Source organism: Kogia breviceps, chromosome X (genome assembly GCF_026419965.1).
Source record: "Kogia breviceps isolate mKogBre1 chromosome X, mKogBre1 haplotype 1, whole genome shotgun sequence".
NCBI classification, from domain to species: domain Eukaryota; kingdom Metazoa; phylum Chordata; class Mammalia; order Artiodactyla; family Physeteridae; genus Kogia; species Kogia breviceps.
In genome coordinates, this window is record NC_081330.1 from 22,921,840 (window position 1) to 22,993,928 (window position 72,089).

Here is a 72,089-nt window from a genome sequence, read left to right on the forward strand (position 1 = left end):
TGCTTTTCTAAGAATTTGTCCATTTTTTCCAGGTTGTCCATTTTATTGGCATACAGTTGCTTGTAGTAATCTCTCATGATCCTTTGTACTTCTGCAGTATCAGTTGTTCCTTCTCCTTTTTCATTTCTAATTCTATTGATTTGAGTCTTCACCCTTTCTTTCTTGATGAGTCTGGGTAATGGGTTATCAACTTTGTTTATCTTCTCAAAGAACCAGCTTTTAGTTTTATTGATCTTTGCTATTGTTTCCTTCATTTCTTTTTCATTTATTTCTGATCTGATCTTTATGATTTCTTTCCTTCTGCTAACTTTGGGGTTTTTTTTTGTTCTTCTTTCTCTAATTGTTTTAGGTGTAAGGTTAGGTTGTTAATTTGAGATGTTTCTTGTTTCTTGAGGTAGGATTGTATTGCTATAAACTTGCCTCTTAGAACTGCTTTTGCTGCATCCCATATGTTTTGGGTCATTGTGTTTTCATTGTCATTTGTTTCAAGGTATTTTTTGATATCCTCTTTGATTTCTTCAGTGATCTCTTGGTTATTAAGTAGTGTATTGTTTAGCCTCCATGTGTTTGTATTTTTTATAGATGTTTTCCTGTGATTGATATCTAGTCTCATCACATTGTGGTCAGAAAAGTTACTTGATATGATTTCATTTTCTTAAATTTAACAAGGCTTGATTTGTAACCCTAGATATGATCTATCCTGGAGAATGTTCCATGTGCACTGAGAAGAAAGTGTATTATGTTGTTTTTGGATGGAACGTCATTTAAATATCAATTAAAGTTCATCTTGTTTAATGTATCATTTAAAGCTTGTGTTTCCTTATTTTTTTTCATTTTGTATGATCTGTCCATTGGTGAAAGTGGGGTGTTAAAGTTCCCTACTATGATTGTGTTACTGTCCATTTCCCCTTTTATGGCTGTTTGCATTTGCCTTAAGTATTGAGGTGCTCCTGTGTTGGGTGCATAAATCTTTACAATTGTTATATCTTTTTCTTGGATTGATCCCTTGATCATTACATAGTGGCCTTCTTTGTCTCTTGTAATAGTCTTTATTTTAAAATCTATTTTGTCTGATATGAGAATTGCTACTGCAGCTTTCTTTTGATTTTAATTTGCATGGAATATCTTTTTCCATGCCCTCATTTTCAGTCTCTATGTGTCCCTATGTCTGAAGTGGGTCTCTTGTAGACAGCATATATACAGGTCTTGTTTTTGTACCCATTCGGCCAGTCTATGTCTTTTGGTTGGGGCATTTAATCCATTTATATTTAATGTAATTATCGATATTTATGTTCCTATTACCATTTTCTTAATTGTTCTGGGATTGGTATGGTAGGTCTTTTCCTTATCTTGTGTTTCCTGCCTAGAGAAGTTCCTTTAGCATTTGTTGTAAAGCTGGTTTTTTGGTGCTGAATTGTCTTAGATTTTGCTTGCCTGTAAAGGTTTTAATTTCTCTATCAAATGTGAATGAGAACCTTGCTGCTTACAGTAATCTTGGTTGTAGGTTTTTCTCTTTCCTCACTTTAAATATGTCCTGCCACTCCCTTCTGTTTTGCAGAGATTCTGCAGAAAGATTAGCTGTTAACCTTGTGAGGATTCCCTTTATGTTATTTGTTGCTTTTCCCTTGCTGCTTTTAATATTTTTTCTTTGTATTTGATTTTTTTTTTTTTTTCCGGTACGTGGGCCCCTCACTGCTGTGGCCTCTCCCATTGCAGAGCACAGGCTCCAGATGAGCAGGCCCAGCCATGGCCATGGCTCACAGGCCCAGCCGGTCCGCAGCACGTGGGATCCTCCCAGACCGGGGCATGAACCCGCATACCCCGCATCAGCAGGCAGACTCTCAACCACTGCACCACCAGGGAAGCTCTTTTGTATTTGATTTTTGATAGTTTGATTAATATGTGTCTTGGCATGTTTCTCCTTGGTTTTACCCTGTATGGGACTCTCTGTGCTTCCTGGACTTGATTGACTATTTCCTTTCCCATATTAGGGAAATTTTTCAACTATAATCTCTTCAAATATTTTCTCAGTCCCTTTCTTTTTCTCTTCTTCTTCTGGGACCCCTATAATTCGAATGTTGGTGCATTTATTGTTGGCCCAGAGGTCTCTGAGACTGTTCTCAATTCTTTTCATTGTTTTTTCTTTATTCTACTCTGCAGTAGTTATTTCCACTATTTTATCTTCCAGGTCACTTATCTGTTCTTCTGCCTCAGTTATTCTGCTATTGTTTACTTCTAGAAAATTTTAAATTTCATTTATTGTGTTGTTCATCGTTTGTTTGCTCTTTAGTTCTTCTAGGCCCTTGTTAAACGTTTCTTGTATTTTTCCATTCTATTTCCAAGATTTTGGATCATCTTTACTATCATTACTCTGAATTCTTTTTCAGGTAGACTGCCTATTTCCTCTTCATTTGTTTGGTCTGGTGGGTTTTTACCTTGCTCCCTCATCTGCTGTGTATTTCTGTCTTATTTTCCTTAGCTTACTATGTTTGGGGTCTCCTTTCTGCAGCCTGCAGGTTTGTAGTTCCCATTGTTTTCGGTGTCTGTCCCCAGTGGGTAAGGTTGGTTCAGTGGCTTGTGTAGGCTTCCTGGTGGAGGGGACTGGTGCCTGTGTTCTGGTGGATGTGGCTGGATCTTGTCTGCCTGGTGGGCAGGACCACATCTGGTGGTGTGTTTTGGGGTGTCTGTGAACTTATGATTTTAGGCAGCCTCTCTGCTAATGGGTGAGGTTGTGTTCCTGTCCTGCTAGTTGTTTGGCATAGGGTGCCCAGCACCAAAACTTGCTGGTCATTGAGTGGAGCTGGGTCTTAGCATTGTTATGGAGATCTCTGAGAGAGCGTTCACCATTTGATATTACGTGGGGCTGGGAGGTCTCTGGTGGACCAATGTCCTGAACTCAGCTCTACCACCTCAGAGGCTCAGGCCTGACACCCAGCTGGAGCACCATGACTGCTTTGGGAAATCTGAGGTCTTCTGCCAGCATTCAGTATGTGTTCTGTAGGAGCTGTTCCACATGTAGATGTATTTTTGATGTATTTGTGTGGAGGAAGGTGATCTCCATGTCTTACTCCTCTGCCATCTTGAAACTATCCCTCCCTTCTCTTTTTTAAGACGAGTTTATTGTTTCTTGAATGTTGCTGATGTCTTTTTTGCCACCAAAGACCCTTCAGGATCTGCAAATATTTCACACCTTTTCTCTTGACTTTGTGGTCTTCTCTTTGTCTGTGCAGACCAGTCAAGAGGAGGCTCCTCTGGCAGGTACCATCCTGCTGACTCTCAGCTCAAGTCTTGGCTGGACATTAGATTCATTCCTCTAATTTCTTCAGGGTATTGTACAAAATAGGAGGTAATTTGCCTCAGAGAGATTGCAGATCAGGTTCCCAGACCACTGCAGTAAAGTGAATATTGGGAGGACCAGAGTGCTGGTATCTTAAATTATATATTTTTAATTACACACTTTTCATTTGTATTTTCCTCAAGGAATATATAGTATACTGTTATGATAAATCTTCCTTCTACATGCTTTATATTTTAGGAAGGCTATCCCATTCCTAATCATTTACCTTTTATATTTTATGGATATTACATTTTCATTTTAAAATATATATTGAATATAATTTGATATAGATTGTAATGTCAAAATTCTACATTATCTTCTGAAATGGTTAGCCAATTTTCTTAACACTATTTCTGAAAAATTCATACATGCCTGTTTAAAAGAGTGATGAGTTGAATTTGTTGCCCTGAGATTATGAAACTGACTGCTACTGTCAAGTCTCACTCTAGGCAATATCCCTTTCTGAGTTTATTTTTAAATGGCTGGAGAAGGCAGAGTAATAAATCCTCAACTTGGGAATAAACTTCAATAGCTTTTCTTGGTTCTGTCATTGGAGAAGTGTAGACACCCCCTACAAAATGCTAACGATAAGTAATGGCACATTAGGAAATGCCTGAAAGATGCTGAAAGTAGGAACTAAATGCCCAGTTGGATATCTACTTGGGCAGCAGACTTGTTGCCCTCTGTCTAAAAGAGCAAGAAAAAAGTTACCTGGGCAAAGGAAGAGGGTTGAGTTTCCTCTGGATAAAGAGGACACTAAAGAAAGCCTCCTAGTGACTTCCCTGGTGGTCCAGTGGTTAAGACTCCCTGCTCCCAATGCAGGGGGCATGGGTTCAATCCATGGTCGGGGAACTAAGATCCCACATTCCGCATGGTGTGGCCAAAAAAAAATAAAATAAAATAAAGTTAAGGAAAAAAAAGAAAAGTTAAAAGAAAAAAAAATGCAGCCAAAATCAAAGGAGCTTGCTGGTATGTCCCCAAAAGAGCTGGCTGTACAGGCACAGGGTTTCAAGAATATTACAGAGGGGGAGAAACATGAGAAAGTGACTCCATAAAGATTCTCATCAAATCCTGGTCTCGTCCCTGAGCTGCATAAGTATGAATTAGACCCTATTCAGAATACCAAAGACTTTGAGACCTAAACTAACAAATAAACCACAGTCCATGTCCCAAACAGACCACTGAGCAGCTCACACATGGGACATATACAAATAGATTCAAGAAGCTCAGCAAACTCCAAACAGAACAAATTCAAAGAAGTTCATGCCAAACGTACCATAATTAGACTGCTGAAAATTAAAGATAAAAATAATGTTGAAAGAAGCCACAGAAAATTGATGCATTACCAATAAATAAATGCGATAGGCTGAACTGTATTTCACCAAAATTCTTATGTAGAAGTGCTAACCCCTAATACCTCAGAATGTAACCCCATTTGGAGATAGGGTCTTTAAAGAGATAATTAAGTTCAAATGAGATAATTAGATCAGGTCCTAATCCAATATGACTGGTGTCTTTATAAGAAGAGGAAATTTGACTATACATACATACAGAGGAAGACGATGTGAAGACACTGGGAGGAGACAGCAATTTACAAGCCAAGGAGAAGGGTCTCAGAAGAATCTAATTCTGACAAGACCTTGATCTCAGACTCTTAGCCTCCAGAATTGTGAGAAAATAAATTTCTGTTGCCTAAGCCATCCAGTCTGTGATATTTTGTCATGGCAGCCCTAACTAATACAATGGTGATTCTAACTGTGGATTTCTCATCAGAAACCATGGAAGTCAAAGGAAAGTGGCATAATATTTTTCAATGTGCTGAGATAAGAACTGTCAGCCAAAATTCTATTCTTCAGAAATGAAGGTGAAATAAAGACAATCTCAGATGATGGAAAACTGAGAAAATTAATCATCAGACAACTTTTTCTAGAAGAACTGCTAATAAAATCTATTCAAAGTAAAAGAAAACGATATCAGATAATACCTTGGAACATTGGGAATGAAGGAACAGCAATAGAAATGTAAATATGAGAGTAAACGTAATGGATGATTCTTGGAACTTAATGGTTCCCTAAGGCTAACTATTTTGGTCCCGTGTTGAGAAATCTGGGGCTTTATAAAGACACATACTTCCACAACAGCACCTATTTCCAGAGCCAAGCAGCAGAGGACAATGAAGGGGAAAAATACAGAATATTTTAAGAAAATGTCTTCCCCCTCTTAGTTTTGACTACTATAGGTTCCCATTGGGTGTTTGTTGCCACCACCAGGAGATTGCTGGAGTTGGGCCAAGATAATTGACAGAAAGAACACAGGAGTTTATCACACTCTCTCTATTAGGTGTTCTCTTTCCTCCTCCTTGAGACAGAAATAGTGGGCTTCTCCTGTGGAAGAACTCTAAAGTTGAAATGTCAGTGATCGAGAACAGTGGTGGTTGTATGCATTATCCTTTTACTCTTCAATTCCTAGTATTTTTACTATATAGCACAGTGTTAAATATATTTATGAAAACTGTTTAAATTTAAGATGCATTTACATGGGGTTTACTTACAAAGCAACTATTTACTTAAATTCAAATACAGTTTTCCTGCCCTTTTTCAATGTGCTAAATGCTTTAGCTTTAGTTTTTGTTTTGTTTGCTTTTGCTTGTTTTAACTCTTTGCATGGTGAAAGCTTTTGTTGTATTAGAATGAGTAATGTAAAAAACAATCAAGTGAGTTCTAGCTTCAATTTTATCTCCAGTCTGAGACCTTGAACAAGTAATTTAATCTGTTTTATCAGATAAAAATAATTAGTTTGGAGGAGCTAATTAATAATTAGTAAGGTTCCTTAGAGTTCTAATACTTTGACCTCTTCACCTGGATAGTGGACATTGTACTGTGCTCCAGCATTCCCCCACTGCCCTGTCCACAACTTCCAGAAGTACTGCTGACTGACATTCCTATCCAGGAACTGCTTTCACCTGAGGAGAGCCTAATCACATAAGATCATACCCCTGCATCCAGTAACTTGTAGATAGGGGAATATAAATGTCCATCCCCTTCATCCAAACTCAGAACAATTATGAAGGGTCATCCTAGCTTCACAGAGTGCTGTGAGGTTTTTCAAGGTTTTGGGCAAGGTTCTGAGGGCAATTTTTGCAGCCCAACTTCTCCCTTTTTTTTTTTTTTTATTGAGGTGTAACTGACATTTAGCATTACACTAGTTTCAGGTGTACAACATAATGATTTGATAATTCTATATGGTACAAAATGATCACCACAATAATTCTCATTAACATCCATCATCTCTGCCCAATCTTCTTTTCTTACCTTTACCCAAAAATTGCTAATTCTGGAAGAAATCGCTAATAAAATTCCAGCATGCTAATCTTTGTCTCAGAGTCTGCTTCCCAAGGAGCCCAGACTTCAACAAAGTGGAAGTAATATTTTCTTCCTCTGGGGATTTTATTATTTTTACCTCTATCTTGGTGGTGCTTGCATTCCATAGTGTATTATACTTACTGCATGTGTTTTTTATGCAGCTTTTTCTTTCCCACTAATTTGCAAATTATTGAAATCAAGAGCAATGCATTTTAAAAAATATTTCATAGCAGCCAACCTTGATTCATTATTAGTTGGTTGGTTAAGTAAATGCATAAATGAAGTGATATTGAAATAATCATAATTTTCCCTGCTTGATCTCTTTAGAATCATCAATAATTAGTTTTTATAAGTTTTTCTGTTTATTATAGAGATTGTGTTTTTCCTATTCCCATGAACTTTGAGTTGTATTCATAATTTTTGTGTGGTTCTCTTAGTTCTGTGGCATCTTTACAATCATGTGATACTTAGGCTTTTATTGTTTGCTATGGGGGTATTAATTACTGTGATCCCATGATGGGTCTTCTAATTAGTTTGTCAATACTAAATTAGAAAAATTTAATTCTATTTGAACAAATGAAAAAAAATGTATGATATATCAAGGACTTAAAGGCAAATGTCTTTGCTTTCTTTTATATTTGTAAAGCCAGTTAGTGATTTTTATTATATTTTTAGTATTAAAGTTTCAGTTTTAATTATACATGGTTGGAACCGAAGTTCATTTGAATATTACAATGTGATATTACTATTCTTAAAAGTGAAATCCACAGGTATAATCAGTTGCTATTCATTTGGAAGTCATAGATAAGAATGCCATATCATTTGTAATCACGCAGTCAATTTCATTCCTTGTCTCAGCCTTCATTTCTAAAGAGTGTTCCACTTAGTGGGAGTTTTTAGAATAATGTAAGAGACTAATCATGTGCTATACAGCATTCACATTGTATTAGCCCTTTCCCAAAGCTTTCCCTTCTGTTTTCCAAATTATATTCCTGTAATTCATGAACTTAGAAGCTCTCAGCAATTTGAATTTCATGTTCAATCTCAGATGCTCTTTCAGTAAATCATGCCATTATTCAGTATTTTCCTCTTTCAAAAAAAAGAGAAAAGCCTCCACATTTAAGATCCATTCAAACCATTCCATTTTCACATCACTGAAACTCTTCATACTCTTAAAATATCATCTTTGGGATTTTAGATTCAAATAATAAATAGCAACTTTTATCTTGCAGACAATTATTTGAGAAAACAGCATAGAATATGAGCATTTCTACATTGCCACACCAGAAGTGCCAGTGACAGGCCAAAAATCACCTTAAGCATCTGTTGCCATCAGATGCATTTTTCAACATTGGTAGCAAAGTCATCGACTATTTTGCCAACGTCAAAGTTATCTCAGCCAAATTCTACATTAACTTCTACCACTCCCACCACAAATAGTCCCAAGAAGACACTTCCAAGGGAATATAATATTTAAAAGGTACAATACATCCATTCTATGGATTTAGCTATGTCTATAAGAATTTACCCAAAGTGATATCCCAGACATCTTGAGTAAAAAGAAAAAAAAAGTATCAGAAAAAATATTAACACTCTGATTGTATTAAAAAAAACAAAGAAAATGTATGGATATAGATGTGCAATTATAGGACAGATTATACAATGTATACAGGTACACAATGCATAACCTGTACAGATTATACAAGAAAATGTTATCATTGGTTACCTTGGAGGGAATACTTGGGGTAAGAGGAAATCATTAAGATTTTCTTTATGCATGGTTGTGTGTGCATTAAATGGAGTATGCATGGCTTATGTAGTTAAAATGAAGGAAAGTATTTAAAGGGCAAGAAATAAATATTATCCTGTTTTAGGGATCCATTTGCTTTTATTCTCTTCTCAAAACAAAACTACTTTCCTTCTCTGGCATATTATAAATGGATTCCCCATCTGATGCATTTTTACTTATCTAGAGTAGTATCTCTTTCTTTCACAGCAGCCTCCTATGTTTCTTCTTTCCTTTAAAATGTTCATTAAAGGTGAATCTCTTCATGAAGTCTTATAGTCATCTCAATGACAACAATAACTTCTCAGCACTTAAGTGCAAGACAGGGTGCGCAAGGATGCAAGTAGGAAAGACCTATAATCAAATCCATCAATTAAGGCCCTGCTTGCATCCTCACTATCAACTTAAATCATTTATTGTTTGAACATCTCCTTTTATTACAGTCAGCAATGACTTTTAGTGAATGATAATCTGTTTGAATTTCACAAGTATGTTAGAATTTCACAATGTGCATTTCTTAGCAAAGACTTAGCCAATATTTTCACAAACCGATACCTATTATCACTATATGATAGGTCTTACATAAGCTAATGTGTCATTTCTTAATAGTGGTATTTTAGCAGAGATTTTGATCAGTTGATTACCTGTCGTATTTTCTGGGAATATTTTAATTTTAACTTAGTTTCATATATAACCCATGTCTGCATCTCTGTAGCCAATACTCCTAGGCATATTTTTGAGTCTGTCATTTGTGATTGTGTGTGTGTGTGTGTGTGTGTGTGTTTCTTTGTGGCTGTATGTTTTGTGCCTTTCTCATTGGATTGCAAACTTCCCAGGAGATTACATCAATTTTCTACTTTAATACCTTATAGTTTCTATTAAGTCTTTCCAAAATCTGGTTGACCTACTCCATAAATGGCATGAAAACAGAACATAAGAATTAGGAATGTGGTATGGGAAGGTGTCAAAGCAGTGTTGCAGAGAAGAAAGAAAATTTGCTTCCCGTTTTTTACTACCAAGGTAGGAAAACAAAATGGAGACCATATTGCTAGAATTTTTTTTAAGTCAAATATATTTTCCTGCTTGAGTATAAATGTTAATCATTCTTTGTGTGTTAGATCTTTCTGGGTATATTAAGATAGATGTTGAATATATGGAATAATAAATCCTAATTCATTCTTCATATCTTTGCTATGACAAGCGACAAGCAAAATTTAAGCTGGGCACTTTCTGCTTAATTCATTGTGATAAAAGATGATATATCCACCTCCTGAAATTGAACCTCTGGCTGTTGTATGCAAACAGTTTGACAGATATGTCAGAATAAAACTATATCAAGGGGAAAGAAAATTATCTTTCTCTATTTTAACCTCAGGCAGGGACCAACCTTAGGTAGTTAGGATGATTTTCATAAGAACGATCTCAGAAAAATATAGAAAAGATCATACTTTATTTTTGAGTGTTTCTCTAAGAAAACTAAAGTGCCTGAGATGTGGAACATCTTAACCAAAAGGACTCTCTCTTCAGGTCTAATGGGTTTAACATGGAAACATGCTTAGCAGAGCCTCTGAATCACTCTTAGGATAGACACCTAAGGCATTTTGTTCAAAATCCCCAGGAAGATCACACAAGAATAGAATCAAGGTTCCCTGCCTCCCAGTGATCTTCTGATACTACTGAGTTGCAGAAAAATTGGAAATATTAGTTGGCTCCTTACCTTTAGGTCCCACGTTGGAAAACTCAGTGTTTATCCTGAATCACACTGTATGTTTAGTGACAAGAGGATAATTTAATTCTTATTAGTTTTCTACATTAATTGCATGCTATCCCATGGAGCCATCAGGTTACCAGGTAGCATATGAACAATTTTGAATGTTATGATTTTATCTCATTTTATCACAAAGAGACAATTTACCTCTAAGAAATAATTTACAGAATTTATTTTAAAACAACTGGTTCTCTGAAAAGTGAGCAAAATTCAGACCCATAGCCACAGAAGTCACTCAGCAAATACTTTTGAATGTAATCTTAAATTCCATAGTTTATACTTCTCACTAACTATAATGATGCTCTTGTTTTGAGATGATTATGTCTTAAACTCTAACCTTAAAGGAGCTACCTGCTTCAGTCTTTTTCCTACAAGTTTGAAGAGTAACGTCAACTTCTTACTCTGAAATAAATATGTTGGTGGGGGTGATGGCAAAGATATTTCTTATAAATTACTGGGAAATAACTATAGCATTTTGCTTTGAAACATCTACCATCAGGAGTTCAGTATTTTGGGGTTTTTATTTCTGACTCAATAGGTTCTATTGTTTTAAAAGATCTCATGATTCTACCTATAGCATTGTGGTATTTTAAAAATAATTTTAAAATTTCTTAATGTATGCATTTTAGTATTCTTTCTCATACTGTTTTTGTACCTATATGGCACATTTATAGCTATTATAAAACAGGCCAATGTGATTGGTCGGCATTTCATAACAAGAAAATATTTAAATGAACAGAAAATGTAGATGTCAGAAATAAAAAGAGAACTGGGCTCCATGTTACTCATGATCTCATATAATAAATTTATATATTATATCTAAATAGATATATGAAGACATAAAAATAGCTGTTAGACAATTATAAATAGGTCAGGAGGACCTTGCCAATTTTTGTCTAATGAAACCTATTTCTTCATTGCTAAAACAAAAAGTATTTTTATATTTTTCAAAAGTTTTATGTAGTGTATTTCATATGGCTTATATATTGGCAGAGACTAATAAGCTGCTGGCGTTGTCTGATGATTTGTCAGCAAAACTGCCACTGATTTCAACAATGTAGCAAGAGCTGCTATATATTCTTCTTTAGAATATGAGCCTCAGAAGGACAAAATTGGGCAGTGCATCATTTCGTATTTATTACCCCCCTAGGTACAGTAGGTTGAAATGCAGACAGAACATTTGGCTAGGATTGGATACATCAGAACACCTGGGGGAAAATTCTACTACTTAGTTCTCCACTTGCCAATGTTCCAGGTAGAAAGTCTAAAATACTGGGGGTTCTTTGTGAGTATGTGTGCATATGTGTGCATGTACATAGGCATATCATTGCATACCTCAAATAAAGTTTATAAATGAAATAAAATTGGTAATTTGGAGGCTTCTGAATCATATGAAGTATAAAAAACTCAATTAGAAAAGCAGTTATTTGAAGTCATCATTAAATGTTATAAATATTTTAAATAATTTAATAAATATTTTATAATTTTTAAAATATTTAATGTTATATCATTTAAAATATTAAAATGCATAAAGAGATCTGCCAAGATGGTGGAGTAGAAAGACCTGGCTCACTGCCTCTCACAGGCACATCAAAATTACAATGATTTACAAAACACTTATCAATGAAAAAGACCACAACCTACCAGAAAATATCTTCCACAACTAAAGATATAAAGAAGAAACCACAATGAGATGGGTAGAGGGGCAGAGTCATGATATAGTCAAGACGCATACACCCAGGTGGGTGACCACAAATGAGAGAATAATTACAATTGCGGAGGTTCTCCTCAAGGAGCAAGGGGTTTCAAACCTAAATCGGGCACCCAAGCATGAGGGTCCTGTGTCAGGAAGATAAGCTCCTAGAATGTCTGGCTTTGAAGACCAGCAGGGCTTGCTTTGGGGAGACCCAAAGGGCTGTGAGAGATAGAGATCCACTCTTAAAAGGTACACACAGAATATCTCAAGCTCCAGGACCCAGGGCAGAAGCAGTAATTTGAAAGGAGCCTGGGTCAGACACACCAGCTGATCTCGGAGAGCCTCCTGGAGAGGCAGGAAGCAACTACAGCTCACCCTGGGGACATAGACACTGGCAGTAGCCTTTTCTGGGAGCTTGCTCTACTATATGGACTCTGATGCTAACAAGCGCCCTTTTGGAATCCTCTGTCTAGCTTATTAGCCTCAGGACCCAGCCCTGCCCATGCCCATCAGAACATAGGCAACAGTACTGGGACTCCTCAGGCCAAGCAACTAGCAGGGCAGGGGCACAGCCCCACCTACCAGCAGACAGGCTGCTGTAAGACCCCCTGAGCCCATAGCCACCTCTGGACATGGCCCTGCCCACCAGAGGGCCCAAGAGCAGGCCCCACACATGAGTATGCAAGCACTAGATTTGGGACTTCTAGGGTCCTGTAGCCAGACCCCAGGATGCACCTCCACCCAGCAGTGGGCAGACACCAGCACCAGAATCCCAGGCCCTGCCAACCAACTAGCCTGCTCTAGACTTGGTACCAGCCTCACCCACGAGTGGGCAGACAACAGCCCCAGGAAAAACACAGCCCCACACTCTGCAAAACCAGCCCACCCCCCACCAGCAGGCCAACACTAGCCTTGGGATAAGCTGGGGTTTGGCTCCACTCATGACCAACAAGCCCCTTCTAGCCTCACATCCAGCCTCACCCACCAGTGGGTGGACACCAACCCCAGGAAAACTGCAGCCCTGCAGTCTACAGACCCAACTGACTCACCAGGAGGCAAATTCCAGCCCTGAGACCTACAGGGCCCTGGCCATTCCCCACCAGCCAGACACCTTTAGCCTAAGGACCAACCTCAACAACCAGCAGGCAAAATACAGACCCAGCAAAACTGAAGCCCCAAGTCTATGGACCCAACCCACTCACCAGCAGGCCAGCTCCAGCCCTGGGACCACTGGGCCTCAGCCCTACCCACCAGCAGGCCAACAAAGCTTTTGGACACCCTGGACCCAACAATCAGCTGTGTCAAGAACCACACATACCCACCAACAGTCCAAAACCAACTCTGGGACCCTTGGACCCTACAGCCAGATACAGGACCTGGATCTGTCTATCAGTGGGCTGGCACTAGCCCCAGAACCTGGCTTTACCCACCAATAAGCAGGCACCAGCCCCAGATCTCCTGGACACTGACTAAGCCAACCAGAGAGCCAGCACTAACTCAGGGGCCCCATGGGGGTTCTTAGCCAGCCACCTCATGAACTGGCCCTGTGAAGTAGCAGCCAGCAGCCTCCACACAAGGCAGAGCCTGGCAACCAACCAAACTTGGGGCCAGACAAGCTTATGAGACCAACCATAGTAGTGAACCCACCAAAACAGAAGGATCAAGGCAGCTCACATATGGGGCACCCCTAGAATATATAGCTCTAGTGAGCAGAGGGGCATGCACTGCTGAGACACATAAGACGTCTCCTACAAGAGGCTAATTTTCCAAGGTCAGGAAATGTAACCAACCTGCCAGATATATAGAAATAAGAACAGCAAGTTAGATGAAATGAGGTGACAGAGGAACATGTTCCAAACAAAAGAACAAGATAAACCTCCAGAATAAGAACTAAGTGAAGTGGAGAGAGCCAATCTACCCAAGAAAGAGTTCAAGGTTGTGATTGTAAAGATACTCAAAGAACTTGGGAGAAGAATGGATGAACAGAGTGAGAAGTTAGAAGTTTTTATCAGAGTTAGAAAATATAAAGAACAACAAAATAGAGATGAAAAATGTAATTACTGAAATGAAATATACACTAGAATGAATCAATAGTAGACTAAATGATACAGAGGAACAGATCAGTGAGTAGGAGGACAGAGTAGTAGAAATCACTGAAGTTGAATGAAAAAAGAAAAAAGAATTTTTTAAAAAATGAAGACAACTTAACAGACTTCTTGGACAAAATCAGGCATACTAACATTCACATTATAGGGGTCCCAGAAGGAGGAGAGAGAGAAAAGGGCAGAGAATATTTGAAGACATATTAGCTAAAAACTTCCTTAACCTGGGAAAAGAAACAGACATCCAATCCAGGAAGGACAGAGAGTCCCAAACAGGATCAACCCAAAGAGGACCACACCACGACACACTGTAATTAAAATGGCAAAAATTAAAGATAAAGAGAGAATATTAAAAGTAGCAAGGAGGGCTTCCCTGGTGGCACAGTGGTTGAGAGTCCGCCTACCGATGCAGGAGACAGGAGTTTGTGCCCCGGTCCGGGAAGATCCCACATGCCGCGGAGCGGCTGGGCCCGTGAGCCATGGCCGCTGAGCCTGCGCATCTGGAGCCTGCGCTCCGCAACGGGAGAGGCCACAACAGTGAGAGGCCCGCGTACTGCCAAAAAAAAAAAAAAAAAGTAGCAAGGAAAATGAAACAAGTTACACACACAAGGGAACTCCCATAAGGCTATCAGCTGACTTTTCAGCAGAAACTCTGCAGGTCAGAAGAGAGTGGCATGATATATTTAAAGTGATCAAAGAGAAAAACCTACAAATAAGAATACTCTACCCAGGAAGGCTATCATTCAGTTTTGGTGAAGAGATCAAAAGTTTTACAGACAAGCAAAAGCTAAGAGTTCAGCACCACCAAACCAGCTTTACCAGAAATGTTAAAGGGACTTCTCTAAGTGAAAAAGAAAAGGCCACAACTAGAATTATGAAAATCACAAATGGAAAAAGTTCATCAGTAGGCAAATATACAGTAAAGGTAGTAAGTCAACCATGTACAAAGCTAGTAATAAGGTTAAAAGACAAAAGTAGTAAAATCATCTATATCCATAATAAGCTGTTAAAGGATACACAAAACAATTAGATGTAAAATATGGTGCCAAAAGGAGGAGCAGAGTGAAAATGCAGGGTTGTTAAAATGCATTCAAAATGAAGAGATTAGCAACTTAAAATAATCATGTATATACACAGATATATAAACCTCATGGTAAACACAAATCAAATATCTATAACAGATACACACACCAAAAAAACAGAAAGGAATCCAAACACTAAAGATAGTCATCAAATCACAACGGAAGTGAACAAAAAAAGAGGAAAGGAAGAAAAAGAGCTACAGAAATAATCCCAAAACAATTAACAAAATGGCAGTAACTACATACATATCAATAACTGCTTTAAATACAAACGAATTAATATTCCCATTAAAAGTCATAGAGTGGTTTAATAGATATGAAAACAAGACCTGTATGCATGCTTCCTACAAGAGATTCACTTCATCTCACTCAGATTGAAAGTGAGAGGATGGAAAAAGGTATTCCATGCAAATGGAAATCAAAATAAAGCCAGGATAGCAATACTTATATCAGACAAAATAGACGTTAAAACAAAGACAGTTATAAGAAACAAAGAATGACATTACATTATGACAAGGAATCAATCCAAGAAGAAAAATAACAATTATAAATATATATGCACCCAACATAGGAGCACCTAAATATATAAGGCAAATATTAATGGACATAAAAGGAGAAATTGACAGTAACACAATAATAGTAGGGGACTTTAACAACCCATTTACATCAATGGACAGATGATGCAGACAGAAAATCAAAAAAGGAAACACTGTTCTTAAATAACACATTAAAGCAGATAAACTTAATAGAAATATAGAGAACATTCCATCCAAAAGCTGTAGAATATACATTCTTTTCAAGTGCACATGGAACATTCTCCAAGATAGATCACGTGCTAGGCCACAAAACAAGTGTCAGTAAATTTAAGAGAACTGAAATCATATCAAGTATCTTTTCCAATCACAGTGCTATGAGACTGGAAATCAACTACAAGAAATAAAGTGCAAAAATCACAAACATGTGAAGGCTAAACCATGTGCCACTAAACAACCAATGGTTCCCTGAAGGTCAAAGAAGAAAGCAAAAAATACCTGGAGACAAATGAAAATGAAAATACAATGATCCAAAATCTATGGGATGCAGCAAAAGCTGTTCTAAGAGGGAAGTTTAGAGCAATAAAAGCTTACCTCAGGAAACAAGAACAATCTCAAATAAACAACTTAACCATACTCCTAAAGACACTAGAAAAAGAAGAACAAACAAAACCCAAAGTTGGTAGAAGGAAAGAAATCATAAAGACCAAAGCAGAAATAAATGAAATAGAGACTCAAAAAACAATAGAAAACAAATCAATGAAACTAAGACCTCATTCTCTGAAAAGATAAACAAAGTTGATAAAACTTTAGCCAGACTCAACAAGAAAGAGGACCCAAATCAAGAAAATCAAAAATGAAAAAGAAGTTATAACCAACACGACAGAAATACAAAGGATTATAAGAGATTACTACAACCAGCTATATGCCAATAAAATGGACAACCTAGAAAAAATGGACAAATTCCTAGAAATGTACAATCTCTCAAGACTGAGCCAGAAAGAAATAGAAAATATCAGACCAATAACCAGTAATAAAAACTGAATCAGTAATTAAAACAACAACAACAACAACAAACAGAAGTCCAGGACCAGATAACTTCACAGGTGAATTCTACCAAATATCTAGAGAAGAGTTAACATCTATCCTTCTCAAGCTATTCCAAAAAATTGAACAGGAAGAAACTCTTCTGAACGCATTCTATGAGGCCAACATCACACTGATACAAAAATCAGACAAATATATCACACATAAAAAAAATTACAGGCCAATATCACTGATGAACATAGATGCAAAAATCCTCAACAAAATATTAGCAAACTGAATCGAACAATACATTAGAAGGATCATACACCTTGATCAAGTAGGATTTATCCCAGGAATGCAAGGACGGTTCAATATTTGAAAATCCATCAATGTGATACACCATATTATCAATTTGAAAACTAAAAACCATATGATCATCTCAATAGATGTATTAAAAAGCTTTTGAGAAAATTCAACATATATTTATGACTAAAATCTCTCCAGAAAGTGAGTATAGAGGGAACATACCTCAACATGATTAAGACCATATATAATAAGCCTACAGCTAACATAATACAGGAAAGCATTTCCTCTTAGATCAGGAACAAGACAAGGATGTCCATGCTCAACACTTTTATTCAACATACTATTGGAAGTCCTGGCTGCAACAATCAGACATGAAAAAGAAAGAAAAGAAATCCAAATTGGAAAGGAAGAAGTAATACTGTCACTGTTTGCAGATGATATAATACTATGCATAGCAAACCCTACAGACACCAGCTAAAAATTACTACAGCTCATCTATGAACTGGGTAAAGCTGCAGAATACAAAAGTAATATAGAGGAATCTGTTGCTTTTTTTTTTTTCCCGGTATACGGGCCTCTCACTGTTGTGGCCTCTCCCGTTGTGGAGCGCAGGCTCTGGACGCGCAGGCTCAGCAGCCATGGCTCACGGGCCCAGCTGCTCCATGGCATGTGGGATCTTCTTGGACTGGGACACGAACCCATGTCCCCTGCATCGGCAGACGGATTGTCAACCACTGTGCCACCAGGGAAGCCCGAATCTGTTGCATTTAAACACTAACAACAAACTATCAGAAAGAGATATTAAGGAAACAATCTCATTTAAAATAGTGTCAAAAAGAATAAAATACCTTAAACTTACCTAAGGAGGTAAAATATCTCCTCAGAAAACTATTAAGACACTGATGAAAGAAATTGAAGATTACACAAACAGATGGAAAGATATACCATGTTCTATGATTGGAAGAATTTATATTATTAAAATGACCACAATACCCAAGGCAACTACAGATTCAATGCAATCCCTACCAAAATACCAAGGGCTTTATTGATCTTTGCTATCACTTCTCAAACTCTTCCAAAATACAGCAGAGGGAGGAACACTCCCAAACTCATTCTACGAGGCTACCATCACCCTGATACCAAAACCACACAAAGATGTCACAGAAAAAGAAAACTACAGAGCAATATCACTGATGAACATACATGCAAAAACCCTCAACAAAATACTAGCAAACAGAATCCAACAGCACATTAAAAGGATCATACACCATGATAAAGTGGGGTTTATCCCAGGAATGAAAGGATTCTTCAATATAGGCAAATCAATCAATGTGATACACCAAATTAACAAATTGAAGGAGAAAAACCATATGATCATCTCAATAGATGCAGAGAAAGCTTTCAACAAAATTGAATACCCATTTATGATAAAAACTCTCCCGAAGTAGACATAGAGGGAACTTACCTCAACATAATAAGGCCATATATGACAAACCCACAGCCAACATCATCCTCAATGATGAAAAACTGAAACCATTTCCACTAAGATCAGGAAGAAGACAAGGTTGCCCACTCTCACCACTGTTATTCAACACAGTTTTGGAAGTTTTAGCCACAGCAATCAGAAGAAAAAGAAATAAAAGGAATCCAAATTGGAAAAGAAGAAGTAAAGCTGTCACTGTTTGCAGATGACATGATACTCTACATAGAGAATCCTAAAGATGCTACCAGAAAACTACTAGAGCTAATCAATGAATTTGGTAAAGTAGCAGGGTACAAAATTAATGCACAGAAATCTCTTGCATTCCTATACACTAATGATGAAAAATCTGAGAGTGAAATTAAAAAAACACTCCTGTTTACCATTGCAACAAAAAGAATAAAATACCTAGCAATAAACCTACCTAAAGAGACAAAAGAACTGTATGCAGAAAACTATAAGACACTGATGAAAGAAATTAATGATGATACAATTAGATGGAGAGCTATACCATGTTCTTGGATTGGAAGAATCAATATTGCGAAAATGACTCTACTACCCAAAGCAATCTACAGATTTAATACAATCCCTACCAAACTACCACGGGCATTTTTCACAGAACTAGAACAAAAAATTTCACAATTTGTATGGAAACACAAAAGCCCCCGAAGAGCCAAAGCAATCTTGAGAAAGAAAAACGGAGCTGGAGGAATCAAGCTCCCAGACTTCAGACTATATTACAAAGCTGCAGTAATGAAGGCAGTATTCTACTGGCACAAAAACAGAAATATAGATTAATGCAACAGAATAGAAAGGCCAGAGATAAACCCACGCACATATGGTTACCTCATCTTTGATAAAGGAGTCAAGAATATACAATAGAGTAAAGACAGTCTCTTCAATATGTGGTGTTGGGAAAACTGGACAGGTACATGTAAAAGAATGAAATTAGAACACTCCCTACACCATACACAAAAATAAACTCAAAATGGGTTAAAGACCTAAATGTAAGGCCAGACACTATCAAACTCTTAGAGGAAAACACAGGTAGGACACTCTATGACAACAATCACAGCAAGATCCTTTTTGACCCACCTCCTAGAGAAATGGAAATAAAAACAAAGATAAACAAATGGGACCTAGTGAAACTTAAAAGCTTTTGCACAGCAAAGGAAACCATAAACAAGATGAAAAGACAACTCTCAGAATGGGAGAAAATATTTGCAAATGAAGCAACTGACAAAGGATTAATCTCCAAAATTTACAAGCAGCTCATGCAGCTCAATAACCAAAAAAAACCAAAAACAATCCAAAAATGGGCAGAAGACCTAAATAGACATTTCTTCAAAGAAGATATACAGATTGCCAACAAACACATGAAAGAATGCTCAACATCATTAATCATTAGAGAAACGCAAATCAAAATTACAATGCAATATCATCTCACACCGGTCAGAATGGCCATCATCAAAAACTCTAGAAACAATAAATGCTGGAGAGGGTGTGGAGAAAAGGGAACCCTCATACAGTGTTGGTGGGAATGTAAATTGATACAGCCGCTATGGAGAACAGTATGGAGGTTCCTTAAAAACTGAAAATAGAACTACCATATGAACGAGCAATCCCACTATTGGGCATATACCCTGAGAAAACCATAATTCTAAAAGAGTCATGTACCACAATGTTCACTGCAGCTCTATTTATAATAGCCAGGACATGGAAGCAACCTAAGTGTCCATCGACAGATGAATGGATAAAGAAGATGTGGCACATATATACAATGGAATATTACTCAGCCATCAAAAGAAATGAAATTGAGTTATTTGTAGTGATTTGGATGGACCTAGAGTCTGTCATACAGAGTGAAGTAAGTCAGAAAGAGAAAAACAAATACCGAATGTTCACACATATATATGGAATCTTAAAAAAAAAAAAAGGTCATGAAGAACCTAGGGGCAAGATGGGAATAAAGATGCAGACCTACTAGATAATGGACTTGAGGACACGGGGAGGGGGAAGGGTAAGCTGGGACAAAATAAGAGCGTGCTAGTCTATATATGGACATATGTACACTACAAAATGTAAAATAGATAGCTAGTGGGAAGCAGTCACATAGCACAGGGAGATCAGCTCAGTACTTGGTGACCAGCTAGAAGGATTCGATAGGAAGGGTGGGAGGGCGGGAGATGCAAGAGGGAAGAGATATGGGGATATATGTATATGTATAACTGATTCACTTTGTTATAAAGCAGAAATTAACACACCATTGTAAAGCAATTATACTCCAATAAAATGTTTTAAAAAAATACCAATGGCATTTTTCACAGAAGTAGAACAAATATTTTTAAAGTTTTTATGGCAACACAAGAGACTCCGAATAACCAAACAAATTGAAACAGAAGAGCTCAAGGTTTCAAATATAGTGATTTCAGACTATACTACAAAGCTACAATAATCAAAACAGTATGGTATTAGCACCAAAACAGACAGACAGATTAATGCAACACAATAAAGAGCTCAAAAATTAACCCATGTTCTTATGGTCAATTAATCTATGACAAAGGAGAGAAAAATATACAATGGAGAAAAGACAGTCTTTTCAATAAGTAGCACTGGGAAAACCGAACAGTTACATGTAAAAGAGTGAAATTAGAACGTTTTCTCACACCATATACAAGAATAAACTCAAAATGGATTAAAACCTAAGTCACCAGTCTTGATAAAAGTCTGTTTGGAATGTATTATAATAGTCATATTGTGTATATGTATGATTTACCTATACTAAAAATCAGTTTTAGTAGAAGCACAAAAGTCAGGTCAAAAGAGGAGTTGTGTAGGAAAAAGCCAAAACCAAATTATACAATTCCATCCATCTCTTGTTTTCTTGGCCTACCTGTTCAAGAATGTAAGACCTGAAACCATAAAACTCCTGGAAGAAAACATAGGCGGAATACTCTATGTCATAAATAGTACAAATATATTATGAGATCTGTCTAACAAGGCAATGGAAACAAAAGCAAAAATAAACAAATTGGACCTAATTAAACTTAAAAAACTTTTACACAGCAAAGGAAACCATCAACAAAACAAAAAGAAAACCTACTGAATGGGAGAAAATATTTGCAAACGATATGAGTGATAAGAGGTTAATGTCCAAAATATATAAACAGTTCATACAGCTCAATATAAAAAAAACCCCAAACAACCCAATTAAAACTTTGGCAGAAGACCAGAATAGACAATTTTGCTAAGAAGACATACAGATGGTCAACAGACAGAGGAAAAGATGCTCAACATCACTAATCATCAGAGAAATGCAAATCAAAGCAACAATGAGATATCACCTCACATCTGTCAGAATGGCTAGCATCAAACAAACCACAAATAACAAATGTTGGTGAGGATATGGATAAAAGGGTACTCTTGTACACTGTTGTTGGGAATGTAAATTGGTGCAGCCATGGTGGAAAACAGTATGAAGGTTCCTCAAAAAACTAAAAATAGAACTACCATGTGATCCAGCAATTCCACTCCTGCCTACATATCCAAAGGAAACAAAAACACTAATTCAAAGATACATGCACCCCAAGGTTCATAGCAGCATTATTTACAACAGCCAGGATATGGAATAAATATAAGTGTCCATCAACAGAGGAATGGTTAAAGAAGATGTTGCCATTTGCAACAAGGCTGGACCTGGAGGGTATTACACTTTGTGAAATAAGTCAGAGAGAGAAAGACAAATACTGTATGATATCTAAAACTAAAAACTAAAGCAAAGTAGTGAATACAATGAAAAAGAAACAGAATCACCTATATAGAAAACAAATTAGTGATTATCAGTGGGGAGAGGGAAGGAGAGAGGGAAAAGATAGGAGTAGTGGATTAAGAATACAAACTACTATATAAACAATAAGCTACAAGGATATATTGTACAGGACAGGGAATATAGCCAATATTTTATAATAACTTTAAATGAAGTATAACCTTTAAAATTTTTGAATCACTATGTTTTACACCTGAAACTCATATAATATTGTAAATCAACTATATCTTAATAAAAACTAAATAATAGCATATACTAAAAAATTTAAAAAATAAAATTCATACAACCTATAAAGTATTGCTAAGGTATACTTGTTTTTAAAAATATTAACAGCAAAACAGAAGAGCGGAAGATGATGTTTTTGCCCCCTAATCATCATAATCAGAACCATTTAGTTCAACTCTTTACACCATAGTGCCAAAGAAACCAATATCCTACATTTGTTCCCTATGTGACCCAGTTTGCTTATACACTGAAAGAAAAAAAAAAATTATCCCTGTTCCAGGACTACAGATCCTACTCTTCATACAAGCCAGCTCATTCAAAACCATTCACAATGGAGGACTGAGTGTAGGCATATCTCCTTACCTGAAAAATAATTCAAAGTGCATGCCTTAGTGAGGGGGGTTCAGTGATACCATATTTATATATGAAAGGCAGTATATACAACTAGATTAGTAAATATTACATGTAACTCTCACTGTCTTTAATTTTATTGGTGTCTGTTTTTTAGTGAAACATGAGCTCTCTCCTGTCTACACTGAGGCACCCAATAGGTTTTAGAAGAAGTAATTGCATTAGCTAGGTATACAATGCAATCCATAATACACTGTCACAATTGAGTCTACCAAGATGGGGAAGTGAGTCTGATTTCTTTTCTATAAAACCTTGAAGAATTATTATCCAAAGACAGAGCTCTGGATCTTATCACATTAGCACTAAATAGGTTACCACTGAGTTGGAGAAGCACTACAAGGCCTTTTACTGTCACAGGAAGGAGACAGGTTTACAGTCCTTAAAATGCCTTTTTTTTTTTTTTTTTCTGAGAAGTGGTGGTGTTTCTGCACCAGAAGCCAGTTATAGAAATTAAAAATCACCCATTTTTTCCTAATTTTTCGCGGGCCTCTCACTGTTGTGGCCTCTCCCGTTGCGGAGCGCAGGCTCCGGACGCGCAGGCTCAGCGGCCATGGCTCACGGGCCCAGCCGCTCCGCGGCATGTGGGATCTTCCCGGACCGGGGCACGAACCCGTGTCCCCTGCATGAGCAGGCGGATTCTCAACCACTGCGCCACCAGGGAAGCCCTTTACTAATTTTTAAGTGGCCACTATAAGCCTAAATCACCTGTCTTGATAAAAATCTGTTTGGAATACACTATAATAGTCATGTTGTATAAATGTATGATTTACCCATACTAAAAATCAGTTTTAGTAGAACCACAAAAGTGAGGTCAGAAAAGGAGTTCCCCAGGAAAAAGCCAAAATTAAATTCTACAATTTCATCAATCTCTCTTTTTCCTGCTTTACCTGTTCAAAAGTAGCATTTGTCTGTAGTGAATACCAGAAATACCTAATATACCTGGAAATGTTCAATACATAAAGAGGCTATTGGTCTTTTCACATAGGGAACTTTTGAGACTTGGTTTGCAAGAATATCACTGCAGTTATTGAGGTCCTTGGAACAATATAAAGTGTTTTATTTAAGAGAATAATAATGTGCTTGACAAGAAATAAAATAGCCTAAAAAATAAGTGGGGATTTTTTGAGTGGTGTTATCCACTTACATGACCCACATTCATATAATTTACTTTCTATTTATATTCAAGAAACCCGATTCCATTCAGCTTCAAATTTCTGTATGTCTTCCTATTGAAATTCAGCTCTTCATGCATTTTGACCTTTTCAAGAAAGCCAGCTTCATAGTGAATTGTGGTGCATTAGGAAGGTAAACACATTCAGTGCTTGTTATTCAATGGGCTTGGATTCAGAAAGTCATTGTCAATAGGTTAATCCTTTTGTACAGACAGTCTCTTTGGCTAAGAGGCATCTTAAACAAATAAAGGTTTTACCAAAATGCTAATTTCTGAGTATTTCTGTCAATTGTCAAAGAATAAATCTCAGCAGGGGCCTTAAAATTGGTTAATTCTAGTTTATATTCATTTCCCATCAGCAGAATTTCGAAAAGCACAGAAGTCTCGTCAGACGTTATTTGTAACCCAGCTCAAAAAATCATTAGAACTTTTGACTTTCATTCAGTCATCCACTTTTAAGCAATTGTCTCCAATCAATAAAGGAGCTACCTACTTTGGAAGTGTATTCAGGGATCACCAAAAAATAAACAAACCAGAATCGTAATCCTGCCATTAATTTGGAATTCACAAGTTTTTATGTGCTACATGATATTGGTAAATAAAAAACATATGTGGACTTAGGTAAAGAGAGATTTTATTCAAAAAGGTCATTGCAATAGAGCAGAGGGACTATTGCAATACAGAGAATGCTCTGATGATAAGATCCTAAACTTCTCAAAGGTCAGGCAGAAAAGGACTTTTCTTTTACAGGGAGGGGAAAACAAGGCTAGAAACAATCAAGATTCACAATTAATCAAGGAATGTCTTTGTCAGGAGAGGTCCTTAAGGAGATGAGCAATGGTTAATTTTATGTGTTAACTCAGCTGGGCCACGGTGCCAAGAAATGTGGTGAAACATTATTCTGGCTGTTTCTATGAGGGTGTTTCTAGATGAGATTAACATTTAAATTGGTGGGTTTTGAGTAAAGCAGATTGCCTTCCATAATGTGCGTGGGCCTTATCAAATAAGTTGAAGGCCTAATTAGAACAAAGACTGACCTCCTCTAAGAAAGAGAGGATTCTTCCAGCAGAACACCTTTGGTTTTGAACTGTAGAACTGGCTCTTTCCTGGGTCTCCAGCATGTTGGCCCACCCTACCAATTTTAGACTTGCCAGTCTCCATAACTGCATGAGCCAATTCCTTAAAATAAATAAATAAACACACACATTCTATTGGTTCTGTTTTTTCTGGAGAACCCTAATACAAGGAGCTATTCCACATTCCAATGCTAGTTCAGGTTAAGAGTGGGTCAAAGTTAAGGGCCTTGTGGGAAGGAGAGAAGCTTAAATTTTGGTCAAGTTCACAAGCATTTTCTTCTCATTGTTCAGTGGATACAAACAAATTGGCTAATTATTTATGAGGCAAAAAACTGGGAATTTGGAAGATCTCTGTCAGGCCTTGTCCTCAGTAAAGAAGGGGGTTATCCAGAAGTCTTATCTAAGTATCTAAGTCACACTGTGAAATGTGGGTCTTTGCAGTAAATCCCTTCCTGAATGACAAAGAATGAGAGGATTTATTTGACTCTCAATGTTTATCAAGAGCACAGAGCTTAGGTATATTCAAAACTATGATTATTTAAAATAAGTGTACATAAATTATTTTATAACTGTGATGCATAATTAGGTACTATAAGCCTATTGAGAAGTATAGTACCTTCAGTAATTTTATGTTATTTATTAGTAATATCACTTTTCTTTTTAAAAACTTCTATTAAAGTGTGTTATAGTGAATATTGCATTTATTCCAAAAAACCTGGGTTTGAAACCATCATTTACTTGCCATGCAAATTTGGGCATAGTTTTATACAGATGGAGATCTACTTAGTACCTGCCTCAGAGAGTTTTTATGGCATTAGATATAATCACATATATGCAAGTCTTGAGAAATAATAGGTCTTCAATAAGTGGTTTTTTCATTTCAATAAGTGTTCAAGAAGTGTTTTTTCCATTTAATTTCTTTCCCTTCCTTCCATGAGCTAACTTTACTCCAAAACCAACACATTATGTAGATTGAGCATGAAGAAACATGGTTTGAGGAGAAAGTCAGTTGGGCTGAGAACTAGACTCTAAGCATCCCAACTCCCAAGAAGCAAATCCATGAAGGACACTACTGGGACTATAAAATAGGCTTGGGCCCCAAATAAGTGTCAATAATAGGTTAACAGTTATTCTATTCATCATCATCTTTCTTCAGCACTATAACATGGATGGATCTTGAAAGCATTATTCTAAGTAAAAGAAGCCAACACAAAAGGCCATATGAAATATTCAGATTAGGCTAATCCATAGAGACAAAGTAGGTTAGTAGTTTCCCAGGGATAGAGGGGAGGGGAAATGGGGAGTGCTGCTAAAAAGGAGTGACTGCTAATGAGTGCAGTGTTTCTATTCAGGATGATGAAAATGTTCTGGAACTAGATAATGGTTATGATTGCACAACTTTGCTAATATACTAAAAACCACCAAACCATACCCTTTAAAAATGGTGAATTTTATGGTATGTGAATTATATCTCAATAAAGATGTTATTAAAAATAAAATAAATAATTTCTAAAAAACAAATGAGAGAATCCATTGACTGCAGACCTGCACTGCAAAGAAGGTTAAAGGGATTTGTTTAGGAAGAAGAAATATGATACTAGGTAGAAAACTGGATTTACATAAAGAAATAAAGAGCACTGAAAAGGAATAAATGAAGATAGAAATAAAATTAATATTTCCTGTATTAATTACCCTAACACATAACTGTTTGTCTAAGACAAAAGTAGTAGTAATAGATTTTGTGTTTAAGGCATGAGTGAAAGTGACATACATGACATAAAATAGCACAAAGGATGGGAGGGAGGAATTGGGAACACAATGTTGAAAGGCTCTTATACTACATGTGAAAATGTCTTACCTAAAGGCAGACACAGATTAACTAAAGGTGTATATTGTAAACCTTAAGGTGCCACTAAATTATTTTTTAAATATATAGAATTAATAAGTCAATAAAGAAGATAAAATAGAGCCCTAGAAATGCTAAATTAGATCAAGTGCAGGCAGAACAGGGGAAAAAATAATGACCCATGGGACAAATAGAAAATAGCTAGCAAGATGGTAGATTTTTATTCAATCATATAAAAATTATATTAAATGTCAATGTTTAAAAACTAGTTTTAAAATGGTTGCCAGATTGGATTTAAAAAGCAAGATCTAACTAAATATTGTCCAGAAGAAACCCCCTTTACGTATGAAGGCATATATACACAAATATACCATGAAAACATCAACCAAAAGAAAATGAGAGTGGCTATATTTCTTTCTTTTTTTTAAATGTGTGACTGTATTTTTATTCTCAAGATTTAAAAATTAAGGTTTAACATTTTCATTCTGACCAATTGATAATTCTTGAACTGTGGCATAGATGAATTCTTAGACGGTCATTTCCTGCAGAAACGATATCCCTCCTAAAGCTCCAGGAGAGTGGCTATATTTCTATTAGACATAGTAGGCTTCAGAACAAGGAATATTATGAAGGAATAAAGAGAGGCATCACATAAGGATAAAGAGATCAATTCTCCAAAAGATATAATGATCCTAACTATGTATGTGACTGCCTAACAATGGGACTTCAAAATACACGAAGCAAAAACTGACAGAACTGAAATAAAGAGTAGAAAAATTCATAATTATAGTTGTATCAATAGATTTCAACATTCTTTTCTCAGTAATTGACAGAAAAATATGCAGAAAACCAGGTAAGGATATAGAAGAACCAAATAATACTATCAACCAACCTGACCTAATTGATATATATCAAAAATTCAACCAAAAAAAACCATAACAAAATCCACATTATTGTCCAGCACATGAAAAATTCATTATGATAAACCTTATTTGGGTCAATAAAATAAACCTTAACAAATTTAAAACAATAGAAGTCATGCACTATTTTGTTTCCAGACTATAAGAGGAAACTAGAAATCAGTAACAAATATATCCTGGAAATCCTCAAATATTGGGAAAGTAAATAACATGTCTATATAACCTAAAGGTCAAAAAGCAAATATCAAAGGAAATTTTTTTTAAATTTTAAATTAACTGAAAATAAAATATAGTATGCTAGAATTTGTTCAATACTGTTCAAGTACTGCTTAGAGGACAATTTATAGCATTAGGTGCTTATATTGTAAAAGAAGAAATATCTCAAATAGGTATTCTAAGCTTCTACCAAAATAAATTATAAAAATAAGAGCAATACCATTTCTACACAATCTTTTCAGAATATAGGAGGGAGCACTTCACAAACAATTTTGTGAGGTCAGTATTACCCTAATACAAAAACAAGAAAATGGAATTGAAGGGGAAAAACCCCCCAAATTTTCAGACCTATACCTCTTATTAACATAGATACACACATTCTCCACAGAGTATTAGTAAATTGTATCCAGCAATATAAAATAAAATAATTCATCATAATGAAATGGAGTCTGTCCCAAAGTGCAAGATTGTTTTAATGTTCAAAAATCAGTGTAATTCATCATATTAACATATCATACCATCATCTTAATACAACAAAAGCATTAAATAAAATACTATAGAAGCCATGCTTTATAATAATTCTCAGACGACTAGAAATAAACATAAACTTTAAAAAATCTGATAAAGGGTAATATGAGAAAACACTCATGTATTTTCCTCAACACTCACTCTCAATATTTCACTTCTCACACTTCTGTTCACCAAATATGCAGGATTTTTTTCCAAATCAAGCAATTCTGTAACTCTCAGGCAGACATCAGCTGTGTTCCCTACACTTTAATTCTGACACTATTTATCTGGAGATAGAATCAGATCTCACAGGTTAAGATTTCAGTCTCACAAGACTGCCTCCACTTCAGATGCCAATAGTAAGTACAGTACCTGTTCTTCTGATCAACTGGCTATAAATCAGAGGGTCCCAAGACCCTCACCTCAGGTTCAATTAATTTGCTAGAATGGCTCAAAGAACTCAGGGAAAGTTTATTTACAATATTACTTACTGGCTTGTTACAAAGGATATTAAAGGATACAAATGAACAGCCAGATGAAGAGATACATAGGGTGAGATCCAGAAGGATCCAGAGAACAGAGCTTCTTTCCCCAGGGAGTGTGGGGTGCATGGGGAAGGATGTGTTCTTGTTCACCAACCTGAAAGCTCTCCAAACCCCATCCTTTCTATGGAGGATTCATTACCTAGGCATGGTTGATTAAATCATTATCCATTGGTGATTAATTCAACATCTACCCCCCCCCCCGCCACTCCCTGGAGGTTGGAAGTTGGGGCTGAAACTTCCAACCCTCTACCACAAGGGTAACTAGCACCCATCTCAGCAAGAGTGTTAGGAGATCTGTGCCAGAATGCAGAGAAAGACCAAATATGTATTTATTATAAATCACAGTTATCACAAAAGGCGACTACAAAAAGCCTACTACACCTAACATACTACTTAATGGTTAAAGACTAATTGTTTTCTTACCAAGATTGGGAAAATGGCAAAATGTCTCTTCACCTCTATTATTCAACATTGTAGTAGAAATCCTAGCCAGTGCAATAAGACTAAATAGATAAATCAATAGCATAGAAATTAGAAAGAAATGTAACTTTATGCTGACAGTATAATATTCTATATGGAAAAAAATTTCAAAGAATCTACCAAAAACCTCTAGAACTTGGAGGTTACAGGACACAAGGTCAATATATAAAAATCAGTTATATTACTTTAAACTAAGTGTGAACATTTGGGATTCAAAATTTTTTTCAAGTACCACTTACAGTAGTACCAAAAATTAAAATCCTAAGTTACATACCTTAAAAAGTCCTATCCTATCCTACCCTGAGAATAGGATATGAATGCCTAAAATTACAAACAATGAATTAAAAAATCAAAGAAGACCTAAATGAATGGAGATATATTCCATGTTCATACGTATGTGACTTAATATTGTTTAGGTGCTAATTCTCCCCAACTTGATCTGCAGATACAATGTAATCCCAATCAAAATCCCAGAAGGAGTTTTGATAATAAGCTGATTCTAAAATTTACACAGAAGTGAAGAGAAACAGGATAGCCAAAACAGTCCGGAGGACTCATACTATCTGATTTCAAGATTTACTAAAATACACACACACACACACACACACACACACACACATACACGCATACACAGTAACAAAGGCAGTGTGATATTGAGAAAACAATAGACACACAGAGCCCACAAATAGACACACAAAAATATAGTCCAAAGGCAATTCAATGACAATCATTCCAACAAATTGGATACCCACATGTGTAAAAAGAACACTGACCTAAACTTTAAACCCACACCGTAAAAAAAAATTAACTCACAGTGGATCACAGATCTAACTAAAAATGTAAAACTATAAACCTTACAGAAGAAATCACAGGAGAAAGTTTTGTGAGCTTACGTTAGGCAAGTATTTTTTTGACATGACACTAAAAGCACAGTTCATAATAGAAAAAATAATAAATTGTGATTTATAAAAATTAAAAACATTTGTTCTATGAAATACATTGAATAAGAAAATGAGAAGACAAGCTCTAGACTGAGAAGAAATATTTGCAAATCACATATCTGACAAATGACTTTTATCCAAAATATTTAAAGAACTCTCAAAACTCAACGATAAGAAAATAGCTCAACTAAAAACATGCACAAAAAAACACATTTATTCCTTTGAAAGTTCTCAAATCCTTTCCCTATTTCCCAAAGGGAAGGCGTGCCCTATGGTTGACAGTGTTGGTTGCCATTTTTGCCCATGTTTGAGTCTTTTGTTCTATAGGGCAGAGGTATTTTTTTTTAATGCTTTTCCCACAGTGACTGTTGTTCTCCTCTCCCAGGCCTTTACAATGAGGAGTGCTTTTTTCAGGACTCTTGCTATTCTAACCCACTTAGGTTCATGGAAGAATAGCCTTCAAGTGAGTGCACATTCCCCTTACCTGTGTGGTCTTAAAAGATTCTATATTCTTTTGCTAACCTAGACTTGGCTTTTACCAGTTTGTTAGCAATTTTAGCTGAAATCTTCTTACAGGTGTCTATGTCTGCCCCAAGTAAGAATAAAGAACTTGTGTCCTGTCTACTCTTGAAAACGTCTTAGTTTTCTTAGATTGCACATTAATTGGTTGCCCTGTGACCTCAGTTTTGTGATGAGAAAATTTGTGAATGTCTAGTTTGTTCAGATTTTTGGTTGGTGTCATAGGGTATAAGTGATGCTCTCCCCAAGTTTTTACATGCCAAATGGAGGCCAGAAGTTCCATATAGATTTTAAATGTACTTTTTTGTATGTAGTATCTTTCATTTGTTGAATGTCAGGTGTTGTGCAAGGTACTTTACACATGTTATGCCAACTTAATCCACATAGCAGTCCATAAATTAGGACCTGGCCCCATTTTACAGATGAGTTTATGAGGTTGAGGAAAATTATATAGTTTGTTCTTGGTGGTAGAGACAGTAAATAGAAGAGTCAAAAATCAAACCTATTTCTGCTTGGTTCATGTCTGCTTTTTATTTATCCTCCTTACTATATTAATATTGCTTCTCTTTGGGAGTTCAGAGAATTTAATATCCAATCTCCTCTACTGCTACTTGGTAAGAAATCTAACATTTCTTTGAAATGACAGGAGGCACAAGGGGGATGCAGAGAGATAAGTAAGGACTCATCTGTGCTGGCAGTGCTGACTTTGGGGGGTTTGGAGTAGGAATTTGACTTCTGACAGCTTTCTCTAGGTGAGCTGGCAGGCATAGGTCTTTGCAGATGAGAACTTTATAACATAAAACTGATATGACCAATCACTTAGTTGACAGATGACTGGTTTCCCCCAAGAACAGAGGCAGTTTGGATTAGTCACAAACTGGAGAATGACACAGCAATCATTAGTGGCTGAGTCCAGCTGCTAAGCCTGGAGAGGTTAAGACCACATCAACACCTGCCAAGGAAAGCTCCCTGTTCGTAAATCTGTGTGATGGTCTAGTCTTTTCCTTTCCCTTTAAATGAGGGATAGATTTGCCATGGCCAAAATTGAAAACATATTGACATATGTAACTGATTTAGAAACTCAGCAAAAATGCTGCTGCCCTTAGAGTAAAAGCAGGTGTGCTTGTATTTTAAGCAATTTGGGTGGCTCATAATTTCCATTTATGGGTCCTTGATTTATTGATGGAATCTTCCATTTGAATAGTCTTTCAATGGGACGTGCATTCACCCCTAAAGAAATAAGATCAGTGAGGTGGTATGGGGAACAAACGTGGTAAGTGGTTAAAAGTAATAAGCAGAAAAGTTTGATAGATGAAACAGGAAAACTTACTGATTAGCTATGAAATCTTAGCAAGTTACTTAACTTCTCTGTTCCTGCAGTTTCTGTAAATTGAGAATAATAATAGTAAGCTACTCTATGGTTATTGAAAATTAATGGAATCAGTGCATGTAAAGCATTTAAGAGGCCCTAGAACATTAATTGTTATGCAAATGTTAGCTGTTGTTGTTATTATTATTATTAAATTTTATGTTCAGAATAATGAAAACAGAGTGAGCTGATATAAATTTTATTTGCCAAAGATGCTTTTCACAATTATGTAACATACATTGGAGTGTAGAGATGACCCTATTGTTGTAATCTAAAAGTTGGATGATAAGGACCAGAATAGCATAAATGTAGAATGGAAGCACAGAAGCCAAAATATATTTCAGGGGAGGAAATGGGCAGATCTTGATGGTGTGAAGATATGAAGAATAGTAGAATTTGCGAAGCTGGGAGATTAGTGGAGCCAATTGTTGTAATGAGATAATTACAACAGGAGGTTGGGGGGTATATTAAATTTGAGGTATCATTTAGATTCCAAAGAGAAATGTGTGGATGATGGAGAATGTGGGACCAACAGAGCAAGAGAGGTTAGCATTGTAGATGTATATCTAATAATTATCTATATTTAGGTACTTCCTGAAATCATGTATGTATCTCAGCTTCCTTCTAAAAGCTTCCAAAAGCTGTACTTGTGCCAAAATATAGACTTGGACTCAAAAATGAGAATTTGAGGACAAATAAAGAATGCTGATTTACATAAAATTATTCAAACAACTGAGGAGAAAATGAGATGCATAACATAGGCATAATAAAATCAACAAGAACAAATGCCTGATAGTGTATTCTGATCCCTGCAACAATTGCCCAAATTATACTCCAATCTAGATATTGACTCTACTTGAAAAAAGTAAACAATAATAAAGTACTCATTTTGAAATATTGTGTCATTCAACTAAAGTAAAACTATATTTGAAAAGTTAGAGTTGCAATATAGTATATAATAATATTTCCTCATTCCTTAGAAAACTGGTCATTAATGCCACCCTCTGTAGGTCTCTAAAGATGTACTTCATTTTGTACATGTAGATAAATTCCTGAAAAGTTGTAGGCAAATACATTATATCCTAAATGTGCCGGGATAGTTAAAAACTTATAAGAAAACTTATATGTGAGTAATGATAACCTAGTTTATCTTTGTAGTTAATTTGGAAATACATCTATTTAATTTTTTAAATAGGGGCCAGATGAAGTTGGATATCATGCAAGGCCTTGAAGGTCATGGTGAAAGTTTGGATTTTATTCTAAGTGCAAATGGAAAACTGTTGAAGGGCTTTTAAGCAAAATGTTTACAGGAACTAATTTATAATGTGAGAAAAATATAAATAAGATGATGAGGCATACCTATGGATACCCATTACTTGTAATCAAATTTTGATGGTCTCTGTTTTCTGAAAGACATGTAACAGAGTTAGTGTTGCCAATTATTAGCAATGTAGCCTTAGGCAAGTTATTTAACCTCTGTGAATATTAGCAGCTTAACTGATTCTGAAGCGCTGGGAATAATCACACTGACTTCACATAGTGGTTGAGGATTAAATCTGATACTTTATTCAATCAACAAGTACTTATTGAGGCCTTACTCTGTTATGTGCCAGGTACTATTCTGGGAGGCGAGGATATAGCAATGACTATAATGAAATCCTGACTTTCATGGAGCTGACATTCAAATGGATGAGAGAGATAATAAACACAAATATAAATTTATTATAATATGAGCCACGAAGAAGAATAAAGCAGGGTGAGAGAATAAAGATGGAGCAAGTAAAGTTTCTCTGAGAAAGTGACAGATCTTTTAGGCAGAGACCTGAATGAAAAGAGAGTTTGAGCCATGCAAATATCTGGGAAAGAGTTTAACAGACCAAGAGAACTACAATTTCAAAACCCTGAGATAGAATCCTGCTTGGTTGGTGTACTTAAAAGACAACAAGGTCTGCATACTTTGAGGTCAAAGAACAAAAGTAAGAGTGGTGTAGGAGATGAGATCAGAGAGATAACCTGGGGGCAAGATCCTGTAGAACCATATAGGCCAATGTAAGAACCTTGGGGAGTGACATTATCTGAATTACTTTTTCACAGGAACCCTGGCTACTGAGAAGAGAATAGATTTCATATATTAGTTAAGAAGAGGTTGGATCTCTAAACTCAGTATTTGGACCCTTTGGTCTCTGAAGCTATAACCAGAAAGAGATGGCACAGAGCTCACCTCCTAAAACTGAAGCCTCCCCAGGCTGACTGGGATATCTAGAAGCTGGGTATCTGGATATTCGGCTACAAAATTCTGGGGTCACTGCCAGCAGGAAAAAACTGGATTACCCTTAGGAATCAGGAAAATAGAAGTTAAAATAAAAATAAGATACTATTTTCCCCCTGAGATTGGCAAAAGTCTGACAGAGCCACATACTGACGAGAATGTGGGAAAACTCTCAGACACTTCTGGTTGGAGTATAAATTGGTGCACCCACTCTGTAGACTGGTAATAAATCCCATATAACCAACTATGTCATGAGTCTGAAAAAAGTGCTAATGAAAATTTAAGATTAAGCTAATAAAGGCATACCATCTAGGTCACAGGACTTAATAGCATCAGTTTCCTCTGTTTGACCTTATACAACTGAACATATGTCTCTTATACTCAGGTGGCTCATTTTAAGAGCAAAACTGATTAATTAGAGTGCCTAGAGAAGGCTGATGAAGTATCTGTTGAAAACTATGTACTATAACATTTGAATGCCATGGGAATACTCAGCCCTCAGAAGAAAAAGCTAGTGGGACCATTAGAATTGACACAAAACTGAAAATTATTAATGCAACATACTTTTCTTCTAGTCTTCCAGAGTGTGTCTCTTTCTTTAAACTTAACAAACCAGATCTTATAGTTGACTTAAACACCCTATTGTAGCTACTATTGTTGTATTTTTTAAACCAAGAATCAGAACACATGATCTGAGAAATAGAGGTATAATTATGAGGACAAATAGAAGGAAATGCTTAAATGAAGACTATGTATAAAGTATGGAATGACATCATACTTCATATAGTGCTCAGTAAATACCCCATGATTGACTATTTCCAGTTACATATTAGCTGTCACTATTTTTTTCATTATGCTCCCCAAATTATTTGCATGCTAATATTTATTGTACAACTTAAAGTATCCCACAGCTGCTTGAAGGCTAAATAATCTTTTCAAAATTTTAAGAGAAAATCATACTGATTGCTTTATGAGCTCTAGTGTACCTCTTATAACATTTAATTTTTAGCTTTGAAACCTGGAATACTATACTATCATAAGAGCTGTCACAAATGTATGAGGTAATCTAGGGTTTCAGATGCTTGGAACATTTCTCTCAAAATGGGATTTAAATATGGTAGCTATAGCTTCATTACCCCAACTCTTACTATCTCATTTTGCATTGTATCAACTATAAATTATCCCCATCTCTGTGAGATGACTTCATAGATACCTCTGAGCCCTCATCTCCTTCATGCCTAGAATAAAAAATAATTGGTCCATAAGATGGTAAAATGGTTTAGCCATGATAAGTGGCTGAAAGACTGGAGAACAGTGAGGGCTAAAGACAGTGCAACTGAAAGAATATAAATGTGGAAGCAGCTAAGCTTAGTTTGAAATTAAAATCTGATATTTACTTGCTGTTACAGGGCTACTATGTTGCACAACTGGGCTCGGAAAGTGAATGGATTATGTAGTGGTCTAGACTGTATGACTTTAAGCAAGTTACTTATAAGCCTCAATTTTCTTATCTAAAAAATTGGGATAACAATACTAGTCTTCAAAGTTTTTGTAGATTTAAAGATGATATAAGAAAACTGCCTACCAAACAGTATACATTCAAAAAAAGCAGTCACAATAATAATCATTATTATTGTTACTTATTTGTTATTATTGGAATTTTAACTGTGGTTAGAAAAATGAATTTCAGATTCAACCAGACAGATTTCAGTTCACATCACAGCTCTGATGCTTCCTGAATGTGTCAAAGCGGATAAATTCACCCCTCTCTGGTACTGAGTTCCCCCATTCGTCAAATGTAAAATAATTGCTCATCTTTCATAAGAGTGACAAACTATTCTAAGAACTGTATATACATTAAACTATTTACTAATTACAAAAACCTTGAGGTCAGTACTATTAATACCACCCCCACCCCCAAACAGAGGCACACGGAGTGTGAATAAATTGCTTCAAGTAATACAACCAAGAAAGAGAGAGAAAAAAAAGAGAGAGAGAGATTTGAATCTAAACAGTCTGAGTCCAGAATCCAAGTTAAATTGCCTTCCTAAGTCACTGGAAGGATTAAATGAGATAATGGATATAAGGAATTTAGCATGGTGTGTACAAGGTAGTAAGCACTTAATGGGGTTTAGCCTTGGACTAGTCAAGATTCTTTGGGTTGCAAGTGACACAGACCCAATTCAAATTAAGCTAATCTGCACACACAAATACTCAGAGAGGACTTTATTGACCTACACGACTGACAAATTCATGGGTCAAATGAGGTCAGCAGGACTCGATCTTTCTCTCCATCCCTTGCTCTGCTTTTCCTCCTGTTGGCTTCATTCTTAGGTAGGCTCCTGCCATGTAGTAGCAAAGATAGCTACCAGAAGTCCTCAGTATGCATTATCTTTATACTTAGCAATTCTAAAGAAAAGAAAACGCTATTTTCTAGTCATGTCTTTCATTGACACTAGCATAGGCACAGGTTCTTTCTTTCTGGTCATGTCTTTCATTGTCCTAGCATAGGCACAGGTTCTTTTTTAAACCGATGACAACAACCAGAAAGAGGAGCAATGACTAGATCTAGGTCACACCCCAGCCTGAGACTAGGGCGTGAGATCAGCCCCATCCAGTTATATGATTGAAATAGAAAGAGAGGTGTTTGATCCAAATTTACCATTCAAAATGTGGTTAAGAAACCTGCCTCTTCAGGTCTAGGAACTCAGAAACAGAAAACAGTTAGAAAGAAAGACAAGCTCTTTCCAAAGAAAACATGAAAAAGGTAGCAGCTAATTGATCATCCTAAATTACATCCAGATATTTTTATTCTCCATGCTTTGCCGACTACCTAGTTATCATCCAAATTTACTCTTCAATATTCTTAGTTCTCCCAAATAGAGGCAGGTTTGCTGTAATATTCTGATCTTGATCTAAAGACCTCCAAAACTCATGGGCATACGGCATAAGAGTGGGAGATTTAAGGGAGAGTTTCAAAGTAAGAAATAACGTCAGTTCACTTTACCTTTGGTTGCAAATTTCCAAATAATTGTATTCTAAATGAGCTCAAGGTGTATAGATGTGAGTGAAATACTAAAATCCATTTTCAGAAAACTTTTACTGTAAAATCTGTTTTCAGAGAATACTATAAAAACACGTTACATAAAGAAATAGTGCCTATATATCAAATAGATCCAACTGATGCCTATCTGTTTACTAAGATTTAAAAATTAATTCCTCTCTTGTAGTGATTTTAGGCAAGAGAGGGAATACAAATAGATCTTAGATTGCTTAATGTATGTTTTTATTTTTTAAATTCGTGTTTAGTTTTCACTTGAGGTACATGAATTTTCTTTACTACTGTACTCAAAATTCCGGTATAGAAAATATTCTTTGAAAGTACAATATATATGAATAGATTAGTCATTTTTCTTTAATGTAGCTTTGCCAAATGCTGTAACATTAAAACAAGCCATTTGTGAGATGTGATTCAGTTAGCCCAGCCTTTGAAAAGAGGACAGAGCCACATGACAAGTACAGGGTATTAGTTGTACCTCACAATATTTTTTTCCATGTGTACTTTTTCATCTATTAGTTAAAAGTCCTTAGTTTTTAATATACCAACATTATTTAATACTATTTAAGAAAAATTTATCTTGGGAACATTAATTGAATTATAGGAAAAGCAGAATATCAGTGCTATTGTAGGTACAAGAAAAATATTGTCTGTCAAAAAATGTTGGGGGCTTCCCTGGTGGCGCAGTGATTGAGAGTCCGCCTGCCGATGCGGGGGATACGGGTTCATGCCCCGGCCCGGGAAGATCCCACGTGCCGCGAAGCGGCTGGGCCCGTGAGCCATGGCCGCTGAGCCTGAGCGTCCGGAGCCTGTGCTCCGCAACGGGAGAGGCCACAACAGTGAGAGGCCTGCATACCGGAAAAAAAAAAAAAATGTTGGAAATAATTCTTATCAAGATGTCCTAAGCAGTATAAAATCCTTAAGCAAATCTTTTTTTATCTACAAAACATTGTCCTGGATGTTGAAGATTCTCACCTGCCTGAAGGCAGGGGACTGGATATGGTGGTCTCTGGAGATTTTTTTCTAGGTTTGGTCCTCTCCTTCTAATCTCATGCTGATTTCAATATTAGGTCAGAAATGTCAAGAGTAAATCCCCCTGCACTTCTTTGCTGGCTCTTCTCTCACATCACTTGTCCTGTGCCTGACTGGGGTCATCCTGAATAACACACCTGGACTATTTTAGTACATCCCCTTCACCTATCTTGTTATTTGTATTTCTAAAGAAAAGTATTTCTGATGACTACAAATTTTTATTTCTTCTTTCTGAATAAAGTCATGTAAAAGTAGCAGTATTTGTGGCTCTTGTTGTATGACTAGTACTATGCTTGGTTATTGAAAGAAGGTGAAATGGCATATTGTTTACAGTCCAATATAACTAATTTATTCAATCATTTCAACTTGGTCGGGTATAAATGTTAAATGGTTTTGTGAGGTTTTTCTCCAAACACTGCCTGCGCCTGAGCTATGTTGTATCTCTCTTTCCTTTTCTTTAAAGACACCTTAAGTAGATTACACAACTCCCAGTCATGTGTGGTTATAAAAAGCTCAGTTTAGACCAGTTATAACTGATTTAGATCTTCCTCTCTCCCATTGCTAGCCAGGACTATATATATACAGGAACCTGAAACAGGGAGGAATGTGTAGTCTGATATTGTCCTCTTCCTATCACTTCTTCAACTTGACATAGTCAGCCTCTAAGAAGACCTACTCCCTCTTTCTCCCCTAGGCTCTTGTTCTTAGATGTGTTGAAGGTTAAGAAGATGAGAGATAGATAGATAGATAGATAGATAGATAGATAGATAGATAGATAGATAGATAAAGGAAGAACATGTAGGTGTCTCTTACTTAAGTGGCCATTTATTACAGTCTTTGTTCTGTTGTTGCTGTTCCTCTGGCTAAAACTAAATGGTCATTAGGGCTGGGATTATAGTGACATGAGTGACATGAGTGAGGCATTCTACAGGGTACAAAATTTAAGGGAACCAAAAATACTCAATAATCAAAATAAATAATTCTTTAATGTAATTTTTGTTAAAAATCAAAATTAATTCAAAAATCTATAATGGAGAATATATCAAACTGGAAGGTTGGTCATCCTGATGAAGATTTCAATGAAAATGTGAAAATAAAGTGGGACTAACCATTCAGGGAAATTCTCAGTGATATTGGAGAGGGAATTTTATTTCTCAAAGAATGTGGGATAAGGATTTAAGTATGCTGATTTGGATATTAAGGGTAAGGTTGACCTGCGAAGCCGGGAGCATATGGAGTCATTTGAATTGCATACATAATGCCCCAAGGAATAATTATAGCTTCAGCTGAATTATTTATTAATAACTTTTTATCAGTGGAATTTATGGATTAAAAGCTAAGAATGTTTTATGACTTATTTTAGAGGCATAATCTGGTGGAAAGAACTTGGCCATTGGATTAGACAGACTTGTTTCAATTCCTGATCCATCTTTGTTAAATTTGTGACCCTTGGCAACTTGTTAAACTTTTTGAGAACAGGTTTCTTCATCAATAAAATAAAGTTAATGATTCCCCCTTGATGGGATACTAGATGCAATTTGAAAAAACCTAAGCCATAATTCCCTCAAAGGGAATCTACTCTTTCCCATAGTCTTGCTAAATAGTCACTGTAACACATGGTTGTGCTCCATGACCATCGCTTTATTGGGCCAAGAGTAAACATGGTTTATTCATAAAATGGCTAATATTGCATGCCTGATAGGGGCTGTCTCAAGAAGATTAAATAAGTTTATCGGGATATCTTTTTTTTGAGAAATTTGAATTAAGAGCAGAAAGAAGCAATTAGCTATAGAAAGTTGATCTGTCTGGTATTTCTCTTAGCAAAAGAAGTAGTCACTTGGGGGCCATTTTATAAACAAGCAAGGGGAGACAGAGATAGAGATATAAAGAAAGAGATGTGTGTTTGTGTGTGTGTGTGTGTGTGTGTGTAGAGTGAGAGAGACAGAGACAGAGAGACTGAGACAGAGAGAGATGCAACCACACAGATAGATACAGAATGGAGTTCAGAGAAATACTCATATAGAGAGACAGCCAGAGAGACATTTGGAGAAAAACAGACTCAGAGATCACTTAGAGATACACAGAGAGATGGACATACAGAGAAACAGAGATAATAGATAAATACAGAGTGACAGAAAGGGATACACAGACTGAAAGAGACAGAGACAGAGAGCCTAAGAGACAGAGATAAATAGGAGAAAGACACAGAGGGAAAAGCAACAGAAGTAGACAAAGGGAGAGGCACACAGAGTGAAATACAGAAGAATAGGGACCTGGAAAGAAATAGAGAGGAAGGGAAAACACATTCTCACACAAAAATATACAGAGACAGTGACCACACAGACAGAAAATGACAGACATACAAAAGGAGATAGAGACAAAAAGAGAGACATAGACACAAAGGAGACAGATGTAGACACAGGACACAGAGACATTGATGCTGACTCAGAAATGAGATACCCTCTAAGAGACAGAGATGGAAATGGGAAGATCACCAGCCCTGGAGCTAACTTGATTCCTTGTCTTCCTATCACCTGGCCAGTTCTCTTTTACTGGGTTACCATGGAACCTTCCTAGGTACTCTTCTCACCCCTCCCCAGCCTTGACTTGCACCAGGTTGAGTTTACTGTTTCTAGAACTCAGAGAGCCCTTAACAGCATTATAGGCACAGTGTCTACTAGCACTGCGTTAATAGTAGTCCCATGCTTCATGTGAGCACATTGCTTCATGAAATGCCCAATGGACAGAGCAGCCAGCAGTGAATGAATATTTCAACAAATTATTTGGACTAGGATTTTTCTCTTCGTTGAAGGATAGTCACTTTCTCAGAAACTACTGAATACTAAAACCAAACAAACAGAAACAAAACCATTTTTATCTCCAAGTGAGTCACTAAACAAACAAGTATTAGGCATTCTCATCCTCCTTTTAATCTATTTAATCTCAATCTCCAATTCCTACATGAGAAGACACTTCTACAGCAGCCCTCCCCTTCCTTTGGCCCCACTTCTCAGAACCTCCTCTGCCCCTGCAGTTTTCCTTATCCTGCCCCCTGACTTGTATCCAAAGTGACAATTTTGCAGTGGTAGTGAGGGTTCAGGATAAGAGATAGTGAGAGGGACATGGGTGCGCACGTGCTCACACACACACACACACACACACACACACACACACACACACACGCACATGCACAATGACCTGATTTCTCTTGCACTGCAGAGACTGAGTGCCCTTATTGAAGTTCACTGCTTCAGAGAAGTCTTCTCTGGCCTTCAGGCTTCCCTCACTTTCAGTCTGAGTTAAGCATGCTCTGGCCTATGAACTTATTAAATGGCACAAATGTGCCTGTTTCCTCTACTACACTTATGAGTTCCCCAAGGGGCTTGACAGCATCTTATTCTTCTCCAATTTATCCCATATTATATGGCACAATGTCTGAAACACTGTAGAAATTTAATAAATGCTTGAAAATAAATAAGATGACTTCTCCAAATAAATGAATTTGTACCCCTTTAAACTCCAGAAAAAAATTATTTTAAGCTATATATTATCCACACAATCTCGAACAAGTTACTTAATTCCCCTAAGGTTAATTTTCCTCATCTGTAAAATGACAATAATAGGAGTACAGATATAATAAGAGGTATTGCAAAGTCAAAATGAGTCAATAAATGAGAAAGACTTAGAAAAGCACTCAGCACATAGTAAGTATTCAATAAATATGAGCCGTTACTATCTTCACTTTTTCCTTAATGACTCAGAAACATCAATATAAGTGTCAGTTTTATGCTGTGCTTTAATAAAGTGATACATTTGGAAGCTATCAAGCTATCTAAGGAAGTTTGTCCTTCTATTAAATGAACTCAGACTGCTGGGGTTTTAAAATCCTCATGGCTATCATTTTCCTATTTTCTTCCTTGCTATCAGCTGACATTTCTTGCTAAAACCAATGTGTCTGTCCATCGCATTGCCACTCCAATTTTTAATATATCACACTTAACATTTTATGGACTAGGAAAACATATTACTAAGCTTCTTAGAATAATGTGTAAAGTAATAGATACGGGACTATGAACAAAATCCTAATCATAAGGAATTTTCATGTGAAGAAAATAAAAAGTATGTTATCACATGGACATATTGATTTCCTAGATGCATTTTGTGCTTTTTTCTTGTCAACAGAAAACTCTCTATATTTCTGAGTAACAAACTTCTGGTAAAATTAAAGTGATATCTCATTAGCATGCCCTCTGTAGAAGGATAATATGGCATAGTGGAAAAAGCAAAGACAACACAGACAAAATTTTGATTCTATTTACCCATGTGAACTTCAGTAATTTGTTTAGCATTTCTGAGCCTTACTTTCTTCACATTAAGATAAAAACACTTCTGGAATAATAAGACCTATAGGATAAGAAATTGTCAATGTAAATAACCACAGTTCCAATAAACAATAGGGCTCAAAATACAACAATTGTTAAAGTTATCATCTGTTCATCCACAATTGTCTTTAGATTGCCATCCAAATATTTAAATATATTAACTTTTCACAGCTTTATATTTTACTCTCTGAAATACCTCTATTTTGGTTTTATAACAAATCTAAATATTTTACTGGATCAGTAATGCCTTGATAAAATGAACTTAGTCTGCTTTTCTTTTTCAATCTCCATTTAAAAAACAATGTTGAATATTAAAATTTTAATTCAATATATCTAAATTATCCACAGGTAGTTTTGGTAAAAGAAGAATTAAAACTTTTATCCCTTTTGTTCCCTGCCTTGATTTGAATAATTTGAGTGGCCCCAGCTTGTCGACTAATACTCATCCACTATGTATTCTGTTGATGGTTTTCTTTGAACAGTTCTGTCTCCATATGTCTCCAAATCTGTCTTGCATTTTTCAAATAAATATTAATAAATTATAGATGTTTTTGTTAAACAGACTGACTCTTAATAATAAAAGGAAACAAGATACGAGTAAAGGAGAACTATATAAAATGAATACACTCCAATGCCAATTAATATGACATCAATGGTTTATCTAATTCTTAGGGGACCAGTAAGCATACAATTTATATAATGTGCTCAGTCTACTGCCTGATCTAGCCATTTTTCAACATTCATATACAAATGGTAATATCTAATATATACAGCAGGTTATAAATTCTAATTTAGATCACAACTTCCCATTCTTAGAACAATAAACTACAATATTTATCATCATGTCACATTCAAGACATATTGGACTATCTTTTTTGATCCGCTTCCAGATCTAGTCTAAACTGAGGTAGAATTGTCTCTCATTCCCCTAGAAGATATCTGAGAATTTAGGGGTGGTTAAAGGAGGGAACTGATATATTATGACTAGATGGCTATCTCTGTCTGATTAATTACTCTTTACTTTAAGATGTCTACATTTTAAACTTCTCATTATGAAATATATCTCTCAAATGAAATATATCTTTCAGATCTCTGGAACATATTTAAAATTAAATTTTAGTCCTTTAACATTTGAAAGCAGAGTTTCTACTAGTTCAGATTCATTACTGATTTTGCTGTGTCGCCTAAAATTTAATTATAAAGATGACACTTTAATCCTAGTGAAACTGGTTGGTTTATTATAAGCAAGGAACAAAAATGCCAACAGACAGATCAGAGCTCCAGAAATATTTTTTGATTTTTTTCCAACAGAATGAGCTATATTAACTTGGAAATGTATGCGCAAATAAACTTCAAATGTTATTCTTGTAGCAGTGGACATTCATAAGGGCAATGATACCTGACATTGTGGTTCCTTTTTAGGCATTTAATGACTCGTTGCATCATTAAACATCATTCACTCCCTGCTTTTCATGGACCCTCGAGCCAGTCATTAACTCCATAGTGAGGAATGTGAACAATGGAATTATTGCCTAATTGTAGTTACAATCTTCTCTCCCCTGTTAACATGTATCTATATAACTAATATCAGAAACTTTATTATTTCTACTACCTCTGTAGTGACTGATGCCTTCACTGAATGATTTTTAAATCTACCTGTTTTATAAGAGAATATCGTTACAGATATAAATTGGATACACAGAATTACACTTTTCAATTTTTTAGAAAACAAAAGTTACCAATAAAATAATCCATATAAAATGATAATTTAAAATTGAAATGAACAGTACTGAAAAATAACTCAAGTAGAAAACTATATTTTTAAAATATAAGCTATATTTATCAAATAAATTTTTCTTTCTGATTATTAGTTAGCTTAATTTATATTTATTGATTTTGAATGCTTCCTTCCCAATGGATAAATCAGTGGTACAGAAGTGCATATTCTATGATTTTAGTGGTGAAATATTTTAAGGTATATTCTAAAAGTAAAAATATGTACTGTTTTAAAAGTACTTGCCTTTCATGTCATTATTTGATTGCCCTAGGATAGAGAGTTATCGGATTTTTTTTTCTATTGATGGTTTCCAGATTAGACTATAGACTAGAGGTGACAAAATGTAGCCCACAAGCCACATTCAGCTCCCAGGTATATATGTTTTTATAAAAATTCAATTAATTCAAATACTTAAAATTGACTTCTAAGAGAAAATTTAGAGAAAACCTTTTTGACTTTGGTTTAGGCAAATATTTCTCAGATACAACACCAAAGCTCAATCCTTAAAAAGAAAAAAATGATAAACTGGACTTCACCAAAATTAGAAATGTGTGTTCTTTGAAAGTCACTGTTAGAAGAATGAAAAGACAGGGAAAAGACTAAGAGAAAATACTTTTCAAATCATAAATCTGATAAAGGACTTGTATCCAGAATTTATAAAGATCTCTCAAAATTCAATAAAAGAAAAACCAACAACCCAATTTAAAAACAGAGAAAGGATTTGAAAAAATACTTTACCAAAGAACATATATGGATGGGAAATAAGCACATGAAATTATGCTCAACATCATTAACCATTAAGGAAACATAAATGAAAACCACAATGAGATTTTACTACAAACATATCATAATGGCTTAAAAAAAATAACTGATGACACCAAGTGCAGGATGTAGAGGAACTAGAACTCACATTCATTGGATGCGTTGCAAATATTTTTCCAAGTGGAAACTTCGTATGTAGTTAAACATAAACTTACCACATAACCCATAAACCTCACTGCTAAGTGTTCACACAAATGAAATAAAAACTTAAATTTACACAAAAATCTGTACATGAGTGTTTATTAGTAATCACCAAGCTATGAAAACAGCACAAATATTGTCCAACTAGGAAATGGATAAACAAATTATGGTTCATCTGGACAATGGAATGGAAGAGGACTCAGCAATAAAAACAACAAATTACCAATAAATGCAATAATCTAGATGTATCTCAAGTACATTAAGCTAAATGAAAGCAGCCAGAGTCTAAAAGCTACATACTATATGATTCTATTTATATGACATTGTTGAAAAGACAAAACCATAGATACAAAACCAAAACAAAAACACTAGTTGCCAGGTCCTGGGGATGTGGAGGAAGAACAGACTGCAAAAGGACACAAGGGAAATTTGGATATGATATAATTGTTTTATGTTGATTGTGATGGTGGTTACACAACTGTATACATTTGTGCATTCTCAGAACTTTACAATTAAAAGGGCAAATTTTACTATATGTAAATTATTCTCTTTTAAGAAGATACAGGGGGAAAATGGTACAATAATTCAGAAATTTTACATGTTATTACTGACTATTTTATCTTGGGGAAAAAAGAGGAAAATCAGGCAATACTAGGACAATATTTAGTTATTCAACAAATATTTATGGAGCACCAACTGTAAGTCAGGTACTGTTCTGAACAAAAGGAATGCAATTAGGAATAAAGCAAACAAAAATCTTCAAGTTTATGGACCTATATTTCAGAAGAGGGAGACACAATTACCACATATACAATGTAAAATATATAGGAAGTCAGATGCTGATGAGTGCTAGAGAGAATAATAAAGCAAAGAGTTGACAGAGTCAAAAGTTGAAGATTAAAATTTAAAATAACATAGATAAGGAAAGCTTCACTGAGAAGGTGCATTTGAACAAACACCTGAAGGAGACAAGATAGCTAGATATGCATTTTTCTGTATGCAGGAAGAGGGAAAGGCAAGGGCAAAGGCCTTGTGACAGGAGTGTACCAGGTATGCTCAAGGAGAAATACATTGGCCGATGAGCCTGAATTAGAGCGAGGGGGGAGGAAGAATAATAGGGGATGATGTCAGAAAGTTAAATGGAACCAGATTGGGCATGGCTTCATTTTCACTGCTATGGAAAGCCATTAAGTGTTTTCAGAATGGAAATGGCATTAATTGGCTACAGTAATGCTAAGACAAGACTATGGTGGAAAAAGTACAAGTAGCAAGACTAAGATGATATTACAACAATCAAGATGCAAAGAAATGATGGCTTGGGTAAGAGATAGTGAGATGTTCAATTATATTATCTTTGGCAGGCAAAACCAACAAGGTGTGGAAATATTTGTAAGACATGGGATGAAAAAGAAAGTGAGAAATCAAAGATGACTATAAGGTTTTTTACTTAAGCAGTTATAGAAGTGAAGTTATCATTTACTGAGAAGCAGTAGGTTTGGGGATGGGGAAATATTTAAAGTTGGGTTTTAAATATATTACATTTGTAATGCCTAATACATATCAATTGGAGAGGTGAGACAGGCAGTCAGGTATATGATTTTGGAGATCAAGGTATGGGGTAGAAATATAGATAGCATTTAAATGCTGAGACTAGATGAGATCACCAAGATAATAAGGATAAACAGAAAAGTGAAGTGTTCCAAGGATTAACCTCAAGATCACTCCAAAGTTTACAGGCCAAAGAGTAGGGAAAAAACCAGTACAGGAAATTAGAAGGAGCAATTGCTATGGTAGGAAGGAAACCAGAAGAATGTTTCCTCAGAAACCAGATGAAGAATGCGCTTCAAGGGGAAGGACATAATCAATTGTGTTGAATACCTTTGATACGTCAAGAGAGATAAGGACTAAGAATCAAGAAATGGATTTAATAAAATGGAGGACATAGGTGACCTTGATATGAGACATAACAGTGGTGTCATAGAGGCAAATGCCTCACTGGATTGGGATCCAGAATGAAATGAGATAAATTGAAGACAGTAAGTAAATGCCATTCTTTTAAATAGAGTTTTGTTGTCAAGAGAAGTAGCAAAATGTGATGGCAGCTGAAGGGGTGTCAAAGAATGTGGTGTCGAAAGAGGTTTTTAGTTTTTGTTTTTTCCCAAGATGAAAGGATATCTGTAGTTTGAAGCAGATGATACTGTACAAAGGGGAAATTAATAATGTGGGAAAACTAGGAAAAACTGCTGAAAGCTTGTCTTTGAACATGATAGAGGGAACAGGATCTAGTGGATAAGTAGAGGGTTTAGTCCTTTCTAGAAACACAGCTCATCTACAGAAGTGAAGGCATCTGGGTAGAGATGCTGGTATAGGTCGATGGATAGATGTGATGATGGAAGGTTGTGGAAATTCATTTCATTGCCTCAATTTTCTCTGCGAGATTATAAGGATGAGAGTGAGAGCAGGAGAGAAGGTGACAAAAGTTTGTGAAGAATAGAAAGGGTGTGAAATAGCCATTTTGAAGAGTGAGAATGTGAATGAATCCAGCTATCCTGACAAATCAAAAAATTGGAGAACTTTGTCCCTCACTGCCACATAACAATCTGATTTTTCATCGTACCCTTTCATGTGTGGGGAGGCAGCTAAATGAACATTCATAAGAAGGAACCAAGTCTCAAGAGATGGTGATAATGCTGATACGAGCTACTATTACTGAGCACCTAGTATATGCAAAACATTTTATATAAATAAACTTTAATTCTCACAAAAACCCTGCAAAGTACATAAGTATTATTATCCTTCATTCACAGAAAAGAAAGCCAAACTGTAGAGAAGTTAATGTAGTTGAGATTCCACAGCTAGGAGCATCACAATAATCACTTAAATCCAGATATGTTTCTTTCAAAAGGGCGTTTGAAAGTGATCAACCTTGTTCAGTGGCATTTAAGCCTTTTTTTTTCCTGTTCCAACATACCTGAGAGATAGACAAATTCCCATAAGTAACAGCAGAACAGTGCTCCCATCAGTAACAAGGGGAGAAGTATGTGTCAGACTCTCCAAGGGAAGCATAGTTTGAAAAAAGAAGATAATTTTGAAATGATTGGGAACCTCTCTTAGAACAGGGAAACATGCTGCCCACCTTCACCTTCAGCCTCCTTTGTTGAGATTCACCCTCTTTAATAGTCAAAATTAATATAAACCTACCTGTCTGGATATATTTCCAACTTGCAAAGCCATCTCATTTAATTGTACCACTATTGTTTGCTAGGGTTTCTAAATACAGTAAGTCCCCTACATATGAACCTTCAAGTTGCAAACTTTCAAAGATGCAAACGTCTGTTCATATATGCAATCACGTAAATAAAGTTCACATGTCTGGCATACATTGTCACATGTGTGCATCCTCTATAAGTGGTTGTACTTTTGTGTACTTTACTATATAGTACTGTATAGAGTACAGTAGTACAGTATCTTTATTTCAGGCTAGATCTTCAAGAGGACGACTGCATTGAACTCCTTGCTGTGCAACACGAGGAGCTTATGAGTGAAGACCTAATGGAATTAGAGGCCCAGAGAAAGGACAAAGAGAGACAAGAAGAAGAAGTAACTGAAGAACCGAAGAGATTCATGACACATGAAATGGCAAGGGGGTTTTCTTTATTTGAGGAGGCACTATTAGTTTTTGAGGCACAGGACTCAAACGCAGATCAGTACACGAAGGTTGCAGCAGCCATTCAGAATGCAATCCAGTGCTACCGTGTCATCTATGATGAGAAAAAAAGAGCTACTACCCAGACATCACTGGATCATTTTTTCAAGAGGGTAGATAGAGTTGAATCCAGCAAGGAACCAGAACCTGTGCCATCAATGTCAGGCGTGAGTGAAATTGCAGCTTGCCCTCTGTCTCCTATTGCTGACGATCCTTCAGCTCTGCCATCTCCCACCTCCTCTCCCTCCTCCAGTCAGTAACTCTTCTTGCCTGTTCACTCCACGCCAGCCCCTGGATGCCAGCTGTTGTACTCTACTACTGTACTTTTCAAGGTACTGTATAATAAGATTTAAAATGTTTTCTTTATTTTTTGTGTTTTTTATGTATTGTACTATATAGCCAATTGTGTTAGTTGGGTACCTAGGCTAACTCTGTTGGACTTACAAACAAACTGGACTTATGAATATGCCCTCGAAGCAGAACTCGTTCATATGCAGGGGACTTACTGTATTTACATAAATATGTCACAAATTACAGAGATTGAATAGCCCTCAATCAGTGACTGTTGAGGACTTGTGAAAAAATGGGAATGATGCTTCAAGACTCGGAATGGCACTTTACCAAAAATTTAAGAATATATGGAGAGACTGACATCAATATTCAGCAATATTCTATATTAATATGAGGATTCAAGATCACTTGGAAAAATAAATGGAGACCCCTAGAAGCCAACATTGGTTCAGTAAAAACCTGTCAGATAATTTTCTTCTGACTGGTTGCTCAAACAGAGTACATTTCTTCAAAAGGAATTTGACTAGGCTTTCCAGGTTATCTTTGTGAGCAAGATTGCTAAGTACAGGGAAGAGATATGGGAACATAGGTATATGTATAACTGATTCACTTTGTTATAAAGCAGGAACTAACACACCATTGTAAAGCAATTATACTCCAATAAAGATGTTAAAAAAAAAAAGATTGCTAAGTATAGACTTCATGGTAGTGCAAATAGGTAAAGAAAAATAAATATTTAAATGACCACTACTCAAACGATACAAATTAATTCAGGCAATTGGCCAGGGATAGGGGCCAATCACTCTCTACCTTATGGAGAAGTGAGTAGCTACATGTTATTTGGAATTATCCTATGAGAAAAATTTGTTACTTCATCCCCATTTATTTATTTATTCAATAATTTATTTGATTGGTGCCAACCTAAATTACAAATGGCAGCTCGGAAGTGTAGTTGTTCCTGGGTATAGAAGAGGAGTTACAAGTAAAAATGTTGCTATGGTCACCTTTTTTCCTGCATCATAATTAATAAATCATGTTGCCATCACCACAATCCCTACCTCATGATGCTGACTATATACTGAAAATTGATTTCTACCTTATCTATTTATTTCTGCCATGTAAACATTATTAGGTATCTGATAAATATTGTAACATTATTTTTTCATTTAAAATAAACATTTACAAAGCCAAAAAATTGCATCCAACAAGAGCAGAAGAAACACTACCATGAAATATATGTGGAATATTAATCACAGCAGAAGGTGTGGTAGGTACATAAAATGGAATCCTACTCAGCCATAAAAAAGAATGAAATTTTGCCATTTTCAGCAACATGGATGGACTTGGAGGGCATTATGCTAAGTGAAATAAATCAGACAGAAAAAGACAAATATTGTATATTATCACTTATATGTGGAATCTAAAAAATACAACAAACTAGTGAATATAACAAACAATAAGCAGACTCACAGATACAGAGAACAAACTAGTGGTCACCCATTGGCAAGGGAAGCGGGGAGGGACAATATAGCGATAGGAGATTAAGAAGTACAAACTATTAGGTATAAAATAAGCTACAAGGATATATTGTACAACATGGGGAATATAGCAAATATTTTATAATAACTGTAAATGGAGTATAAACTTTAAAAATTGTGAATCACTATATTGTACACCTGTAACTTATATAATAATATATCAACTATACTTCAAAAAAAAAATTTTAAAAACAGACCATATGCTAAACCAGCATATCTCAATAAATCTAAATACAAATTATACAGGATATGTTGGCTGAACACAGAAACATTAAATTAGGAATTAATACTAGAAAGATATCTGGAAATTTTTGAAATATTTATAAATTACACAGCATACTTTGAAATAAACCATGGGTCAAAGAGAAATTTACAAGGGAAATTAGAAAACGTTTTGAAATGAATGAAAATAAAATCACAACATATCAAAATTTGTAGAAAGCAGATAGTACAATATTAGCAAGTAACTTACAGTGTTAAATGCTTTTATTTATTTTTTTTAATCTAAAATCAGCCATCTAAACTGCCATCTCAGGAAGCTAAAATTAAATAAGTAAATAAACAAGTTAAACCCAAGTAAAAAGAAAGAGGGAAATAAATTTAAGAATTGTAATCAGTGAATTAGAAAACAGACAAACAATAGAGAAAAATTAATGAAACCAAAAGCTGGTTCTTTAAAAATGTAAACACATTGATAAACCTCTAGTTAATTGGTCGAGGAAAGAAAAGACTCAAACTAGAAATATGAGAAATAAGAGAGGGAATCATTATCAATCACATGGAATTTAAAATAATAATGAGGCTATGATAAAAATTTATTACAATAAATTTGACAACTTAGATGAAATAAGCACACTTCTTGAAAGACTTAAATCTCTAAAACTGATACAAAAATTAGAAAATATGAATAGCCTCATATCTATCAATGAAACTGAATTCATAATTTATAACATTCTTACAAACAAAGCCCCATGACCAAATTGCTTCACAGATGAATTACTTTAAATACTTAAGGAAGAAATACCAAGCCTACAGTTTTTTCCCAGAAAGTAAAGTATGGGAGAAGAGTTTTCAACTCATTCTCAGAGCTCAATATTAACTTTATACCAAAACAAGACAACAACATTATAAGAAAAGAAAACTACAGGGACTTCCTTGGCAGTCTAGTGGTTAGGACTTGGCACTTTCACTGCCATGGCCCTGGGTTCAATCCCTGGTCAGGGAACTAAGATATTACAAGCCTCATGGCATGGCCAAACAAAACAAAACAAAACAAAAAAAACGAAAGAAAAGAAAACTATAGACCAATAGTCCTCATGAGCACAGATTTTAAAATCATTAACAAAATATTAGCAAGTCAAATACAGAAAATAATATTTAAATAGAAAACACATCCTGACCAAGTGGATTCACCCTAGAGATGAAAGTTTGACTAACATTTGAATATTAATCAATGTAGTCCTCCATATTAACATAATAAAGGAAAAGTCCCAGAGGGTCACTTCAATTTAACAAACGATGTGCAGATTCAAGATTGTTGGTATACTGAAAACTATAAGATATTGCTAGGATAAATGAAAGAAAACCTACGCAAATGTAGAGATATACCATGCTCATGGATTAGAAACCTCAATGTTAAGATGTCAGTTCTCCCTAAATTCTTCTGTAGATTCAATGCAATTCTAATCAATATCCCAGCAGTCTTTTTCACAGAGATTGACAAGTTAATTCTAAAATTTATATGGAAATGCAAAGGGCATAGGAGACAAAACAATTTTGAAAACAAAGAGGAAAAATGGAGGAACAATTCTAGTTGCTTCTTACTGTTTTTCTACAAAGATCAAAAGAGTGAGGTGTTGATGCAAAGATAGACATACAGATCAATTGAACAGAAATAAATTGACCAGAAAGAAACCCTCACATTTATGGTCTGTTGATTTTCAACAAAAATGCCAATGTAATTCAATGGGAAAAGCATAGGCTTTTCAAAAACTCTTGTTAGAACAACTGGATGTCCATATGGGGAAAAAAATGAACCTTAATCATGATGACCTTATATACCCAAAAAAGGAATTTGAAATGGATGATAAACCTAGATGTGTAAGTAAATTTATAAAATATCTAGAAGAAATGAGAACATTTTTGTGAACCTAAGTCAGGCAGAGTTTTATTAGATGGGGCACAAATGTCACAAACTATAAAAGGAAAATAGTAAATTGGATTTCAAAAAAATTTAAAACATCTGCTTTTAGAAAGACACAATTTGGAAAACAAAAAAGCAGGTTAAAACTTGGAAAAATATTCACAGTGCATATATTGGATAAAGGATTTGTATCAGTAGTATAAAAATAACTTTTACAATATAATAATAGATAAAAGATAACTCCCATTAAAAAATAAGCAAATGATTTGAACAGACACTGCACAAAAAAGATAAACATCTCACAGATATGTAAATTTTTAAAAGTTCAAAACCATTAGTCATCAGAGAAATGCAAATTAAATTCACAATATAATATCATCATACGCTAACTAAAATTTATAAAATTAAAAAGCTGAAAAATTAAGTTTTCATGACGATGTGGAACACCTTCAGCTCTCATACTCCTGATGGGAGTGTAAAATGAAACTCCCATTTTGGCAGTTTATTGTGCCTACACTTCCACTTTCTATATGACCCAACAATCCTACTATTAGCCCCAAGGAAATAAAAACAAAGTAAATTCAAAGACTTAGACATAAATGTTCATAGCAGCTTTATATATAATAGCCCCAAATCTGGAAATAACCCAAATATTCATCAACAGGTAAATGGATAAACCAATTGTGGTATTTCCATAAATGGAATGTTACTCATAACTAACAAAGGAATGTACTACTGAAACACACAAAAACATGGATGAGTCTATCATGTATTATGCTTGTTATGGACTGAACTTTTGTGTCCCCCTAAAATTTGTATGTTGAGTCCCTAACCTCCAATGTGGCTATATCTGGAGATAGGGCCACTAAGGAAGTAAATAAAATTATATAAGGTAATGAGGGTGGGGCCTTATCCAATAGGATTAATGTCCTCATAAGAAGAGATACCAGAGAGCTCTCTCTCTCTCTTTGTCTGCATACATGCACTGAGGAAAGTCCATGTGAGGACCCAGCAAGAATGTGGCCATCTGAAAGCCAGGAAGAGAGCTTTTGCTCTCCCACCCTGCCAATACCTAGATCTTGGACTTCGCCAGAACTGTGAGAAAATAAATACCTATTGTTTAAGGTACCCAGCCTGTGGCATTTCATTACGGGAAGCCTGAACAGACTAAATGCAATGCATGTAATAATCCATATACAAGAGAAAACATAATGTATGATTCCATTTATATAACGTTATAGAATAGGGGAAAAACTTTAGTGGCACAAATCAGATCAAGGATTGCTTGAACCTAGGGGTGGGAGAGGGACTGAATAGGAAGGGGTATAGGGAAATTTGGGGGCGTGATAGAATCACATCAATATCTCTAATTTTCATACCACATCTAGGATATGAATAGAGTATGTATCTCTTTGGGGAAGAAACAAAAAGGCCACAAAGTATCCATAGGAATGCAATCAGTATTCTTAGGAGCTTGAAAAAATATCCTATGATGAACAATTGAAAGAAACTGACTTGTTCTGCCTGGAACAGGAAAAACATGAAGGTGAGATAAGGCAAAGATAGATATCTTCAAATATTTGATAACTGCTATGCGGGAGGTTAAGTGATTCAGAGTCTGTGTAACTGTAGAAAGTAGATATGGATGATTAGATGAAAGTTGCAATAGAAACTGTAAAGCTCAATTTGACAAAGTGCCTTCAAATAATTAGAGCTGTCCAACAATACTCTCAACTTTAGAAATAAGTGATTTGATCAGGTGTAAGCAATACCAATTACTGTCATTTTCTATAATATTTCAGAATAATTATCATTCAGGCATTAATAACTTTGCATATGATTAAACATGTGTCAGTTTAACTTTGTTGTTTTATTACTATACTAAACAATCCTGTTCTTGTATTCTCAGTTTTTTTAATTCTTATTGCAAAACATGATCCTCCACTCATAACTTAAAACAATTAGAGAGAATATTGCTCAGCAACACTATGTACACTTGTTAAATACCGTGGAGGAAGTGAAAAATTCATCAGATGTTGGACTAATTTTTAGTACATTTTAAATCAAGTAGATATAACTTTTAGTGTAAATATCTGAAAAAGACATCTTTTTATAGTGTCATATAAATGCTGGCACTATTATAGCACTGTCACCAATGAGAAGAAATAGTATTTCAATTGATGAGTTCAAGTTATTTATTGTAACACTTTGTGTTACATTTTAAAATGTGAGCATACTCAGTTCAGATTTTGGGAAAAATAAAAATCCTTTTTTATTATTAATGACAATAAATCATACATCAATTGTACAACAAATATCTTTGTTATCCTTGTTTTGATATTGGAGAAAGGTGTTCAATGCGTGTACATGAATCATAAATATACAATTATATGAATCACAAATATAACCTCCCACACATGTAGGTTTTGACTTTACTTTTAAAAAAAACATCTTAACCATTTTTAGGTGTACAGTTCAGTGGCATTAAATACATTTATAATGTGCACCATCATCCATCTCTATCTCTTTTTATCTTGTAAAACTGAAATTTCATACCCATTAAATGTAGACTCCCCATTCCCCTCTCTCCCTAGTCTCTAACGACTACCATTCTACTTTCTGTCTCTATGATTTTGGCTACTCCACATACCTCAAGTAAGTGAAATCATATAGCATTTGTCTTTTTGTGACTGGCTTATTTCACTTAGCATAATGTCTTCAAGGATGATCCCCTTTGTAGTATATGTCAGAATTTCCTTCTTTTTAAGGGTGAATAATAATCCATTGTATGTATATACCACATTTTGCTTATCCACTTATTCGTCAATGGACACTTGAGTGGCTTGCACATTTAAGCTATTGTGAATAAGGCCGCTATCAACATGGGTGTACAAATATCCCTTCGGGATCCTGCTTTCAATTTTTTTTTTTGTATATATACCCAGAAGTGGAATTTCTGGATCATATGGTAGTTCTATTATTAATTTTGGAGGGATCTGCCAAACAGTTTTCCATAGTGGATGCACCATTTTACACTCCAATAGTGCACAAGGGTCCCAAGTTTTCCACATCCTCACCAACACTTCTTATTTTCTGTTTATTCATAGTATCCATCCTAGTGGGTCTGAACTGATATCTCAGTGTAGTTTTGATTTGCATCTCCCTAGTGATTAGTGATGTTGAGCATCTTTTCATGTGCTTATTGGACATCTGTGTATCTTCCTTGGATATATTTCTATTTAAGTCCACCAATATTTAAATCAGGTTGTTTCTATTTTTGTTGTTGAGTTTTCAGTGTTCTCTATGTATTCTGGATATCAATCCCTTATCAGATTTATGATTTTCAAATATTTTCTACTATTCTGTGGGTTATTCTTTTACTCTATTGATAGTTTTTGATGCTAAAATTTTTTTTTTTAATTTTCATGAATTCAATTTGTCTATTTTTTTCTTTTGTTGCCTGTGCCTGTGGTGTCAAATTCAAGAAATCATTGTCAAATCCAATGTCATGAAGATTCTGATCTGTTTTCTTCTAAGAGTCTTATATTTTTAGGTCTTACATTTAGGTCTTTGGTCCATTTTGTGTTAATTTTTGTATATGGAATTAAAGTTCCAAATTCATTATTTTGCTTGTGGATATCCAGTTTTCCCAGCAGCATTTGTTGAAAAGAATTTCCTTTCCCCATTGAAGGGTCATGGCACCCTTAACAAAAATCATCTGAATATGTATGCAAAGGTTTATCTGGGGGCTCTCCATTCTATTCCACTGGTCTATGTGTCTGTCTTTATGCCAGTACCACACTGTTTTTATTACTACAGCTTTGTAGTAAGTTTTGAAATCAGGAAGTGTGAGTCCTCCGTGTTCTGCTTTTTCAAAATTGTTTTGGCAATTTGGGGTCTCATAAGATTCCACGTTAGTTTTAGGATGGGTTTCCATATTACTAAAAAAAGTCATTGGGAATTTGAGAGATTGAATGTAATCTTTGGATCACTTTGAATTGTATGGACATCTAGACAACAGTAAGTCTTCTAATCCATAAACCTGGGATATGTTTCCATTTATTTATGTCTTCTTTAATTTCTTTCAGCAATATTTTGTAGTTTTATTTTTTAAAGCATTTCATCTTGTTGGTTAAGTTTATTCCTAAGTATCTTATTTTTTATGCTATTGTAAATGGAATCATTTTCTTAATTTTCTATTCAGATTGTTCATTTCTAGTGTATAGAGATGAAACTGATATTTGTGTGTTGATTTTGTATCCTGAAACGTAACTGAATTGACTGGTTCTAAGAGTTTTTTAGTGGAGTCTTTAGTGTTCTCTATACATAAGAATACATCCTCTACAAACAGACAATTTAATGTCTTATTTCCAATTTGGATTTTTTTTTTTCTCTTTCCTAATTGCTCTGGGTTGGATTTCCAGTACTATGTTGAATAGAAATGGTGAGAGTAGGTATCCTTATTTTGTTTCGGTACTTAGAGGAAAGTTTTCACTTTTTCATTCTTGAGTATTACATTACCTGTGGACTTTCATAATGACCTTTATTTTACTGAGATAAGTTCTTTCCATACTTAATATGTTGAGTTTTTACCATGAAAAGGTGTTGAATTTTTTCAAATGTTTTTTAGGCATGTATTGAGATGATCATAAAATTTTTGTCCTTTATTCCCTTGTTATCACATTTAATGATTTGTGGGTGTTGAACCATCCTTGCATCCCAGGAATAAATCCCACTTGATCATGGTGTATGATCCTTTTAATATACTGTTGAATTCAGTTTGCTAATAGTTTGTTGAAGATGTTTGCATCCATGTTCATCAGGAATATTGGCCTGTAGTTTTCTTCTCTTACCATGTCTTTGTCTTGCTTTGGTAACAGCGTGATGTTGGCCTAATAAAAATAAGTTTGGAAGAGTTTCGGAAGGATTATTGTTCATTCTTCTTTAAATGTTTGGTAATATTTGCCTGTGAAACCATTTATTCCTGGGCTTTTCTCTGTTAGGTGGTTTTTAAAATAACTAATTCAATCTCCTTTTTTGTTATTGGTCTATTCAGGCTTTCTATTTCTTCTTGAATCAGTCTTGGTAGGTCATATGTTTCTACAAATTTATTCATTTCTTCTACATTGTCAAATATTCTCATTTTTAATTGTTCGTACTCATTTCTGATGATCTTTTTTTATTTCTGTGGGATTAGTTGTAATATCTTCTCTTTCATTTCTGATTTTTATTTATTTGAGTCTTCTCTCTCTCATTTTTGGTCCAACTAAACGTTCGTCAATTTTGTTTATCTTTTCAAGAAAAAAGTGTTAGTTTTGTCAGATTATTTAAGAGTATTTCTATGACTTATTTCATTTATTTCTGCTCTAATCTTTATTGTTTCCCTTTTTTCTCCTGACTTTAGGCTTAGTTTGTTCTCCTTTTTCTAGTTCCTTGACACATAAGTTAGATTGTTTACTTGAGATCTTTCTTCCTTATTTAATATAGGCATTTATTAATATACATGCCCCTTTAAGTAATGATTTTGCTATGTCTGTTAAGTTTTTGTATGTTGTATTTTCATTTTTGTTTGTCTTGAGAAATTTCCTAATTTCCCTTTTGATTTCTTCCTTAATCCAATGGTTAGGAGTGTGTTGTTTAATTTCCATGCATTTGTGAGTTGTTCCAATTTCCTTTTGTTATTGGTTTCTAATTTTATTCCATGTGGGATCAAACCAAATGTCTATAAGCAGATAACTAGATAAATAAATTGATATATAGTCATACAATGGTTTACAGTAACAATGAAAATGAATAAATAATACTTACATGCAATGACATGGATGAATATTTCAAACATAATGTTGAGTGAAAAAACAAACCACAGCAGTCCATATGGTATGATTAAGAAAAAAAGTAATTTATGGTGTTAGAAGTAAAGACGGTGGTTGCTTTTGGGAATAGGGTGGAGGTAGTAACTGGGAGGTACTGAAGAATGACTCTGCTGTACTGGCAATGCTCTATTTCCCAATCTGGGAAGTGGCCACATAAACGTATTAACTTTTCAATAATTAATTGAGTTCTTATATGTGCACTTCTTTGTAAAATTCAATTAAAAATTAAATATATATAAACACAGATAGTAGACAGGTATTATTAGCAGGTTTACTGGAAGGGAATCATTTTCTGGATTTCAGATTAAGATGTAGGAGAATTGTACAAATGGCCATAAGTGATAGGGTTCTTTGGAATTTTGGTACAGTGGGCCAGAGAGAGACAGAGAGAGGGAGAAATACGGAGTTTCTTGAAATTTAGACTTGGAAGGTGCCCCTTTTGGTGTCATTCAAACTTCTGAAACAAGGAGGCATTTTTACAGTCGTGTAAATAGAAATAATGGTTAAAATTCTTGATGGAAAATGTCCTGTAACTCTGAATCAAAAGCTCATTTGGACTGCCATTAGCACTTCTTAAAATCAGGCACTTTACATATTGCAATCTTTATCTTATTGGTTCAATTGTATATGCAGGTAGTCAGTTTCAGTGCTGTATACCTTCTGTTTTAGCAATCATCCATAACTTTAAGATAGGAAGTATATGCTACCCATTTTCAATAGAGATATTCAGGACGTGGTGTAAGATTTTTTTTTTTTTCAATAAGAGTAGCAAATCAACCTGATGTTTTAGACAATATTTTGATTTGTAAATGCTTTTATTCTGTTCTTCCTAGTCTCAGTATCTTTCCCATAGGCAGCAGAGGGTTTCAAGAAATGTTCCATTGTCATTCTTTATTTTTTCTTATTTTGAGAAATAGTATTCTTTTTATCAGGTATAACTTGCACATATTTCAAGTATGGTTTTTGTTATATACATACCTATGAAACTTCATTCTAATATCACAATTACTATGGAATCGTAGTAATTCTAATATCACAATTACTATGGAATCACACAGGAGTTATCATTTCAATATGTTAATGTTCTTATGAAAATTATTAAGGTGAATTCTGCTGTATCAGGTGTTTAGGAGATCCTGTTATGCTAACAAATGTATGATTTTCAACAATGGCAGAAAAAAATTCATGACTAAATATGTATTATAAAGGGAAGAGGAAGTAGTAGAAAACTTTAAAAATCAGTTGACAGCAATTATTAGTGTGCACTACTATTACGAAGTCCAAGCTAATCTGAATTTGTGAAAAATCCGAGTCAGAATTTCCTAAAGTACATTCTATGATATTCTACTAACTACCAACAAAGCTGGTGTTTTCCAGAACAATGAATGTAAAATATTGATCCAAGTAAGTAACTAAAAAGGTGACAATATGACCGCAAATCTAGAAAGGCTCTTAAAGCAGTGTTTCTCAAAGTCTCCTGAGATACATGTTACAAATGCAGACGGGGCTCTACTCCAGAGATGCTGAATAAGGCCTCTATATTTTAACAGGCATCTCTAAGAATTCTGATGTACACCAAAGTTTGACAACTACTGTCTTAGAGAACCACAGTATAATGTGGACATAACTAGTTAAAAGAGAGACAGGATACTAACTGAGCTTTTCCAGGCATTTAATCTTCTCACAATGACATGATACTCCCTATAGCACTCTATCATTCATTAATACTTTTACAAAAATATTGTATTTTATTCCTGCAACATCCCAAAAGGTAGGAAGTTCAGGTTATTAATTATCTTCACCACACAGACAATATCCATATGCATGTATGTACACTCATGCAGTCAATATTTTGAATAAGCTGACTCTTGGAGTGATCTTTTGAATTGTCTTTTTTTTTTTTTTTCCAGCCCCCTTGTGAGGGATGTTGTGGTGCACTCCCTTCTGGATGGAAGCACTCATTCCTTCAGCTGCCAGGAGTGTAAACTGCTGATGGCCCATAGCTGAGTCCCAAACATTGTGTATAGATATATAGATATATGAATGTTATTCAATCATAAAACAGAAGAAAATCTTGGCATTTGAGACAACATGGATGTATCTTGAGGGTATTATGTTAAGTGAAATAAGTCAGAGAAAGACAAATACTGTATGATCTCACTTATATGAGGAATCTACAAACAACAAGAACAGCAACAACTCAACAGAACTCAAAAGACACAGAGAACAGATTGATGGTTGCTGGAGGTGGGGGCTGAGGGGATGGGAGGTGAGTGGGTAAAACGGGTCAAGGTAGTCAGAAGGTACAAACTTCCAGTTATAAGACAAATATGTCCTAGGAATGTGATGCAGCGCATGGTGACTATAGTTAATGGTACTGTATTATATATTTGAAAGTTGCTAAGAGTAGATGTTAAAACTTCTCATCACGAGAAAAAAAAAACTGTAATTATCTGTAGTGATGGATATTAACTAAACTTCTTGTAGTGATTATTTTGTAATATACACATATATCAAATCATTATGTTGTACACCTAAAACTAATACAATATTATATGTCAATTCTAATTTAGTCTTAGTCTTAAATAGTTGGAATGTTTGGTATCTGGCATTAGCACCCTATGGGTGGCAAATGTATTGCTGACTTTTATTTTAAGACATTTAAAAGAATGTTTTTATTATGGGTATCTTCAAACAGACAAACATAAAGAAAATATTAAAACGAAACCTCATGCACACTTCCTGCTTTGACAATTATCAACATTTTCCCAATATTGTTTTATCAAAATCCTTCAACTCTTACTATTTATTTCTTTATTTATGTGTTTATTTGTGTGTTTGTTTTGTTTGCTTGCTTGCTTCCTTGTTTTTTCTTGGTACATTTTAAAGCAATCCTTATCACTTCACTCCTGAATACTTCAGTATTTATTGTCAAGAGATGGCATATTTAGAAAAACAACCTATGATACTGTTATAACATCTAAGAAAATGAATCATAATTTCTCAGCACCATCCAATAGCAGGTCATATTCACATTTCCTTAATTGTCTCAAAAAATTTTAGTTACTTTTTCAAAAAAAGAATCTAAACAAGGTTTTGAATTTGGTTGGTATGTCTCTTCTTGTTTCATTCCCCTCCAAAATTTCTTTTCCATGACATCTATTGTTAAAGAAACAGAATCATTTTGTCTTGCAGAGTTTCAACAGTCTGGATTTGGTTGAGTACAAATGTGCACTTTAAAGTTTTTATCTCTCATATTTTTTTCTGTAAGTTAGACTGACTAGATTTAGTTTCAGTTTGTTGGCAAGAATACTTCATAGGTGGTACCATACTTATTGCATCACCCCAGGAAGCACATGTGGGTGGTTGTTCCACTTTTAGTGATAGTAAGATGGTATGATAAACTACTGAGGTAATGTCAACAGGATAGAGGAGCCAATCTGAAAGACTCTCACTGACCAAAGATGGGCCAATTTGAACGTCATTATTGATAATAACTGCAAAGCAATGAACCATAACAAGTTACATAAAATGAGGTCATAATGATACTTTTAACATAATGACAATAACAACAACAAAAACCTCATTTGTCTTTGTTGTGGGTTGAATTGTGTCCACCCCAAAAGATATTTTGAGTTCTTAACCACTAGTACTGGTGAATATGACCTTACTTGGAATAGGGTTTTTGCTTTTATTGATATATTATTTGATTTAATTGTCATTTTAATTATGTGAAACTTTACAAGTACTATAGGAAAACTGTTTTTCTTCTCACAACACTTCTGACGTCAAATTGTGTGGGTTTTGCACACCAAGCAGACAGAGTGTCTTACAATTTAATTCAATTCTGACACTATCTTCCCGGAGATAGCATCAGATCCCACGGGTTAAGGGCTCAGTCCCACAAGAATGCCCCCCACGTTAGATACCAATTGCAAGCAGTGGGTCTCCAGGTTCCCACACTTCTGTATGATTTGGTTACAAATCAGGGTTTCCCACAACCCCTTCCTCAGCTTTGATCATTTGCTATAATGGTTCACAGAATTTAGGTAAATACTTTACCTACTATGACTGGTTTATTATAAAGAATACAAATGAACAGTCAGATGAAGAGGTACAAACAGCAAGGTCCAGAAGGATCTTAATCACAGGAGTCTTCCCATGGATTTGGGGTATGCCACCCTGCTGGCACATGGATGCATTCATGAACCTTGAAGTTCTCCAAACCCCTTCATTTAGGGTTTTAATGAAGGTTCCATTACATAAGCATGATTGACTAAGTCACTGATCATTGGGAATTAACTCAAGACACAGCCCCTCTTCCTTCCCTGGAGGTGGGGGTGGAAGTGGGCACAGGATAGGGGGCTGAAAGTTCTAAACCTCTAGTCCCCTGGTTGGTTCCTATGGCAACCAGCCTCCATCCTGAAGCTATCTATGAGCTTCCAGCTACCAGTCATCTTTTTACCATAAACTCAGATAAGTTTGAAAGGGGATTGTTATGTATAACTAAAGATGCTTCTGATGCCTCTATCACTCAGAAAATTCCAAGGGTTTTTAGAAGCTCATACCAGGAACTGGAAACAAAGATCAAATCTATATTTCTTATTATATCACAACATCGCATGTGCCAAAATTCAAAAAAAAAGAAACTTCAGAAAAGTCTGCTTCCCAGCTGGTTCTAGGTATTTTCGCCATAAGAATTTTTGTCACAAGCAGTTTCTCCACACAATTAATTAGCTATAAGGCAATTTGGCCCTAAAAGATAAAATAACTGGTTGACAGTTTGATTTCATTCCTCCATTGATGCAGTACTCCCATTTTTATATTTTATAAATCTTAGGTCTCATGATGGGCTATACAGTGATAAGTGGACACGGTGGTATTAAACTAGTGAATAACAGCTATGTATAGTGACTTAATTGAAAATACAGTGGTAAGAAAACTTACTGGAAGTGTGAAATAAGAGAGTATAAAGCCAGACCGCATACTATACTAGAAAATGATAATATATCAGTTTGTAAATCCTTCGGTAAGCACAGTCATCCCTCCCACCCATCAAAACCAAAAGTTTACCAAGCAATGACAGATGTAAAAGAGGTAGCTAGTAATTCACAACAGTCTTCAAGAGGATTAATTATCGATTCTTATGCTAATTTACATACAACAGCTTGTTCTCTAATACCTTCTTTACCAAATTCATCACGCAATATTATTAGAAGTTGGAGGCAAGAGAAGAATCAAGCTCCTCCTCTTTCCCCCAAAAGAACAGTAACGTGATTCTTCATGGCAAGTTTCTTGAAAATAATGCAATTTTTTTTTTTTTTTTGCAGTTTGATAGTGGAGAACATGATGCAGACAGGACTTTGGTATTTGGCACAGAATCTGGCTTAGATGATTTGGTGAAAGTTAAGGACCAGCATGTGATGGAATATTTAAATGCAGTTCAGATATGTACTACCTTTTATATATGTTGCATATATTGGTAAGAAATAGCAGCATCCCTTGTCTGTTCATTTGATCAATACTACGAGGGAAATCTAAAGACTTGCAACCTTTTATATCTTAAGAAACTTAAATCCTGAATCCTTACATGATTGACTGAGAAAGGAAGTACTGAATATCATCACTTCCTCTAAAATACACCCAAATACAACTATAACCATGAATCTACATGCAATTTAAATGTATTCAAATATTTTTGTATTTTCATTATTCACAATAAAATCTTTAAAATGTTTTATTAATTTTTCATGTTTCATTGTCCTTTTTAATGTCCCTCTTTTATTTTTTCTATTTTTTCTTTTTTTCTTCTAGTTGTATTGAGATATAATTGACATACAGCATAAGTTTAAGGTGTACAAAATAAAGATTTGACTTACATACATCATGAAATGATTACCATAGTAACTTTAGTGAACATCCATCATATCACATAGACACAAAAATAAAGAAATAGAAAAAATTTCCTTCCTTGTGATGAGAACTCTTAGTGTTTACTCTCTTAACTTTCACATATTACATACAGCAGTGTTAGTTATATTTATTATGTTGTACATTATATCCCTAGTACTTATTTATCTTATAACTGGAAGTTTGTACCTTTTGACCACCCTCATCCAATTCCCCTCCCCCCAATCCCCACCACTGGTAACCACAAATCTGATGTGCTTTTCTATGAGTTTATTTGTTTATTGTTGCAATACAATTGACCTACAACACTATTTAGTTCCTGGTACACAACATAATGATTTGATATTTCTATACATTTCAAAATGATCCATGATAAACCTAGTTACCATCTGTCACATAAAAAGAACTTACATAATCACCATGATAAATCTCGTTACCACCTGTCACCATACAAAGATATTACATAATTATTGACAATATTCCCCACACTGTAAATTTCATACATGTGACTCATTTATTTTTTAATTGAAAGTTTGTACCTCTCAATCTCCCTTACCTACTTCTTTCCTCTCCCCACACATCTCTCCTCTGGTAACCACCTGTTTGTTTTCTGTATCTATTACTGTTTCTGTTTAGCTATGTTTCTCCATTTGTTTTGCTTTTTAGATTCCACATATAAGCGAAATCGTACAGTATTTGTCTTTCTCTGTCTGACTCATTTCACCTAACATAATACCCTCTTCCTTTCCAGTTGGATTCCTTTTATTTCTTTTTTCCTGTCTGACTACTGTGGCTAGAATTTCCAATATTATGTTGAAATAAAAGTGACGAGAATAGGCATCCTTGTCTTGTGCCTGATCTTAAAGGAAATGTTTTCAACTTTTCACTGTTGAATATTATGTTAACTGCAGGATTGTCACATATGGCCTTTATTATGTGGAGGGATGTTCCCTCTATACACACTTTGTTAAAAGTTTTTAACACAAATAGTTGTTGAATTTTGTTAAAAGCCTTTTCTACATCTATTGAAATGATCATACAATTTATTTTTCAAATCAGTAGTGGTATATCACATTGATTCATTTGTGAATACTGAATCATCCTTGCATCCCTGGATAAATCCCACTTGATCATGGTGTATATTCCTTTTAAAGTATTGTTTAATTCAGTTTGCTAATATTTTGCTAAGGATTTTTACATCTATGTTTACCAGTGATATTGCCCTGTAATTTTCTTTTATTTTGATATCTCTGTCTGGTTTTGGTATCAAGGTGATGCTGGCCTCATAGAATGAATTCTGAAGTGTTCCTTTCTCTGCAATTTTTTGGAATAGTTTAAGAAGAATAGGGGTTAACTCTTCTCTAAATTTTTTGTAGAATTCACCTGTGAAGTCACCTGTTCCTGGACTTTTCTTAGTTGGGAGTTTAATTACCAATTTAACTTCATTCCTGGTAATTGGTCTGTTCTTATTTTCTATTTCTTCCTGGTTCAGTCTTGGAAGAATGTAGACTTCTAAGAATTTTTCCTTTTCTCCTAGGTGGTCCATTTTATTGGCATATAATTGTTCATAGTAATCTCTTATGATCCTTTGTATATCTGTGGTGTCAGTTGAAGCTTCTTCATTTCTGATTTTATTTATTTGGGCCCTCTTTTTTTCTTGATGAGTCTGGCTAAAGGTTTATCAATATTCTTTAGAGTTTCAAAAAACTATCTCAGTTTCATTGATTTTTTTTCTATTTTTTCTCTTTTCCTTTATTTATGCTTTCATCTTTATTACTACTTTTCTTCTACTAACTTTGTGTTTTGTTTGTTCTTTCTCTAGTTCCTGTAAGTGTAAGGGTAGGTTGTTTATTTGAGATTTTTCTTATTTCCTGAGGTAGACTTCTATTGTAACACACTTCCCTCTTAGAATTGCTTTTGTTGCATCCCATAGATTTTTGGATCATTCTGTTTTCATTTTCATTTCTCCCCAGGTATTTCTTTCTTTCCTTTTAGATCTCTTCAGTGACCTATTGGTTGTTTAGTAGCATGTTGTTTAGCCTTCATGTGTTTGTGATTTTGGCAGTATTTTTCTTGTGGTTTATTTTTAGTCTCCTAGAGTTTTGGTCAGAAAATATGCCTAATATGATTTCAGTCTTTTAAAATTTACTGAGACTTGTTTTCTGGACTAGCTTGTGATCTATCCTAAACAAGTTCCATATGTACCTGAAAACAATGCGTATTCTGCTATTTTTGGGTGGAAGGTTTTTTATATAGATCTATTAAGTCCACCTTATCCAACATGTTGTTTAAGGCCAGTGTTTCCTTATTGATTTTCTGTCTGGATGACTTCTCCATTGATGTATGTGGGGTGTTAAAGTCCCCCACTATTATTGTGTTACTATAAATTTATCCCCTTATGTCTGTAAATATTTGCTTTATGTATATAGGTGCATATATATTTACAATTGTTACCTCTTCTTCATGGGTTGATCCCTTAATCATAATATAATGTCCTTCTTTGTCTCTTGCTACAGTCTTTGTTTTAAAGTCTATTTTGTCTGACATAAGCATTGCTACCTCAGCTTTTTGTTTCCATTTGTATGGAATACCTTTTTCCATCCCCTCACTTTCAGTCTGTGTGTATCTTTGGCTCTGCAGTGAGTCTCCTGTAGACACCATATATACGGGTCTTGTTTTTGTATCCATTTAGCCACTCTATATCTTTTGATTGGAGAATTTAGTCCATTTATATTTAAAGTAATTGTTGACAGGTATGTATATATTGTCATTTTGTTAATTGTTTGAGAGTTGTTATTGTAGTTCTTTTTTGTTCCTTTCTTCATATTTTGTTCTCTTCCCTTGTGATTTGATGTCTAGTCTTAATGTTATGTTTAGATCCCTTTCTGGGTTTTTTTGTGTGTATTTATTATAGATTTTTGTTTATGCTTACATAGGGTTTATATATAGCAATATGTATGTGTGTGTGTACATATATATGATTATTTTAAGTTGCTGATCTCTTAATTTCAAATGCATTTTAACAACCCTGATTTTTACTCTAATCCCCTCTTGATTACTGATTTTGACATCATATTTTATACCTAATTGTTTTGTGTATCCCTTAACTGCTTATTATGGATATAGATGATTTTACCAATTTCATCCTTTAACCTTCCTACTAGGTTTACATATCATTGACTTACTATCTTTACTATATACTTGCCTTTACTGATGAGGTTTTTCCTTTTGTAATTTTCATAATTCTAGTTGTGGCCTTTTCTTTTTCACTTAGAGAAGTCCCTTTAACATTTCTCATAAAGCTGGTTTGGTGGTGCTGAACTCTTTTAGCTTTTACTTGTCTGTAAAACTTTTGATCTCTTCACAAAAACTGAATGTGAGCCTTGCTGGGTAGAGTATTCTTTGTAGGTTTGCCTCTTTCCTTACTTTAAATATATCATGCCACTCCCTTCTGGCCTACAGAGTTTCTGCAGAAGTCAGCTGAGAGCCTTATGGGAGTTCCCTTGTATGTAACTTGTTGTATTTCCCTTGCTGCTTTTAGTATTCTCTACCTTTAATCTTTGCTATTTTAATTACAATATGTCTTGGTGTGGTTCTCTTTGGATTCACCTTGTTTGGGACTCTATGCTTCCTGGACTTGGATGTCTGTTTCCTTTCCCAGGTTAGGGAAGTTTTAGCTATTATGTCATCAAATATGTTCTCTACCACTTTCTCTCTCCGTTTTCCTTCTGGGACCCCTATAATGTGAACATTAGTTCATTTGATATTGTCCGATAGGTGTCTTAGCTGTCCTCATTTTTTTTAATTCTTTTTTTCTTTTTTCTATTCAGCATGGGTGATTTCCACTACTCTGTCTTCTAGTTCACTGATTCGTTCCTCTGTGTCATCTAATCTGCTGTTAATTCCTTTTGTGTATTTTTAATTTCAGTTATTGTATTTTTCATCTCTGTTTGCTTCTTCTTTATATTTTATAACTCTTTATTAAAACTTCTCACTGTGTTCATCCATTCTTCTCCCAAATTCATTGAGCACCTTTATGATCATTACCTTGAATGCTTATCTCCACTTCACTCAGTTCTTCTGGGGTTTTATTTTGTTCCTTCATTTGGAACATATTCCTCTGTCACCTCATTTTGCCTAATTTGCTGTTTTTATTTCTATGTATTTAGTTCGTTGGTTACATTTCCTGATCTTAGAGAAATGGCCTTATGTAAGAGACGTCTTATGAGGCCTAGCAGTGAAATCCCCACTGGTCACCAGAGCTATATGCTCTAGGGATGTCCCCTATGTGGGCTGTGTCAGTCCTTCTGCTGTGGCAGGCTTACTACTGTTGGTGCTCTGGTAGGTGTGGCTGACCCCTGGTGCAGTTAATTGCCCTGTGCAGAGGCTGCTGGCTGCTGGTGGGTGGGGCTGGGTTCTGGCATAGTTGGCTGCAAGTCCAGGGGAGTCCCGGTCCTGGTTCCAGCCTGCTGGTGTGTGGGGCAAGGTCATACGTTGATTGCAGAGTCCCTGGGTGTCCTGGGGATAGTACTGGCTCACTGGTATGCAGAGCTGGGTCCCAGGGTGGCTGGCTGCAGGGCCAGGTTCCTGTAGCTAGTGACAGCCTGCTGGTGGGCAGGGTCGTTTTCTGACATGGTTGGCTGCAGGGTCTAGGATGTCCTAGAGCTCATTTCAGACCACTGCTGGGTGGGGCTAGATCATGGGGTAGTTGGCTGAGGGGCCCAAAGTGTCCTGGAGCTGCTGTCCACATGCTGGTGGGCAGGTCTGGGGCCCAGGACATCCCAGGGTGGTGCATGTCTGCTGGTGGATGAAGCTAGGTCCTGGAGCTAGTGCTGGCCCAGTGGTGAATGGAGCTGGGTCCAGGCATCTCTGGTTGTAGGGCCTGTGGGTTCCAGAGCTGGAGTCAGGTTTTCAGTGGTGGGGTCAGGGCCCAGAGGGTACTGGAGCTATTGCCAGCTCACTGATGGGTGGAGCCATGTCCTAGGGTCTCCGGCTGCGGGGTTTGTGGATCCCGGTCTTTTTGTTGGCTCACAGATGGATGGGGCTGGGGCCTAAGAGGTGCCAGGGTTGGTGCCCACCATCTGGTGGGTGAATCTGGGTCCAGGGGTTAGTGCCAGCCCACTGATGAGCAGAGACAGGTCCTGGGGTCTCTGGCTATGGAGTTTGGGGGTCCTGGAACTGTTTTTGGCCTGCTGGTAGGGGGTTCTAGTCTGGTGACTGACTGCAGGGCTCTGGAAATCCAGGGCTAATGCCAGCCCACTGGTGGATGGGGCTGGGTCCTGGACCATCTGGTGGGCAGGGCTGGGTCCTGGTGTTAATAAGCTAAAGGGGGAATTCCAATATGGTGCTTGCCAGCACCAGTGTCCTCATGATAGGATAAGATCCCCGTAATGGCTGCTGCCAGTGTCGATGTCTCCAGGGTGAGTTCCAGTTGCCTCCTGCTTCTCTTGGAGTCTCTGCAAGATCAGCAAGTGGGTCTGACCCAGGCTCCTTTCCAATTACTGCTTCTGTCCTGAGCCTTGGAGTGTGTGAAATTCTGTGTTCACTCTTTAAGAGCAGAGTCTCTGTTTCCTACAACCCCTTTACTCTCCCAAAAGCAAGCCACACTGGTCTTCATAGTCAAACGTTCTGGGGTTCCTCTTCCTGGTGCAGGACCCCCATGCTGGGGAGCCTGATGTGGGGCTCAGACCCCTCAGTCCTTGGGGAGAACCTCTGCAATTGTATATTCTTTCATTTTTAGGCCACCCACCTGGGGTATGGGTCTTGACTATACTGCGAATCTGCCCCTCCTACCCATCTCACTGTTGTTCCTTCTTTGTATCTTTAGTTGTAGAAGATCTTTTTCTTCAGGTCATTCTCATCGAAAGCTGATCCGTAAGTAATTGTAATTTTGGTGTGCTTGTGTGAGGAGGTGAGCTCAGGGTCTTCTTACTCCACTATCTTGGCCAGGCCTCTCTCTACCCCTCTTCTATTTTATTTTATTTTTGTTATTTTTTATTTTACAGCATAATTGCCTTATGGCCATTTAGTTGTGCAGTGAAACTGCTTGCAGGGAAACTGCTTGTAAGAAAACTGCCTGCAGCAAAGATGTTTATAGCAAAAATGCCAGACACATTTCCAGACCTTATCTATATCTATCTGTATGTATTTATATGTATGTCTACATCTATCTATCATATTACCCCCTTCTTCATAAAAGGTATGTACAATAAAAAACATTGTTCTATATTTGGCCTTTTTCATTTTTCAATGTGTCCTAGAGATCATTTCATAGCATTATATAGAGAATTCCCTCATTCATTTTTACACCTGCAGTATATTCCATAAGTGGGGCACTTATAAATACTTCTTGGATATCCTCTATTAAGGGCCTAATTCTGAGGTCTCCATGACATAGGCAATGCCTTTCCTCATGGCTACTTATGATCCCCTTTCAGTCTATCTGATGGGAGGTCTTCAATTCTGCACATTATCCTTTTGCCTGGAGAAAGTGTCATGTTGGAAAAAGTACAGCTTGCTGCAGATGCATCTTTTAGTTTCATCATTTGTGACTGACCTAGGCTCAGCCTCTTAACATGCTGGTCATGTTTAGGTGTGATTTCAACACCAGACCC